At 32.8% G+C, this 72,025-nt stretch overlaps 5 protein-coding genes and 2 long non-coding RNA genes across 10 annotated transcripts; 5 read left to right on the top strand and 2 right to left on the bottom strand.

The window, feature by feature from the left end:
* Positions 1-8,050: 8,050 nt before the first annotated feature.
* On the top strand, positions 8,051-8,537 carry LOC111404926 (putative defensin-like protein 31). The gene is made up of 2 exons (XM_023033649.1): positions 8,051-8,153; positions 8,298-8,537. The coding sequence occupies exons 1-2, from the start codon at positions 8,075-8,077 to the stop codon at positions 8,453-8,455; spliced, it is 237 nt and encodes a 78-aa protein (XP_022889417.1). The 5' UTR covers positions 8,051-8,074; the 3' UTR covers positions 8,456-8,537.
* A 10,098-nt stretch (positions 8,538-18,635) lies between these two features.
* LOC111404925 (late embryogenesis abundant protein 76-like) lies at positions 18,636-19,737 on the top strand. The gene is made up of 3 exons (XM_023033648.1): positions 18,636-18,837; positions 19,043-19,186; positions 19,271-19,737. Exons 1-3 carry the CDS (start codon positions 18,721-18,723, stop codon positions 19,490-19,492), a joined length of 483 nt encoding a protein of 160 aa, XP_022889416.1. The 5' UTR covers positions 18,636-18,720; the 3' UTR covers positions 19,493-19,737.
* A 3,679-nt stretch (positions 19,738-23,416) lies between these two features.
* On the bottom strand, positions 23,417-38,297 carry LOC111403636 (sterol 3-beta-glucosyltransferase UGT80A2-like). Of its 2 annotated transcripts, XM_023032213.1 has the most exons (14): positions 37,894-38,297; positions 37,540-37,733; positions 34,979-35,218; positions 34,285-34,396; positions 32,383-32,553; positions 29,857-29,920; positions 29,475-29,532; positions 29,157-29,334; positions 28,823-28,953; positions 28,015-28,117; positions 27,822-27,898; positions 24,557-24,604; positions 24,313-24,462; positions 23,417-23,991 (listed from the first exon to the last, which is right to left on the bottom strand). In XM_023032213.1, the coding sequence occupies exons 1-14, from the start codon at positions 38,069-38,071 to the stop codon at positions 23,824-23,826; spliced, it is 1,872 nt and encodes a 623-aa protein (XP_022887981.1). In that variant the 5' UTR covers positions 38,072-38,297; the 3' UTR covers positions 23,417-23,823. The 2 variants fall into 2 exon arrangements, with proteins under 2 accessions (XP_022887981.1, XP_022887982.1); XM_023032214.1 differs by lacking the exon at positions 29,857-29,920 and having other exon boundaries at positions 29,475-29,545.
* A 1,261-nt stretch (positions 38,298-39,558) lies between these two features.
* LOC111403634 lies at positions 39,559-41,230 on the top strand. Of its 2 annotated transcripts, none has more exons than XR_002704502.1 (3): positions 39,559-39,701; positions 39,827-39,905; positions 40,456-41,230. It is a non-coding gene; the product is annotated as an uncharacterized LOC111403634 (long non-coding RNA). The 2 variants fall into 2 exon arrangements; XR_002704503.1 differs by having other exon boundaries at positions 39,827-39,926.
* Positions 41,231-41,789: 559 nt separating this feature from the next.
* Positions 41,790-44,486, bottom strand: LOC111403635. 2 transcript variants are annotated; one of them, XR_002704505.1, is made up of 4 exons: positions 43,988-44,486; positions 42,545-43,515; positions 42,300-42,465; positions 41,790-42,183 (listed from the first exon to the last, which is right to left on the bottom strand). It is a non-coding gene; the product is annotated as an uncharacterized LOC111403635 (long non-coding RNA). The 2 variants fall into 2 exon arrangements; XR_002704504.1 differs by having other exon boundaries at positions 42,540-43,515; positions 43,988-44,485.
* A 17,068-nt stretch (positions 44,487-61,554) lies between these two features.
* On the top strand, positions 61,555-66,801 carry LOC111403632 (3-ketoacyl-CoA thiolase 2, peroxisomal-like). The gene is made up of 14 exons (XM_023032211.1): positions 61,555-61,810; positions 62,994-63,070; positions 63,189-63,273; positions 63,548-63,674; positions 64,085-64,183; positions 64,265-64,332; positions 64,418-64,525; positions 64,606-64,683; positions 64,761-64,893; positions 65,002-65,098; positions 65,740-65,863; positions 65,944-66,052; positions 66,144-66,227; positions 66,509-66,801. Exons 1-14 carry the CDS (start codon positions 61,721-61,723, stop codon positions 66,595-66,597), a joined length of 1,368 nt encoding a protein of 455 aa, XP_022887979.1. The 5' UTR covers positions 61,555-61,720; the 3' UTR covers positions 66,598-66,801.
* A 2,274-nt stretch (positions 66,802-69,075) lies between these two features.
* On the top strand, positions 69,076-70,173 carry LOC111403633. The gene is made up of 3 exons (XM_023032212.1): positions 69,076-69,483; positions 69,596-69,842; positions 69,937-70,173. The coding sequence occupies exons 1-3, from the start codon at positions 69,211-69,213 to the stop codon at positions 69,954-69,956; spliced, it is 540 nt and encodes a 179-aa protein (XP_022887980.1). The 5' UTR covers positions 69,076-69,210; the 3' UTR covers positions 69,957-70,173.
* The last annotated feature ends 1,852 nt before the right edge of the window (positions 70,174-72,025 follow it).

The raw sequence follows: 72,025 nt of genomic DNA, 5'->3' as shown, positions 1-72,025 counted from the left end.
GTGTAATATTATTTTATGGAAAATTGTGTAGTTAAAAATAAAATAGATAAAATTATAATTTGAACTAATGGGAGCCTAACGGAGGCCTAAGTAAGAAATAACAATAGATAGTATTAAAATATTTCGTTTTCAATCTTCCAAAAATCATGGTGGGAGAGGAAGAAAATAAAGAAGAGTAATACTATATAACCTCACTGAGATTGTAACCCCAGTCTAAATGATATTAGATGATAGGTTGAACGAATGTGAAATTAAATAACTCATTTAATTTCATATATCATTTAATGTCACTTTAGTGCCATTTTGATTTGAATTGCAACTTTGATGAGATTGAATAACATTATTCGATAAAGAATTATGTTCCTATTCCTATTGGAATTTGAATTAGTTTTTTATTATGCGCAGCCAAAAAGGAAAAATGAACTAGTACATTCTGCTTTCGAAACTTTATTTACCAACTAGATATGTTTTTAATCATAAATATTTTGTATATAATTTTTTACTCTATATAAAAAATAATTTTATTTTTAGATTGAACTGAATTTTAATTTGTTAATATTTTATTTCTTGATTTCGTACTGTAATTTTGTCCAATATATTATATGGAAGTGATAATTTGTTGATATTTATACACTTGATTTTGTAGATTCATTAAATTAGTTAATTTAATAAAAAAAGATATGATTTTTTTTTCTGTAATAAACTATAATGTTGCGAATTTTATTTTTAAATTACGAAGTTACAATTTACAAAGAAGTAATATCATTTTATCTCAATCGTAATAAACACAATGACTCTGTTAATTTTTATTTTTATATTTTTTTTAAAAAAGAAGTTTGTTAAAATCTTATGAAATAAATGAAATCCTATCCAATCAATGAATTTCATTAGAATCCATAAATCTTAAAAAAGTCAATAAATTCTAAGGTCATGTTACCATGTGTTTATTGTTATGAAAAAAGAGAAATAAGAAGTCAATATCCTATAGTTATATGGTTCAAAATAAAAGTTACAATTGGAATAAAATATATCTTCTAGACTAGATAAAACTTATTTATGTATCATGATAACATTAAATAATCATCAATAATTATCTCATTATTTTACAACACTCGCCTTTTGATAATTATTTGTACAATAATCATCTCATTGAAACCTTACTTGACAAAAATTCTATGCGGCAAAAATGCCAACAAATAAAAAAGAGTACAAATAATTTGGAGTAATAAAATACTACTTTGTTAAAACATTGTCAAGAAAATCCATTTGGACAAAACTTGATCGAAGGAAAAAGAGTATATCTACTCCATTTGATTTCAACTCTTGTATTAAGCTATTCATGTCTCGTACAATAATGTCTTCAATATTACAATTTTTAATGAAGTATGTCTCATATTATCTTGGATAGTCTTCAAATAACACCGCTTTCATACGAGATACTTATCATCCTTTAACAATTGTAGTAACATGATGATTCGAAAATAGCTCTTGTTGATCTCTTCGAGAGTTTCATATAAGAATATACTTCTTGAGGATAAATACCTTGTAGATTAAGGACATCATTATATAAAGAATATGCCTTATTAAAACCTTATTAGGAAAACTATGTGGAAAAAATTCTAATGAAGGAAAAATAGTACATTATTTTTGTAAATACGCTACAAAAGTTGTCTCATTAAAAACCTTATCAGAAAAATCCAATGGAACAAAACCTTGGTCAAGAAAAAAAGAGTAAAACGCATATTCACTTCCTCACATGATAATATCACTTGAATTATACTTCAGAAATATTAAATCCTTTCAGGATAAAATCAAAACAATACAAGATAAATTATCTATAATCACATATATTACATGCATAACAAATTTCATGCACTGTCACTTCAATGAAATAGAGACTTGTGATTACATCCACCACATAATAACTTATCTATTTATACAAGTTTTCGAGACATTTATTATGTAAAGAGTTGTGCATTTCATATTACGACTTTACTTTTCTTTCATTTCGCATAAGTATACACCTTTTGATATTCGGACTGTAAATCCAAAAACTTCAAGTTTCTCTAGTAAATTTAATTTAGTATGATCTCGTCATTTCATTTGACCAATCATTACTTCGATTGATGACAAATTTATTTCGATGTCCTCGATATTTATAATATAATGCAGTATATCACCTACAAAAGTATTGTCGATAATTTTTCTTTTCAATTATATTTCTTTTCCGATAATGACATAAATTATTGAGATGCCTCAACTTTCAACATATCAAGTATCTGAACCTGTTATAGGGTTTTATAATTTGCTATGTCTAAATACTCATTAAGACTATATGTCTCCTTAATTGGGACCATTTTTGCTAATTGCTCCATCTTTGTTAGAAGATTTTTTGTATTAAAATCAAACACTATCACGCTTCAAGCGTGCCATAAATATGTCAAATATAATGCTATCAAATTGTCCTCATTAGACATCAATTCGTAGTTAAGCATTTAAAACTTGTGTGGGAGATATTGGTTATCTCTTTGATTAGTAAATGAATCTAAATAAATTGTCTTTTGAACTTCTGATTCAAATAATATTTTGCGATGATTTAGATGATGATGCATTTATATATTATTTTCAACTTCTTAATTCCCCTCCCTAATTTTGAGGGAACTGTCTAATCAAATTGATAATCAATAAATTGCATTATCAAATATCACATATTTGAGATAAGAGTTAAAACTACGTAACTATTCTCAACATTCTTTACTTTCCATCTCAATACATTGTGATGGATCAATTTTACATATATGCACTATTGAAATAATTAAATGAAAAAATTAGGCTCTAAAAATACGCCAGTTATTATGGGAGAACTATGATTGGTATGATGCGTAATAGAATTTTCTAAGTAAAAATAGGAAATACTTTATCCTCAATTAAATTAAAAAGTGTTTAACAAACAATAGTGTTAAACTATTTACCGACATCCCAACTAACACTTATTAAAATGTTGATATTTATGCCCATTAGTATTAACAAGACACAGTCTTGATTGTAGAATTTGAAAATTATGCTCATAATTTAAAATTTGAGCAGTAATTTTGCAAACTTCAGGTTGCGAACATTATGCAGTCGTCTAGTATATATATTAAATCTATTAGATACAAATAATATTTAGATGATCAATGTGGAGGAGATGGGGCCTCATTTATCATCCTGATTAAAAAATTTTAGAAATATAAATTTTCTATTTTAGCTAGTGATGTTTAATGATCAAATTTTGATAAAAAGAGAACAAACATCATATAGAATTTCACTGGAGTGAAAATCTTCTGATTTTTCATTAAATATCCATTTGAATTTTTAAATTTTGTATCATTGTTGGTCCAGTGATGGTCCAACTGGTTATACCAATCAAATTGAACTTCTGGTTCAGTATAAGATATAATTCAATTATTTAATTTCTAAAAATATGATTAAACATTATATAATCATATATTGATCACTGTCCACATGACATAAATCGTACGTTTACTTTAGGTATAAAATGCAAATTCATAAACTACAATGATATATTCTTCAAAATATATGTTATTTCAAGAGCACGTCGTATTTTATTAACACTTTTTTAATAGTAATACCAATATTCTTTTGAAATATTGGAATCGTAGTGTTATGCTCTTCAGGAGCAATAAAATATTATCATTTGAAATCATGAATTGTATAAGAATTTACTCTTCAAGAGTAAAAACATAATTTACGTTAGATCGTATTTAATTATGCTATTCGGAAGCAAGTAAAATCTAACTAAAATATTTATCAATAATAATTTGCTACTTTAAAAACAATAATATTCCTTTTAGAATATTGACAATGTTGTGCAACATCAGTACTACCAATAAATTATTGTTTAAAAACATTAACTCTTCATGAGTATGTTTTCTAGACAATAATAACATACTCATGAAGAATTAATGTTTTCTAGACAAATATTAATATTTGCAGAGTTGTACTTCTTTGGGAGTGCTTTATATTTTATTATTGCTTTTTCAACAGCAATAAATCAACATCTTTATTTGAAATATTAAAAATTGTAATTCATGCTTTTCATCGACAGTATGTCAATATTCTTCTTGAATATTGAAAATTATAATTATTGCTCTTCAAAAGTAAATTAGGGTGCGTTTGGTTTGCATTTTCGTTTTCTATTCTCATTTTTGAAAATAGAAAACGTTTTCTGTTTTAAGGGACTATTTTTGAATTATAGAAAATGTATTTGGTTTGTCATTTTGAAAAATGATTTCTCAAAATAGAAAACTAGAAAATGTGTTTGGTTTAAAATTTTTATAAATTGTTTTATGACATTTATTCAGTTAATTTAATTATTTAGTGAAACATAATAATTTTATATTAATATATTACCAGATAATATATATTTTAAATTTGGTGAATTTACTATTTTTTCTTGCTACAAAAATAAAATAATAAATAATAAATGTTTAGAAATTGTTTTATGACATTTATTCAATTAATTTGATTATTTAGTAAAACATATTAATTTTATGCTAATATATTACCAGATAATATATATTTTAAACTTGACGAATTTAATATTTTAAAAGTACTGTCGAGCATCCTAAAAAATATGAGAAAACGGTGTGTTTTGAGTGTTTTTCTCATTTTGAGTTTTTAACTGAAAACACTCAAAACGAAAAAAAATCGTTTTGAGTTTTCAATTATAAATTTTTCATTGTTTTCGAAAATGCATTTCAGGAAACAAATGACCAAACGCGTTTTGGGCATTTTCAAAAGCTAAAAACAGAAATCGACAAGCCAAACGCCCCTAATATTCTTTTGGAATATTAATAATATCGTGCTACTTCAAGAGCAATAACGAATTATTATTTAAAAACACGATCTTTTCGGGAACATATTTTCTAATAGAATGTAAATATTTGAAGAGTAGTGTATCTTCAGAAGCAATTATATTCTTTTAAAATATTAACAATATTGTGCTACTTCAGGAGAACAAATTATTTGTAACTGAGAGATATCAGAGTATTAAATTTATAAACTATAATATGTATTTAAAAAATATATATGAACGTGATAATTAATTGAACGATAAACAAGAAACAAACAATTAAATACATCACGTGCAATTTTTTGATGAAAAAATAATCAGCATATTTTTGTTTTTTTATTATGGAACAAAAATTATGGAATCAATTACCTATTGCACGAGTATCAATTTTTGATTTGCCTATTGTATTGAACCTAGCTAGAAGGTTCCACGATGATTAAAGGCAATATATTTCAACATCTCACGTTTCAAAATACGTCTCTTTTATTTTTGAAAAATCCCTCTATAAATTAGATAACCTTCAAGTAAAAGTATAGCCACGAAACCTAAATGCAATATATGCACGTGGTAGACAATTCATCCACTTTCAATGCCTCCCCTTTTTTTCACAATTTTTAAGATGCATGTATATATACACGAGAGAGAGAGAGAGAGAGAGAAGAATTCTTTTGACGAGGCAAGTTTCATATAATGAGATTATTGTACTGATAACATGTTAAAAGAGAAAAAAGAAGAAAATATGGAGAATTCAATCGACTTATGTGTATTATTAAGAACCAATATTTTATATTTATAGGGTCCAAAATAAGAGTTACAATTGAAATTAAATAAATTTTCTAGACTATATAAGACTTATCTATATGTCATGATAACACTAAATAATCATCAATAATTATCTCATTATTTTACAACATTTATCTTATTAGAGCTAGCATTAATTGGATTATTATCTACAATCCATATAATTTTTTTCTAATATCAAAAATAATATCAATAGCACTATAAGTTTAGAGCAGATGTCCTGACTCGATTGTTACCATTAAAATTTTGACACCTCAGCTAAATTTCTTAGGTGTCAAAATTTTAGTGAACGTCAAATTAGTAGTGACGAAAAACAATAGTCATAGACTTTATTTAAAGAGAGGTGTGGTTAAAACTGAAAACTAATTAAGAAATGGCAGATCTTGCAGGAGTTTCAAGGTGCTTCTTTGTCGGGGTTTTATGCTTGATTTTCCTCATGACATCAGGTTCTTATATTTCTTACATTAACCAATTTTAGTGAGATAAACAAAAAAGGAGACTGGAAAGTTGCTAATTGAGCATTTTAATTTTTGGATCCGAATTTATTGATTTTAAAGTCTAATTATAGCGGGTTGGACAAGATTATAGTAACGTATAATTTCTCGATTGTAATGTTTATTGGTTGTTAATTGTTAACTATTTTATTTAAAGTAAATTTTTTGTTCATTGGCTTTATATGGAAATTGGATAAATATTTAAATTTTGATGATGCAAAAATATTTGTAAAATTGCAGAGCAAATGGATAAAGGAATGGCAATTAATGTGCCTCTGGCTTGCATTGGAGATTGTTCAGAGTTCAAAAACTGCAATCAAGCTTGCATCGACAAAGGATATCCAATTGGTGGATTTTGCTTGGGATCTAACAAATTGCAACTTACATGTTGTTGTACTAAGAATCGATAACATCTGGACTTTTCTTTAAACATCTTTTGATCAATTGAAGAATAAATAAAGGAAGAAATGAAGTGAGATTGTTGTGTTATTAATATGTTATAAATAGTGGCATATATACTAGTATATCTTTTTATTATTATTTATTTAATCAATTTATTGCTGATTTAATGATTAAATAAATATTATTTATGTGAAAGTGGTAAAGTCTTAAGGGTAAATTCATTGGGCCTACTGTGGAAAGTCTCCACATGGGTATGTGAAAAAGTGAATTTGGTGCAAATTTCCCACTTCAATCAAATTGTGTAAAGGATGTGAAAACCTAGCTATTTAAGTTGAAATTATGGTGCCATTATAAATGAGTGCCAGATTTGAGAAAATCTGATTGTCGGTCAATTGTTCACAGCCCTTTCTTCTGACGGCGTTCTTGTCGAGTTAAATGAGAGGTTGCCTTCCTTTCTTTGTTAATGACTTCGAGTAAGTCGCTGTGAAGGAAAGTCCAAAAATGTTGGAATACGTCTCCGAGGAACCTCGTACCCGATCAGAGAAGTCATTTTTTTAAGGAAAAATTTATGCATTTTTGGGATCCACGTGCTCCCTAATTAAAATCTCTTAGAGGTCCAAATGGAATGAACTTGAGTAAGTTGAAAAAGGACATACAACCTTGATAAGAACATTTGCAATCTATAATAACGTGCTTGAAAATAATGATATACGAATACTAGAGTAATTATACGACATTATAACTATTTCACATTCATTTTAATTTTAAGTCGGTGCTCCTTTATCATATCAAAACCACTTGCCATAACTACGTCTAGATATTGAACGACGTCTCTCGTCTCTTTTAAATATGATAATACAACTAATAACAAAGCTAATAGATAAAAATAAATAAATGAATAAATATTATTGATGATGAATAAATATTATAAATAATCCAGATGTATTAAATAATATAATCAATGCAATTAATTTACGTTAACCTTCGTTCGGTGAACTAAGCATTAATGTTGCTTGGTAAGATTATATATTATAATGCATGAATTGACATCAAATGTTGGAAATTCCAATGGATTTTGTACATCAAGTATGATTATTAAAAAGTTGAACTCCAACTTTGAAAGCCCCTACCATCTTGTCCCTGAAGTATCGTGAGGGAGGTGAATCGTCGGATGTGTCCCAACAGATCAGGGAACAAGAGCTTACTTGTACACTGTGTCCACAAAGAATCAAATTTCATATCTCAAAAATCGAACCCTCACACTGTGACTGTCAGCAAGACTGAGACTACCTCACTCCTATCCTTTACACCACTGGGTTATGCCCTGGGGGCACATCAAGTATGATTATTACCTTACAATGAGGCGATTCAGTGTAGATTGTAATAATTTTGGTCAAGATTATACTATAATCTCTTCAATCAAATACAAACAAAAATATTTATTATAAATAGGGTGTAGGATTTTACATTCATTAATTGAATTTTTCATACAAGAGAAGTCTCATTTATTCTAGACTATACAATGGAAACCAAGAAAATTTTGTCTGTTCGAACATCACTCTTCATTGGACTAATTTGCATGGCTTTGCTCTTCACATCTGGTAATTATTTTATTTCTCAATTTATTGTACACATAGACATGCACGGTCGTTATTTTTCATAATTTTTCGATTAGAAATAAAATATTCAGTAAATTTACGAAGTAAAGTTTAGTAATATGACAAATTGTTGTGTAAATTTTTCAGTGAGATGTGAAGAAAAAAGCTGGCTGGTGATTCAAGGGCCATGCTCTAAGTTCCCGAACTGCAACATAACTTGTATAGGAAATGAATATAAGAGGGGAGGCAAGTGTCTTCGACCTGGAAAAGGAGCGCCTCTGGCTTGTGCCTGCGTTTCTCCATGATTTAGATCAAAACTAGGCTACAATCCTTTTCTTGAATAATTTTCTGAGTTGTGTCGAAATAAAAATGAAAATCGTTAAATAATTTTCTGAGTTGTGTCGAATTTTGCTCTTTTTTTTTTCTTTTTTTTTTTAATATATTCTATACATTGATAAAGAGAGAATACGTTGGAAAAGAACTATTTACATGTTTTCTTCAATCAAGGGTGACATTGACCGTTATTGGAGGCGTTGGATAGACTTATGCGCAAAATTACATATCTTTATCTTCAAAAATTTTCTTTTTGTTAATGAAAAAACTCAATAATTCTTTTTATTAGAACCCCAAAAGAAAACGTATCGTAACCCAAGGATTGATAATCTAGTCCCATCATAAAAGACGTGGGATCTTTTTTTGTTTCTTTTGTTATTGAAAATATAACAAACTTTTGTACTGTTAGTTAAAATTTTATTCTTTTAAAATTTTTTCTTTATTATTATATGGGGATATGTAGGTGAAGGAAAAAGGGAATTGTAGGAAATAACACTTCGTATGTGAGCATTTGATAATATTATATTAGATCCACGTAAATTCTGTTTCAAATGAAGATTTTCAAAAGTTTTCTGAATTCTACAAAAGTCCATAAAATTAAAATAAAAGTTCATAGAAGTCTACGAAAGATTTCCACTAATTTTATATAAATTATAAAAAGTCTACAGAAGTCATCACTTAAAAAAAGTCCACCAAAATTTTCAAAAGTTTTAATTGAATACATCCCCCTTTAATATACATTACATAAAATTTCTTGATTACAACTTGCACTCCAAACATATTTCTTTCTATTGATAAATTTAATTTATCGACAAAAATTGTGACGCTAATAAGTAACGAAAGTTAAAATAAATATTGGCATAAAAAAACCTACAAATAACAAAATGGTACTAAAAATAATATTTTAAAGTTAACAATGAAGCTTTTTGTCGTTCTTAACTTTAGAGAGAAAAATCTTACGACTACTAATTTACATTAAAATTGTCTTCATTAAATAAAACAATAAAGATAAAAAAAAAAATTTGAAATATTATCTTTAGAAAATTTTATTGATTGTTAAGTAACAATTAAAAAATAATGTAAGATTCAATTTTCTGTTAGTAGCGTTTAGAAATTTTCTTCGTCTACTATCAGAGTCCAGAGCGCTGTCCGTAATGTCTGATGACATCAAAGAAAGTATTGCCAATTGTAATTGTTGACGATTATACATCGATAATCATTTAGTGTGTGTTTCATGAAAGACTTTTGAACGATTGTTCTAAAATGTTAAAAAATATGTGAGAATTGTTATAAAAAGAGAGAAAGGAGAAGAGAATAAAGAAAAGTCAATAAATTTGTGTATATTATTAAAAACCAATGTCCTATATTTATAGGGTCCAAAATAAGAGTTATAATTAGAATGAAATAAATCTTCTAAACTAGATAAGACTTATCTGTGTATCATGATAATACTAAATAATCATGAATAATTATTTCACTCATTATTTACAACACTCCCCCTTTGTTGATTATTTATACAACAACTATTTTATTGAAAACTTGTTTGACAAAAAAAATCGATGCGACAAAAATGCTAACAAATGATAAAAGACAAATAATTTGGAGTAATGAAATATTGCATCGTTAAAATCTTGTCAAGAAAATCCAATGGGACAAAACTTGATCGAATGAAAAAGAGTACAGTTACTCTCCCTAATTTTAATTCTTGTATCAAGCTATCCATATTTCGTACATCTATGCCTTCAATATTACAATTTCTAGTGAAGTGTGTCAATATTGTCTTGCATAGTTTTCAAATAACATCATTTTCATAAGAGATATTTATCAACCTTTAATGATTGTAGTAACATAATGATTCGAAAAATAGCTCTTGTTGATCTCTTCGAAAATCTCATACGTATAAAAGTATACTTTTTGAGGATAAATGCCTTGTAGGTTAAGGACATCATTATACAAAGAATATGTCTTATTAAAACATTATTAGGAAAAATCCAATGGGAAAGACCTAGAGAAGGAAAAAGTGTACATTATTTTTTTGAATACCTATAAAAGTCCCTTCATTAAAAACCTTGCTAAGAAAATTCAATGAGACAAAACCTTAGTCAAGGAAAAAAGAGTACAAGCGTATTTACTTTCGCTCATGATAATATCACTTGAATTATACTTCAAATATATTAAATCCTTCTTCTAGGATGGTATCAAAATTATACAAGATAAATTGTGTATAATCACATTTATTACATGCACATCAAATTTCATGCATTGTCAGGATAATGAAATAGAGACTTGTAATTATATTCACCATATGATAACTTATCTATTTATACATGTCTTCGCGACATTTATTATGTAAAAAGTCGTACATTTTATATTACGGGTTTACTTTTTTCATTTTCATTTTGTATAAGTATACACCTTTTGATGTTCCAGCTGTAGATTCATAAATTTCAAGTTTCTCTAGTAAATTCAATTTAAAATTGATCCCTTTTAATTGGCCAATCATTAATTCATTGATATATTTCAATGCATTTATTTTGATTCCTCGCTATAAAATGTAGCATATTATATGTAAAATTATTGTCGACAACTTTTTTTCTTGTTCGACTCTATTTATTTTTCCACAATAACATAACTTATTAAGATATCTCAAATTTTAACAAATCAAGTACCTGAACCTTTTCTGGACTTTTATAATTTGTTATGTCTAAAGACTCATCAAAAGTATATGCCACATTTATTGGGACCATCTTTGCTAATTGCTCCATCTTTGTTTGAAGTTTTTTGTATTAGAATCGAATACTATCACGCTTCAGACGTGCCATAGATATATCAAATACAATGTTATCAAATTTTCTTCCTAGGACATCAATTTGTATTGGAGCATTTAAAACTTGTACGTGAGATATTGTTTTTTTTTTATCAGTAAATGCATCTAAATAAACTATTTTTTAAACTTCCGGTTCGAATAATACTTTGCAAGAATTTAGATGCATTTGTACAGTATTTTCAACTTCTTAATTCCTCCGTCTAATGCTCAGAGATTTGTCCAATCAAATTGATAATCCTAAATTACGTTTATCACATATCACCCATTTGAGATAAAGGTTGAAATTACGCATTTATTCTCAACATTATTTACTTTTCATCTCATTGCAATGTGGTAAATTAATTGCACTATTAAATAATATGAGGAAGAAATTAGAATATGATCATAAGCACATTATAATGGGAGGAACTATGATATTGACATGATGCATAATAGTATTCCCACAGAATTGGAAAAAAACTTTGTTTTCAATTAATTCGGGAGTTTAACATGTTAAATCATTTATCGACATCTCAACTAACACTTGTTAAAATGTTAAGATTTAGAATCACTAGTATTAACAAGATACAATCTTGATTATATAATCTGAAAATTATGCTCATAATTTAAAATTTGAACAGTAATTTCGCAAACTTCATATTACAAACACTATGCAATCATCTAGTATATATATTAAATCTATTAAATACAAATAATATTTAAATGATCAACATAGAGGATGATGAGGCCCCATTTATCATTCTAATTAATTTTTAGAAATATAGGGAATTCAGTCCCTATTTTAATTAGTTATGGTTAGTGAAAAATTTTCGATAAAGAAAAAAACATCATATAGGATTTCACTGAATTGAAGAATCTTCTGGTTCTTCATTGAATATCCATTTGATTTTTGATTTTTTATTTTTTAATTTCGCATCATTTTTTATCCAGTAATAATCCAATAGGTTATGCCAATCAAATTGAACTTTTAGTTCAATATAAGATATGATTCAATTATTTAGTTTCACCCAATATGATTAAACATTATATAATCGTATAATGATTAATGTCCACATGACATAAATCGTATATTTTCTTTTAGGGATAAATACAAATTCATAAATTACACATAGTACATTGTTCAAAACATATGTTATTTCAAGAACACATTGTATTTTATTATCGTTTCTTTAAGAGAAATATCAATAGTCTTCTGAAATATTGGAATCGTATTGTCGTGCTCTTCAAGAGCAATAACATATTATTATTTTAAATAATAAACGACATCATCATTATGATCAGTAACTCTCGTCGATCAATGATCAATGGTCAACAACCGTCCTAGCTGACCAACAACCGCCCTAGTTGACCAACAACCTTAGATTCGCCCTTGTCCTCACATCACCACATCAGAAGGTTGGTACCCTTCTCTAGTCTACCCTCTATTATAATACCCCATCTGTATTATGCTTAAATTTTATGTGCAATAAGGATGATACGGATTGAAATGTATGTCAGAGAGAAATGAGTATAATTTGAAACATCGAATCAGAGGAACTACGGAAGTCAATTTTAGAGGCTTTAATTTTTAGATTTTTTTTTTAAAATCAAATTGATGAGAAGTCCGAAGGGGAAGGAGGAGAAAAATTGAGATTTTATAAGGATGTGGGTGACGGGGATGATCTATGCAAGGTTTGATCAATCTAAGGGTCCAAATGTAAAAATTAAAGCGTTAAAGACGATTTTTGCATAATAGACAAACGATGGGATGTTTTGTGTCAATTACTCTCTTTTTTCTTTTGAACCTCCGTATCATTATAAAGTATACCTTAACTGTAAGGGTAGGAAAAGAAATTAAGGTCGGGTTTTGAATCTTTATTTTTTCCTTTTTATGTTTTGAAATTTGATTTATATTTAAATTATAAAATCCTAAAAAATTGTTTTACAACCGGATGGTTGGATCAAATTGATTTTAAAACTCACAATGCAAATCAAACCGAATAACTTAATAACTTCATTAACTCAACTTATTCAAATCATTTAGCGATCAAAAATTGACTTGACACGAGTCAAATAGGCATATCGATGTTTAATTTGTCCAGCCCTCTTTATGGGGACAACAATTTTGAACTTTGTTCCATTGAGATAAATTTGTAATTTGTACAGGGTTATTTTAGTCTTTTTGTAAACTATAATTACTGCACTGTCTATAAATACCCAATGTATCACGCCATTTTCATTGACTTGGAATACAGAATTTTTCCTGCCTTTTTTACCGTCTTCTTCAGCTCTCTTGTTGCAAAATCATCATGGTATCAGAGCTGTGAAGTTTCTTTTTGGCGATGGCAAGAGAGTTTAATCAACAAGTAGAGGTTCAACATCAGCCAGCTCATGCTGATTCGACAGTCGATCCTTCTGTTGCAGGTGTGAGTGTTGGAGACACAAATACTACTGTTAATCGATCAATAAATGATCCTAACAGTCCTTGTTATCTTCTCTATGGCGATAATACAGGTTTGCAACTCATATCTATCATGTTGTCTGAGGATAATTACACCACATGGAGTCGTGCAATTATCATAGCTCGCAGTGTCAAAAATAAGGAAGGTTTTATTGATGGATCCATTTTTAAACCTGCTGTGAATGACCTGCTTTATGGTGCTTGGAGGCGATTTAATCATGTAGTTTCTTCCTGGATCATAAATTCCATTCCAAAAGAACTTTATCCAAGTGTGATGCATAAAGATTCAGCTCGGCAGATTTGGATCGAAGTAAGGGATCACTACAGCCAAGGAAATGGAACTCGAAATTATGAGATAAAGAAGCAAATTGCTTCAATTTCTCAAGACAATAACTCCGTCAATTCTTACTTAAATCGGGAATTAGACAATTATAGGCCAGAAGTAAGTAGTGCAGACTACAAAGCTGAAGATCAAGTTATGCAATTCCTAATGGGTCTAGATGATCAATTTTCCAGTGTGAGAAGCCAAATTTTATTAATGGAGCCACTACCTTCACTGAACAAGGTGTTTGCCTTGGTCTTACAAGATGAAAGGCAAAAAGGAATTGTTGCTAAGAAACAACAGAGTTTTGATGTAGCAGCTTTTGCCAACAAGGCTGTGTCTAGTTCATATGGAAATCAGAGACACAATGTATCCAATCAAACTCAAAGGAAAGGAATGCCTATATGTACTTATTGTGGAATGTTAGGTCATCTCAGAGGGAAATGTTACAAATTGATTGGATACCCCCCTGGGGATAGGCTTGCCAAAGGGAAATCTTCAGTTGCTAATGCTGTAGGTCAAGCTTCCCAGGCAAATAATTCAGAGCTGATTAATTCTTTGTCCAACCTCACTATTACACCAAGTCAGCACCAGCTGATTATGGCCATGCTTGCTCCACAGCTGCAAGGTCAACAACCTCAGGAGGTTATGTCTTCTTCTACCCATGTACCTGATGCCTTTGCATTTTCTGTTAATCGTGCATGCTATCTAAATCCAGGTAAATGGATCATTGATACTGGGGCTTCAAAACATATGGTGTGTTCCATTAATCAATTGACTGTTGTGACTAGTAAAACTAAAGGTTCAGTAAGATTACCAAATGGGGATATTGTACAAGCTACACACATTGGTATTATGAAGCTATCTGATACATTAACCTTGACTGATGTATTAGTTGTGCCAAGCTTCAACTTCAATCTGATTTCTGCCAGCAATCTTGTTATCAAGCATAAATGTTTATTGTTATTCTTACATCACTTTTGCTTTATTCAAGATCTTTTCACCTGGAAGACGATTGGGGTAGGGAAACTTGAAAATGGTTTGTATCATTTCCAATGTTCTGATAATCAACTCAATGGGCAATTTTCTTCCACTTCTCAAAGTATTCCAACAAAGTCTATCTTTCCTGTTCTCAACAATGTAGCTTCCTTCAGTGATGTACAAGTTCCTACTCTACATCTTGATTGTAATAATTTTGATCCTGCGGTATGTAATCTTACATGTAAGAAGGATATTCATATTGATATTGATATATGACATTGTCAAATGGGACATATTCCTACTTCCAAACTATCATTGTTGTATAAAATTGTACCTACAATTACCTTTGATCAACATTTACATTGCACCATTTGTCCTATAGCAAAATAACATAGGCTACCTTTTCCTAAAAGTGACACCAGAAGTTCAAACATATTTTATCTCATACATTGTAACATCTGGGGACCACATTCTATTCTTGCCTTAGATGGTTCGAAATATTTTTTGACCATTGTTGATGATTATAGCCGCATGACATGGACATATCTTACGAAAGAAAAATCTCAAACTAGGTCCATCATCCAATCATTTTACAATTTGATCCAAACACATTTCCACTGCAACCTAAAAGTCTTAAGGTCAGACAATGGATCTGAGTTTCACATGCATAATTTCTACCTTTCCAAGGGAATGTTGCATCAATTAAGCTGTGTTGAAACACCCCAACAAAATGGGGTTGTTGAACGCAAACACCAACATTTACTTAATGTAGCTCGTGCCATAAAATTCCAAGCTGATTTACCTAACCAGTTCTGGGGAGATTGCATATTAACTGCCACACACCTTATCAATCGAACTCCCACTACTATTCTTGGAAACAAATCTCCCTTTGAAATGTTATACCAAGAAAAACCATCTTACAGTCATCTAAGAGTCTTTGGATGCCTTTGCTATACATCCACCCTAAAAAGGAATAGAATAAAATTTGATCCACAAGCCAAGCCTTGTATATTTCTTGGATACCCCCATGGCATGAAGGCCTATAAATTGTATGATCTTCAATCCCATTCCATCCTTGCTTCAAGAGACGTCATATTTCATGAGAACATATTTCCATTTCGTAACTCAGATCTCCTAAAGTCTTTATCAAATTTCAGTCTTTCCCTTGAAGTTGATCAGCCTCTATTCCATCCACATTTTTATCCTTCTAATAATATTCCATCTTTCCCATCTGCACATACCCTAGTAACTCATTCTAATCATCACTCCCCAACAACATCAGCTACTTTTCCTCCTAGTTTTTCTTCTAGTACTCCAGAATTCAGTTTTGATCATCATTCTCCTATGATGAATTCTGATTCACATGTTCTTGTCATTCGAAAATCTAACAGAACCAAACACCCTCCTTCATACCTTCGTGATTACCATTTTAGTTTGGTATCTCAGAAGCCTTATCCCCAATCTGATTCCTTGGTAAAAGGTTTTGCATCTAGTAAACAGTACCCCATTTCAGATTATCTGGGCTACAATATGCTATCTGCTCCTCATAGAAAATATGCATTGGCTCTCTCTACTGTCTATGAGCCTCAATCCTATGCTGAAGCATCACAACATCAAGACTGGTGTAGGGCTATGGATACTAAATATCAAGCACTTGTCTCTAATAATACTTGGACTGTCGCTAAGATGCCTTCTCACGAGACACCAATAGCTTGTAAATGGGTGTTTAAGGTCAAGATTCATGCAGATGCTTCGGAGGAAAGAAAGAAGGCTCGCCTTGTAGCGAAAGGGTTCACACAGCAGGCTAGGTTAGACTATGAGGAAACCTTTTCACCTGTTGCAAAACTGGTCACAGTGAAAACCTTGTTGGCTATTGCGGCATAGAAATGTTGGCACCTTCATCAGCTGGATATTAATAATGCTTTTTTGCATGGTGACCTCGATGAGGAGGTATATATGCTTATGCCTCCGGGATATGAGGAGCAGGGGGTGGATGGAGAGCAGCTGGTTTGCAAACTAAACAAGTCCATTTATGGACTTAAGCAAGCGTCGAGGCAGTGGAATGCAAAGTTGACTGCATACATCTTATCAAAGGGATTTAGGCAATCAAAATCAGATTATTCATTGTTTTGTAAGGAGGAAGGCAGCTCATTTACAGTTCTCCTCATCTATGTAGATGACATAATTATAGGAGGCAATGATCTGGACCATATAGAACAATTCAAAAAGGAGTTAAATGATCGGTTCAGGCTAAAAGACCTAGGAATTCTAAAATATTTTCTAGAACTTGAAATTGCCGATCTTCGAAGGGGATATTAGTCTGCCACGTAAATATGCATTGGAAATTTTAACAGATGCTGGATATATTGGGGCCAAACCAGCAAACAGCCCTTTACCACACAATTTGAAGCTAAGTATGAATGAAGGAGAAGTACTCACAGATGCCAGTGTATATAGAAGACTCGTAGGTAGACTTCTATACTTAACAATTACAAGACTTGACTTATTGTATGCGGTGCAATTGCTTAGTCAGTTCCTCCAATCTCCAAAGCAGCCACATTTGGTAACAGCTCACCATGTGTTGAGGTACATAAAGGGCACACCAGGTCAAGGCCTATTCTTTGAAGCAAACCTTGATTTGCATCTTAAAGGCTTTTGCAATGCTGATTGGGCAGCTTGCTCAGACACTAGAAGATCCATAACCGGTTATTGCATTTTTTTGGGGAACTCACTTGTATCTTGGAAATCCAAAAAGCAACACATGGTCTCGAGGTCCTCAATTGAAGCAGAATATCAATCAATGGCAGCTGTAGTTTGTGAATTAAGTTGGTTGAAGAACATTCTTTGTGATTTGGGTGTTGGACATAATCAGGCAACACTATTGTTTGGTGATAATCAATCCGCCATACACATTGCTAATAATCCTGTGTTTCATGAGCGCACGAAACACATAGAGATTGATTGTCATTTGGTAAGGGATAAAGTTCAAGCGGGAGAAGTAAAAATGATCTATACAGCATCACATGATCAATTGGCTAACTTGCTAACCAAATCATTAAGTGGAACACGACTCCAGCTGCTGCTAAATAAGATGGGAGTATTGAATATTCATACTCCATCTTGAGGGGGTGTATTGAGATAAATTTGTAATTTGTACGGGGTTATTTTAGTCTTTTTGTACACTCTAGTTACTGCACTGTCTATAAATACCCAATGTATCACGCCATTTTCATTGACTTGGAATACAGAATTTTTCCCGCCTTTTACACTGTCTTCTTCAGCTCTCTTGTTGCAAAATTATCACAAAAAATATATATATAATAATAATAATAATAATAATAATAATAATAATAATAATAATAATAATAATAATAATAATAATAATAATATTCAGTATTCAACTTAAAACCCGGAGAATAGACAACTGCAGTACAACAAATGAAATACTAGGTCATCCTTCATTAGAGAAATTAGTTTGTTAACCATTCATAGGAGAAGAAATCGCAATGTTTTGCCACTCCATCCACCATGATTCTAATTAAAATACCTTCTATATAGGATCTTGTTATGTTATATATAGATGGCCGTAGTGGGATGATAGAAAGTGCAATCACAGAAGTCATCACAACAAACTCTTCAAGAAAATCAATTAGTTAAAGTAAGAGAAATGGCAAGCATGGCTCTAACCACCTCTCTTTCTAAGCTCCAATCAACCAGAGCAGTCATCAAACGCAGCCCATGGAGCTCTAGGGTTTTTGCCGGTGCATCACCAAGACCTTTCCCGGTATAATACGTCTCGAGTCTAATTGTACTGTACGCATATTTCCTCGATCTTAAAAAGAGATTATGAATAATTTATGTTGAAATCTATAGACATGCTTCCCAGATGGTGGCATCTTTATCATTTTATATCACAGACCATCGAGCTCAAGATTTATTTGTATGTTAATGAATTTTCTGATCTTTTTAATTCTAAGAAACATTAACAGGCAAGTAGACGTTTTGGGGCCATGGCTACCTCTGAGGCTACCGATGCAGCAAAACAAGGCCGCAATGCCCTTAATAAGGGTATTGATGCAGCAAAGACGGGAAGCCAGGAAGCCAAATCCGAGGCTGCTAATGTCGCTGAGAATGTATATATAGCATCATTTTCCATTATTTTTTCATATAAATCCTTCCTTATATACGAGTTAACAGATTGAAATTACTTAAATCAGGCGGCTCAAAAGACAAAGGACTTGGCAGGGAAGGTGTCAGACACTGCACAAGATGCTGCCGGGAAAGTGAAGCAAACTGCGGAAGATGCATGGAGTTCGGTTAAGGACACCACCCAGAAAATCAAAGACACCGTGGTGGGCAAGGCGGAGGAGTCCACAGAAAGCATGAAGGAGCCTATGAGGGAAGGAGCAGCAAAACTCAAGGACAACATGAAGAATTAAGCACTTTTCCACTCTTTTTTTGCATACCAGTCTTCATTTGAATTTAGGAATAATTTTCCACTTGATTCTTTGGTGAGAGAATACACAAGAATCAAGTTAATAGATTGTTTCGCCCATTTTTATGTGTTATTGAGCGATCCATCTTGTACTGCTCATATACTTTCGTTTATTAATTTTTTTGGTGTGTATGAAAGATATTTTGTAGCATTAGTTACTAAAAAATGAAGAATTAAGAACTTTTTACTCAGTTTTATTTGCTTGTTTAGTTTTATTGCTTATTCAATTGGATCACAGCTGCTCTAAATTTGATATACAATTTCAGCTACTGGGTCGAAAAGATCTTGTAACTTCTCGGTTTCTGTCATCAATAGGTTATCGAAAACTCTCTGTGAGTTCTGGTGTTTGATAGGATAAAACCTTTTGCAAACCTCCAAACTCCTCCTGCAGGATTTCCCATGCAGCCTTTGCCTTCTTCATGTCATATATTATTGGAAATTTACCTTGTTCACACCTTGCTGTATATAGTGAAGAACCCTTTTCTTATAGTGAAGAACCCTTTGCATCTTTCTTAATCTGTAAGTTATTTTTATTGCTTTCACGGCTTATCAGCATGGATATGCTATTTGTTGCTCCTCATATCCGTCATCAACTATTTCTCATAGGTCTTGTGAGATTTAAAACGCATTTGACTGCTCCAATAGTCATAATTTTCTCCATATAAAATGGTAACTGTTGAGTGATATTGAGCCTCTCTCACCCCAAAAAATAGTTCAAGAGATGGAGCTTTCCCTCATATTTATAAACTGAATACCAATCATATCCACAACGATGTGGGACAATTTTAATAATCTCCTCCTCACACATTGGGTTTTGTGGGAGACCAAACACATCTCCCCCTACACATCGGACCTTACGAGAGACCAAACCTGTCTTCCCAACAAGGCCTGCGGGAGACCAAACCTGTCTCCCTCTCACACAAATTCGTATCTTTGTGACTGTTGAGCTGGAAACTTGTTGATAAACCGGGCTCTGATACCAGTTTGAACCTCTCTCATCCCAAAATCTAGTTCAAGATGTAAGGCCTTCTCTCATACTATAAATTGAATACCAACTCCATTCACAACAGATGTGCGACAACCTCAACAGTAACTTGGCCTGAAGAATATTGAAGGATTAAACTCTTTTGCCAGAAAATGCTTGTCCAATTGGATTGACCTACACACGTATGCACATAGGACTCGTGTGAATAAAAAAAGCTCTCTCACCCCCTATTGTGAGTGTTGAAAATGTCAATTTAGCTCAAGTAGCTCTAGGCTCGGCTCGGGCCAAACCCCATTTTGGAGCGTCGGCCTAAGCTTGAGCCAGCCAGGGCATGCTCATATAATAATAAAAAAAAACCAGAAAAATGATGCTACGGGCTGCTACATAGCTACCAGCAAAAGGCAGGTAGCTACCGCTAACACGCTGCCTGCATTTTGTTAATAAAAAAAGGTGAGCCGGCACAGCTTAGCTCAATGAGGCTCAAGTCAAAAGTTCGGATCGAGCCTAAATATTTTGGCCGAGTAAAAGCTCGATTCGACTTGAGCCCATAAAAGTTAGCACCATTTTACTTAAGCATGATTCAATATTGAAACAACAATCATGCTACAATGCCAGAATATTTGACATAATGTCACATGATAATCGATAAAAATTTGGAGAAATGAATTTATTTATTTATTTATTTTCTTTTTTGCTTCGAGTTCAAAGACGCAAGACAATTTTCAGTTACTTTGAGGGAGATGGATTTTGCATCATGGGTCGTGCAAACAAAAATTTGGGCCTTAAGTTATGGACGGCAGACCCATTAATTTGGGTTTTCAAGAGGCCAGATTTATTTTTGTCCGGAAGTATAGGCCTCATAATGCAATTTCTGAGTTCAAATGGCAAAGATTTTAGGGAAAAATTTGCAACTCGGGTATTAACTGTGAGCCAATTCAATTTTCAAGTTTAAACTTTAAAGTTTCAAAATTCAAAACTTTGGTAATAAATAAATAATTAAAAATAAATTATTAATTAAATATATCAAGATCACAATTATATAATTAATGATCACAGCTACGTACTAGGAATGACAACAGAGAGGGGGGGCCTCGCGCCAAGTAATTTCTCATCCCATGCTTGCCCTATTACCCGTTTAAGGAGGATGAGGACATGGCATGGAGCTTGCCCCGTCTACTACCCATTTAATTGTTTTAGTTTTTCATAATTCATTTTATTGCTATCATAATATATTTGATAAAATAAGACTTTTATTGTTCGTATATTTCTTAAATAATCTTAGGTTCCATATTCTATTAAAAACCTAATGAAATTTTGTGGAGTTTTCTTTTTAAAATATTAAATTATTTTATTAAAAAAAAGTTAAACGAGGCAAGGCGAGGCTTTTGTTACCTACACCATCCCCGGGTCATCGGGACGACCCGATTATTTGATTAAGCAAGTAATTCCCACTCTTATAAAAATCGTTTTAACGAAAAAAAAATTTTGCCTTCCCTAGTACATATTTATAAGTCACAACTTATTTATTGATTACATATTATCAATCTAATTGGTCACAGATTGTTTCACGGTTACAAATAAAAAAATTTATAAGTCACAATTTATCCCACAATCTCATATTTTCAAATTAGTTGGTCAAATTATTTTTCAGTCACAAATTATATAATTATTAGGTCACAATTAAATGGTTAAGTCACAAATAATCAAATAGTTTATCACAAATTAACCAAATAGTTGGTCACATACACCAAACACCCCAATCCCACTTCCGATCCAATTCCACCACCAATACTTGATCACAAACACTCAAATAGTTTATCACAAATGCCTAAATAATTGGTGGGTGCAACGGCGACTGCCACCACCATCGTGGACCACCACCACCACCACCACCACCACCAACACTAACAATAACAAGACTTACAATGCCAACAATAACTGCCCCCAACACTAAAACATAAATAATCAAAACTACTCCAAAAACCAATAAATCTAACAAAAACCACCACCACGGCACCACCGTCACAGATCACGCACCACAGATCACGGCACACACAATTGCACACTACCAATGCACCTAACCACTGCACACCACCTCACCCAACCCAACCACCGCACACAACATCGCGTCCAATCACTGCACATCACCATTGCACCCAACCCAACCACCACAAACAGCACCACGCCCAACCCAACCACCACGCATAGCACCATCAAACCCAACTACCACTACACAGCATCATCGCACCAACCACCACATAGCATCATCGTACCCAACCAGCACACATAACTCTCCATTCCCACCATAGCATCACCACACACCTCCACAACCACCCCAACTGCAAAAGCAACACACCATCACTACTTCCGCACCATAGAACCACAACCGAACCGTTTATCACTGCACCACTCCCAAAAAAAAAAAAGGGGAACGGGTCCGAGCCGCGCATGGCAACAACGGCAATAACCTGCCTCACACAAAGGAAAGCCACCTCTGCTATGTAGTGATGAGTCGTCGGAGTGAGTGCCATGTCTCATCGAAGTAGATTCACCACGTGAAATGAAGCGGCCAAGAGATGCACATTTTTCAAAATGAATTAGGATTTGTCGGGTCGATAAAGAGAAGGTGATAAATTAATTTAATTTATCATTATCATTATCATCATCATTATTATTATTATTATTTGAACAAAAAACTTTCAAATCTAATTTTTGAAATGATAAATTAAAAAACTTTAAATTTGATGATAATTTAAGACCAAAATCTCGACTACATAAATCATTAGCGAAAGAATTCAAGATGCTCAAGCTCAACTATAAAAAACATTTTATGATCTACGGCAAATCGAGAAAAGGACATAAGCCACAATGTGCAAAGGCCGGAGCTAAATAAATTTTTGATACCACACTTGACTAGAAATGTGTTACAAATGAATTCCTGAAGCAATTCTCTCAATGATTCCTTTGATGGGAGAGATTAAAACCAAAATTTACAGAGCACACGGCTAAGCACCATGAACTAAAAAATAAAGATTGCAGAACAAAATAGTGCAATCTCAACTAACGTGTTCTAAGTTATCTATAAAGACGACCACCATAGATCGGTATGACTTCAAAAGAAGCAATGGTGGGCTGAGCACTAGGAGGCAAAGGGCGAGGGCAGAAAAACAAAGATTGGGAGAAAAGTACTAAATCAAGAAATTATTGCTCATATGATGACATTATCATACTTCAATCGTTAATAAAGAATAAACGAAAGTGATTTTATCACAATACCATCCACTCAAAACCTAGGAACAACCAAAGCATCTTCTCACAGAAAATAGACTCGATGACGCAGGTTCCAGCTCAGGGTCAAGTTTTTTGCAAGGAAGGTGCTTAAAGAATGCTTTCACTGCTCCTGCTACCCCATCTTCATTCTCCATGGCCTTTGCAAGTTCAAATGCACGCTCCTTCACCTGCATATTCTCTCTCCTTTGTTATTCAAAAGTAGGAAAGTATTCTCACACATTCTCTCAAACGCACTTAACATCACTCATGTCTTACACTGACTCTCATTTTCAAACAAAAATTTATTCTTATTATTTCCCATTTATGACAAACATCCCAAGATCTAGAAAAATAGTTGAGTCAAGCAAAAAAGGGGGTTTCATAAATTCTAGCTTGACTTTCACTTTTTCTTCACGTAGGGAATATTTGTACGCAAGCATGTCTTCTGTGCTTTAGCAACTATACCATAAGATGGCAAAAGCGGAAAAAAAAAAAATTTAGAGAAGTACCTTGGGATCTAGCATAAATTTAATTGCATCTATCAACTTCAGAAGTGAAAATTCATCAACTGGTATGGGTGGAGGACCAACACCTCTAGCATGTACTCTATCTCCCCAAAAAGGTTGGTCACCGAAGAAAGGGACAATAGTTGTTGGACACTATATCAGAATAGTGATGAAAATCAAGTAGTATTCAAGAATGAAATCACAGTAGATGGAAGAGTGGAGATAAACCGATTGTGTTAATCATTACCGCAGCTTTGAGACCAGCAGCCGTCGTTCCAGCACCCCCATGGTGTACCTGAAAAAAGTTGGAAGAGATGGAAATCTTATATAGCTTAATATAAACACATTGGATTTAACCAGTGAATATCTAAACGTGCATAGAACAGGATAGTTGTACCAATTTGTTAAATTCTTCCAACATGATTTCACTCAAGAAGAATTCATACTATCCTTCAGCAAACCACATAACGAAGTGGTACAAGCATATATTCCTTGGCAATGTTTTCTGATATTATTAATGAATGTGAAATCTGTATGCATTTCTCGTGTTCAATGGAGTATGATTCATTGAGAGAATTTATGGATCCAAGATTATATGAATTTAAAATCTAGATTTTTATCAAAGTCAAAGTCAATAACTAATTTTAACCACATATTTCATAAGACCCACAACTTTTCAACCATACATTTCATAAACTTTTATCAAAATATGCTAAAAATCTAATTTTAATCCCCCACCAAACAAGGGCATGGTAAATAAATGACTTATATACAGCAGATATAATTCGAAATACATAAAATCAACATTTTGTATATGATCAGTGAATAAAGTTGAGCATTTTGTATATAATAATGCGCGACTATGGCTTGCCTAGTGAAACTTTATTATTTATTTTTTTCTATTATTTAAAAGCCTTTTATTTTAGGTCAGTTTCAAGTTTTTAAATAACTTTATTTGTACAAAAATCAAAAACGAAAACACACTAGAACATTTCAAACAAAATAGTTGCTCAACGAAATTGGAAAACAGTAAAGCTCAACTACTCAAAATCCATTGTCTTTCTCACCGGGTTCAAGAAATTCAAATTTAGTGAAGATTGAAGACAAGACATTAACTAGTTCATTTGATTTCAAAATAAATATTCTTGGACGTAATGTAATTATAATTTTGAGATTTATCGTTTTGTTGGATATGCCGAAAGTATGTATGAAGTTCCTATAAATCTATTAATAGTGTGTTTGATTGGCATGGAAAATATTATCTAGAAAAGAAAATATTTTCCATCTTTTGTGGAAAATAAAAACGACCTCTACCCAAGGAAAATATTTTCCTTAAAAACAAGGAAAATTAGGCATATTTTCAAAAGTTGGAAAATGTTTTTCATGAAAAAAAATAGCAATCAAACACTCCAAGTAAGAATTTGGGTGGAAATTTGATATTTTCCATGGAAATAAATGTAATCAAACACACCCTAAGTAAAATTTATTTAGTTGAAAATTGAAACTATGATAAATGTCTAGCTTTTACATTTCAAAAACTTAAAAGTTGTACAATTGACTAATTGTAGGAATTATTATGTAAATATAGTATTTTATAATTTTAGATGTTTGGCACATATTATTTTAATTATTAAATGATGTTAGAATGATTAAAAACTTAAAATAGTATTAAAAATAAGAAAATATTTTTTTGCATCTGATCTCGTAAAGCTTGAAGTTTGGCCTCCAAACCTAACCATGTTTGTGCTATTTAGAACATTGCCAATGTGTACGTGACGAAAGATAATATAATGGCTTACACAATAATTACCGAAACTCCTTCAAAGAAAATGAAGGAACAAATCAAATTACAGTACATAATCGGCATTAGCAAGTTCAAACTCAAGTATACAGAAAAAGAATGTAAGTAAAATTATCAATACTTTCAGACAAACAAACAATATGATGCATGTTCTTCATCAAGTCTGTGCCGAATGACATGGATAAATTTTTTTTTAGTGTGATGCTTTCCTGACAGATCAATTCTTCACGTTGTTTTTTCCTTAATTATGTCTGATTGGCCAAACCAAGAAGCTATTTTCCAATTAATTAAAAAAATGAATATGGTTAGCTTAGAAATTAACAAAGAGAAAGACTCGTTTAAGAATACCTTCTATCCATAATAACACTGAAAAATACGAACATATAAATTACTCAATCTCATCTGTAAATTGCATTATTATACAACTTCAAGCCTTATGCCTAGCCCTAGAACTCAACAATTACACCTAACTATAATTCAGTTCTACATTTCTTATCAACTCTAACAATTCCGTTGCAGTCTAACGAAATGAATGGAAATGTCTCAGAAAAGTAGGCACACAACATATAAGCCCAAAAATTATTTCACAAAATAATTCATCTTTTTCCCTTTATTGGTTTATTCCCCCTATAAAATTTCACATGCTAAAAGAAATTATTGAAATTTACTTGTAGGAGATAAATTTAATAGATATGCACTAATGGACATTTTTATTCTTCGACAAAATAATCTCTAGTTAGGAGTGTCAATGGGGCAATCCGGCTCACAAGCTCATATCATCCCTCATCCAAGCAAGAGCCGGACTCGTGCTTGTGAGGCGAGCTCGGCTCGGCCCATAAGCACGTCAAAATATAGGCTGAGCCTAGCTCACCCATGAGTTCATATTTATATTAATTTTTTTATATTTTTTTAAATGTGACCAAATGGTCACATTTTTTTGGAAAGCCCACAAGCTAGATCAACGGTCCACGAGCCACTCATCTGTGCTACGAGCCAAGCTCCAATTTTTTTGGGCAAGGGCTGATGTGCCAAGCCCAGACGAGTTGAGCGGGCAAGCTAACGAGCAACTCGGCCCAATTGACACCCATATCCCTAATAGAGGGGTCCAAGTGCAAAAATCCAAAAAGCATGAACTGAATAGAAATGAAAGTTAAGAGTGTGTCAATGAAAATAACTCAATTAGAAAAGTATCCAGGTGACGACAGAAACTGTTCCAAAGAAAGTAAATGCAGCAATTGTCAGTAATCAAAATTGGACAGTGAGTACACAGGCCACTGATCTAACATCCAAAAGGTATCTGAGGTGGCTGGGTGCTACTTGCCACACAGCTGTTAATAGACTACCAAGTAGAAGACTGCTCACATGCAGTGAAAGTAACTGTGTCATTAGGCACATCACCAATAGATGGGTATCATATCAACACCATAAGTATCATTGGCCTAATTCAGCAGCATGAACACATAGCATATGCGCATTGCAAAAGGCTTATGCACTCTCCTATTGCATAATGTTGGGGGCAAGCAAACCTAATACCTAAAAATAGACTTTAGCTACCATTTGAATGAGATGACAAAAAATGTAGCGAGGCAAATTCTGTGGAACACCAAGACCTAAATTTTTCATGTGAACATGTCCAATTATAAAACTGACAATCAAATTGTGTTTCTATTTATAAATGTACAGAAGCAACCATAAAAATAAAAAGACTCACCACAGCAGCGCATTGTAAAAAAAGCCAGTCATGAGGGCAGTTATCCAACAGATATATATTGTCATTTGGTTCTGCCACTGGAAAGAAGCATTAATTTAATAAATACAATATCCTTTGGTATGAGCTTACCTACAAAAAAGGACATGTTGTAACACAGATAGTAAATAGAATAAGTCAAGGAAAAATAACTTACAGTTACCAAGGCCACCCCAGCCTTTGTTAATGATTCCCCTTTGTTCCGTTATTTCTAAAGCTTCAACAATTATTTGTGTCATTTTCTCCGGCTCTTGAACAGGCTGAGATGGAAGAAATGAGTTGAAGATGATAACTATGTACCAAGAAAGATCAAGTTAAAAAAGGCCAAAAAAGGATGAAGATCATTACAATGTTAAAAGCACACACGTTACAGAAGATGAATGTACACACAAAAGAAGCATGTATCAGGACAAACCAACAAAAGATTTCTACTTCATGGACATACTTGTTAGTCAATCTGTAAAATTAACTAAACAAGATTATGGTAAAGACTGCATAAATTTCCAAAAATATAAAGGAGAGAATAAAAACAAAGATTTTGATAAAAATATACCACATTGATTAGATTGCAACATCATGAAATTGTGCGTACATATGCAAAACAATGACAACCAGCATTGCAATTAATATTTGTGTCTAATTTTGCAACAGTGAATTAGATTCTCCACGTAAAGATCACATATGAATACATTGTCAATATACATTAAACAACATTTAATCAGAGGTCAAGCTTCCAGAACATAAGACAAACAATAAGTCAGTTCTCAAACTGAATCTCCAAGTGCACTCAAACATCCACGAGGAGATGAATTTTCTATTCCCATCAGTTCTTTTATAAACAGCACAAGAAAAGTAACATACAAAGTTAACTAAGAAAGCAGAAGCAGAATATTTAGTGGATATTCCTTTATTTAGGGCTTGGGGATTATTGGTGAGCATGATATTAGGGAGTTCTGGAAACTCACGAGACTACCAAACCCAACATAGATAGGCTTTGGACCCGCTTTAAGCCAGTTTGCAAGTGACTCCGGCGGTTCATAATTTGTTGCAAGATCGAGGAAGCAGAATCCAACCACATCAACCTTAGGTCCCCAATCTGCAAAACAAGATATTGTTATAGAGCTCAAACTGGTAACCCAGTAAACATAGTCGTTCAATCTTAACTATAGTCATGGCAAATAAATTAGAACTCAGAAGCTTTAAAACTAAAAGGTAACTTTACCATGGCGGGAGTACGCAATTCTTCTGAAAGAAGATAACCGTAATAAGATAAATAAATGTAATTCATAGCAGGGCCACCTTTTGGTTTAGGAACGAGATGAGGACTCCATATATATCCATGTGGAATATCCGTCTCAGACCCCTGTGAACCACTCAAATATGTGACTGGCCGTAGCTTCAGCTTCTTTTTTCTAACATCGTTTATCATGTCCCGTATTCCTAGCCAAATCAAGGAGTCGACAATCTGATATGATAGCTGCAAAATCATGCAAGAAAAAAGTCGCATAGAGAGAGGTATGTGATCTATTCCAGGTAGGGGGTAAAGGGGATGTCCTAACGATGTAAAATCCCAAGATAATAACTACAAGAAAATGTACAAGGCTTAATCAAACTCACCCTATATCCAGCTGATTGCTTAACACGGGACAAAGGATGAGGAAATTCACTGGTTGGCCTGGAAGAAAGAACTAGAATCATGGAATCAAGTTGGTCAAAGATTTAAGACAAAAAGTTGGTTAACATGAATTATAAAAAAAAAAAAAAAAAAAATTTAGTATCTTAGCTAAAGTAACTACAAAAGAAAAATATATGCCTCCATTTGGAAAAAATTTAGAAATAGTCTAATTTATATATGGATAAGAAATAAGTAGTGGTTAAGTGGATAGTACTCGTGGGTCCATTGTGATTGAAAATAAAGTTTGACCATTTATAAATTTATTTATAAAGTTTGCCAAATGGAGGCTATGTCTGAGGATCAAAAGGTATGGACAAGACTTACGTCCATGGCATTGTGAAAAACACATGAATTGGTATATTCAGTGCCTCTGCAACATGTGTATGCCCTGAAACGGTACTACTCCAGGTGAGAAGCTAGAACTATTCTTTTGTCAGGAAGTATGTACAATTAAGGACCTTAGCACAAGAAGATTAGCAAAACATCAGTGGATGACCTTCCCCCACACCAACCTTAGTCTTTAACTATAAATAAGTGCAGATAGGTAATTCAGCAACTTGACAAGCATTCTTTCTAAATTACAAATTTGTAACACAAGCTTAGAGACCACTGAGGCCCTAAAACCATAATTTTTTAAAATCTACCCTTAACACTAACTGATTTCAATTGATGCTTCATCACTCTGATTGATTTCAAAGGACAAGTACATTTGAGCTTTCAATCATAACTTCGATGCACAACAATGATAAAGGACCATTGCTCCTCATAGGTTCTGTTCCAAAATAACTTTATGCTAAATTGCTTGGTTCAAAATTCTACAACTATGTACGTAATTCTTAGAATTGTGCATACTTGTACATTCAAGTGGAAATAAAATAAAAATAATAATAAAGACCGTTACTTGACTTAGCCAAAAAATTAAAATGCAAATCAATTTCAAGAATTAAATTCGACTAGCGTGAAACCATACATCTGAAGTGGCTAAGAACTGGATTTGTGGATAAATGCTTATTACTCGGGGTTACAAGACATGCACATCTTAATTCCCAAGACCACAATCGTAGGATCCTGCTTCAAGTGTGGTTGGCTCTACCAGAAACCTTAGACAAGCAACAATGTTTACCCAGTTGCTGTTTTGCCATGAGTTTATGCTTAAATGATTTCTCACTGGCAAAATCTAGCAACGAATATCTCATCTGCACTTGATCTAAGCAGCAAACAGAGGACAGAAGAATAACTTTCCTCATGCCGTGTTAGAATGAGGAAACTTTCAGTGGGTGTCGATTCCATCGAAAGATTTTTTTCTCAAATAGCTGAAATTATTAATGATTAGAATCTCTTCAGTGCTGCTAAAACCATAGGAGAATGCAGCATTATGGCTTCAATTTATATGTCGTGGTATAGTAGGAACCAAAACCATGTTGTGACACAGCAATCCACATGAAATGTCAATTAAGAAAAAGTGTGAAGAATGTGATTCCTGTTGACCCTTTGTCCAACCCAATGTCTACTTCTGAATCTATGAAAGCTAGAGAGGTTGATAATGCACACAGATCGTGATTGATGTTTAATATATTTTTCGAATACATTCTCTACAAAATCAAAATTCAACAAATTCAAGCATCCTGCCCAACAAGGATCTTCTATGGGAGAACAAACAAACAAACAAAAAATGAAAATCCAGGGGAGGAGAAGATGAAAAGCTTAAAGCAGAAGTAGACTTTTTATTAATATCGGAAGTAGACTTTTTATTGATATTCTGAGACCACACGAGGGAAAAATATGTTATTACATGTCATCCACATGAACTGCAAATTAAAGAAAACAAGCATTAACGTGAACTTTAATCAATTATAGCTAGATAGCACAACTTTTAAAGACAGTTCGTAGTAGTATTTAATATGTATTCTAGGAAAAACAATAACAAGAAGTTGAACCGTATTCCAATAAATTTGGAGTTGGCTACATGAATTTTTTTAACCATTCCACTAGTTCCAACTTCCAAAGCTCTCTCTTCTAACTCGTCTTTTGAAATCAATTATTTAGCAACCACCTCATCCCATGTAGATTTCCTTACAGTTCTCTATGCTAACTTGTTCTATTTGGATTGCATACAAGACTAACCTCAACCATCTTTAAGTAATCCTCACTTCTAGTTTATCCATAATTGTTGCCTCTGATTCTGGTCATATATCATATTTGTCTATTTTAGTGCGTGTGCATGCTTAACATTCTCATATTTATTAAATCAATCTTGTAACATTTTGTTTATTAATGATCCAATGCTCATTCGTCAGTACCATAATCATTGTTGTCTAATAGCCATTACACAGCTTTCCATTTTATCTTCGTAGATATCCACGTTGCATATGATCCCTCTTTTCTTTTTTTCATCCGACCTGTCATAATCGCATCCATCATCTCCAATTCAAGTCATACCTTATAGATAAAAAAAGGTATCTAGAGCAGTCGCTCTTTAGGACATCATGATCCTCTACTTTGGCTCCACCATCACCCTTATAGCTATCATAGCTAAAAACACACTCTTATGTGTTCCATCCTAATTCTACTATGCCTAAACACTTAGATTACCAAGTGGTCCTCCATAGTTGAAAATATATCCCAATAAACATCTCTTCAAAATTCCAAATTCAACGGCTTGTGGAAGCCAGCCAGTCAATTATAGTTCTATCAAAGAGATAAAGGAAATTCACATTTTTAACATGGAAAAATTAGAGACCTTGAATCCAAAGTGCTGACAACCTATATTACAAGACACCAACTATGAAATCAACTAAACTAAAGAAGTATGAAAAGAAGCAAGAAAGTATCCATAAGAGACAATCTAACCATATGCTGGGGGATTGGCTATAATTGCTTCAGCTTTGAAAGGAATCCCAGAATCAAGATCAGGCTCCTTGCACGCTGGAAGTAGAGAATATATTATTTCCTTCATCTGATTTCTTTGTATAGGTATTTCTGATGGCCCAGATGGCAAAAACCCTTTGTTTTTAACCATGTCTGCAGAAAAAAGAAAAAAAAAATTAAGTCGTTAATGATATGATTATTCATTTGTGTCAGTAATTGCCCAGTAAATAAATGTCCAGAATTGGCACCTAGATTAAAACATAATTACATGAAATAAATAGATAAGATTTGGAATCAACCCGTTTCCTAAACGGCTAATATTCTTGAACAATAATCCACTGTCTACACAAAAGATCAAATGAAGAGACATAGACAGCGTCTAGGATCACAGAGAGAGAGAGAGAGAGATGTCAAATGAAATGTTACAATACAATGAAACATTTCAAAGCACATAGAAACTGACTTTAATATGTTCAAACAGGAAAAGATGGATGCTGTTCCATCACTATGCAAGATAATTTAGGAGCAACAGGACAGTAAAAGGAAGTGTCAATAAAATTTCGGATACTGCTTGGCATATTGAATTGCTTCAAAATTCCTGATATATTTTATGAAGGTAAGACAAATGGTCATATTGCAAAACTGCACATGTAGACGATCTGAATTATGGAATTCAGTTCATGTAGATAAAGATAGTGCTAATCTTAATGGAAAACATTTTGCCTAGAAAAGGAAAGATTGCATTTCATTGTTGAGAATAATCCAATCACAGAACAGGAGAATGGACGACATTTTGCCTAGAAAAGGAAAGATTGCATTTCACTGTAGAAAATAATCCATCACAGAACAGCAGATGATACCAGATCATAATAATCATTCTGTTTTTAAGCATTTTGTCTGCCTTCTGCAGTTATGCATGTTGTATGATACTCAGAAGAACTTCTAGTTGAAAAGATTTGGCAAAAAAATCAATAAATCAGAAAAACTATTGAAGAATTCATTAACAGATGTAATCCAAAACCAAGTCTAATTAATATATTTGAATAAGTACATCCTCACACAGTTGTTAAAAGCAAGTCTAAGCACAAAATGCAGAGAGGTGTATTCCCAAGGCATTCCTTAAATGTTGACACACAGCACTCCCAGGAAATATAAAATTTCAGAAAAGTGTGAGATGCAGAAAATTAAAAACTTGACAAATATGCAATTTTTTGAATTTTTGGGGGCTTTTTTTATTTTTTCGATCTGAACTACTAGTTTTGTTTTATTTTGTTAAGTCTAGCTGATTATTTGACTGGCTATAATTGAATTAGTTACTGTATTAAATCTAAGGGCTTAAAATGAATTCAATTCAAGCTGATTTTCTCAAATGGGTTGAAATTAACTGATTCAACATTAATAAAAGTATTGCAAATTTTTTAATATTTCTGAACATGTTATGCATGTAAAGAAAATTTCATTTAGAGCATAATATGTGCTTTGTTTCAATGGTACGCCTTGCTTGCAGCTTCATGTTTAGAACCAAAGTGCCCTCAGTGCCTTGATACTAAAGTGATAACCATGGCAAGACATATATAAAATTACCTTCCCTTATCTTGTCTTCAATGCTATATTTTGTTGACAAGCATGCAATACATTCAAAAACTTTTCCACCATTATATAAGAGAAGCATCTGGCAGCAAAGTTTTAGTAGAAGACAGCTAACATGATATACCAAAGTTTAGCAGAGGGCAGCACAATTTGAGTTGAAGACAGCTAAACGATATAACGAAGTTCATTTAGTTGTAAGAACAACATATTCAATCATTACTCATAAGTTAAAACAAAACAAAACAAGAGATCACAAAGTTGGTTCCGAGAAAAATATGAGCAACAGAAACATACATCCAGCAAGAACTTTGGGATCACCACCAAGAGGATAAAATTCCAACCCAGCAGTCAAAACAAACTCTTTGAAATTTGAATGAGTTGCCAATCTAACACGATGACCGTAATCCTGCACCGAAGCATTCTTATCAACAACATAACGTAGACACCAAATATGAATAAACTATAAAGCTGCAAATTTTCTATCCACTTTCTTTATTCTACATCCATCCAACTGCAAAGAATACAACTCTCAGTTTCATTTGCCCTCATTTCAGTCAATGTCATTCAAAATCATAAAAGTTAGTGCACATCAAATAATGCAAAACCAAATTCCATGAAGTAGTTAAATAACTAAGTTCCAGAGGGCAAACAACAAGGATTATGGCCTCAGCTTCCATAATTGCTCAATATAGGAAAGTTATCTTCATAACCACCGAGCAACAGACTTAGGCCCAAAGACAAGTGTAGGAACAGTTCCGGAACCTGAATCTAAAATTTAAATCAATCACCCTAACCACTTAGAAATTTTGTGTGGCCCAGATCAAAACACTAATTGATTGCAATGGTGTTAAGTACAACCATCAAAACTCATTATGATAATACCTAGTTATTCCTTGCTTCCTTCTACCTATTTCTCTTCTAGAAGAAGATGTGCATAAAAGGATCAGGTTCCAATAACTAGATAAAAGCTTGTAGAAATGAAATCAACCTGCAGTTTTTTCCCGATTGCAACAAATGGTTGTACATCTCCACGGGTCCCAACAATAAGCATTACAATCTGCAATGGGGGGATGTATTGAAGCTCCGTTGCATCAAGAGGTTCTTCACCAACTTCATTACATACATTTTCAGAAACAACTCCAAGAGTTTGAGGTTCTTCATCTCCCGGAACTTCAAATTCTACAGTTCCATCATCTTTAACAGTGGCTATTCTTTTCAACAATTTGAGCTGCAGCAATTTAAATACTTAAAAGAAAATCCAATTCCACCTTGTCTAAGAAGTAATATGCAATGAGATATTTGGAGATAATCCACTGAAATCAATTAGATATATGCAACTAAAATGGAGTATAAGAACAAGTTTAAACATGTTATTGAAAGGTATCAGCTGATATTTATGTTTTTAACATAAATATGAAGTCATGATAAAAAAGAAGCTGAACATATGTTATTTGTCCGCCTTGGCCATATTCATGGTCTTATAAAGAGCAAAGGTCAACAACCAAAATTACTTGTCATGCATAAAAAGTGTCATGCTAGGAAAAGGTTTACTTAGATAATACCATATTCAACTAGAAAGGAATTCCACTAGTGCAACGATTTGTCCCTAGGCTATATAATAAAACTAGCGAACCTTAAAAACAAACTAAGTAGGTATGCAATTTGACCCCAAAAATTTGCGCCCTGTGGTGCCTCTCCCCGATTATATAGCTTTTTCAAAAAAATTACAAATTTTTTTTAAAAAAGCCTTTGCCCAATATTTTTATGCCCCAACCTGAAACAATTACCCAAGTCCATTAGACTATTTCCCAAATTACCCCAGAAAACATAACAATAAATATAAAGAGGGCAGTGACCGGCCTTAAGCGGGGATCAGGACAGGAAAATCTCCGGTGGGCTGAGAGCCCTTGCCATCTTAGTACTAAGTTCAGGGAACTTCATATAAGACTGCTTAAGAAGTTCCTAAGCTAATAAACCAAAGAAGAAAGTTCCTTCTTCATACTGAGGATTTTCTCATATCAGCTTTCATAAGGACACAACTTTAATGATGAAACGATGAAATGTATCAGTGTTAGTAATCAAGAAGACCTAATCAACATCTATAATGATAAAGAGACATTGAATAAAGATAAAATTGCCTCGATCATATCCATGATGATAAGCAAAAAAAGTCCAACATATCATCCTCCTTTTTACGAAATATATTCCATAAACCTTCTTTGTTAACCGTACTTCTTGAAACGCTTCATATAATGTGTCTAATAGAATGGGCTAAGAAAAGCAGCCCCCAGCCAGTGGGTTCCTTAGCCCCCTTCTTATTGAAACTCAAGCGAGTCAAGCCTACCTCCACTTGCAGGCAAATTGAGGCTCAAAAAATTACTACATTAGTTATGAAACTTAACCTCAAAGTACTACAATTTTGAAACTTCTTCCAATTAAAACTTAGATATAAAAAGAAAATATAAGTTAGAGAAATCATCCAGTTAAAGAGGGAGAGGGGAGGAGGGGGGAAGAAGTTAAACAGAAGCAAGTAGAAATTTTATAACGTGTTTGATTATGGAATGAAGCCCAATTTCATTCCCAAGAAAGTTCTTGGGGAAACAACCACAAATTCTAGTCCCCATCTTAGGAGATGAGGATCAACCCAATAATTGTTTCAAACTTATACAACAGAAATGAAATTTTCAAAAATCTTTTGTGGAGCAGGTTGCCAATTCCCTATTTTTAATCTTTTACCCTAGTATCTAAGATTGTTCATCCGACCTAATATTGAGAGGGTGTTTGAGACCCATTTTGTTCGAAAAATGAATTTTAGAATAGTAGATTGATGGGGAATGTGTGGATGAAAAATAAATAAAAGTTTTTTATTTACGTGTAATATTATTTTAATAAAGACTGTGTGGTTAAAAAGAAGAAAGAGAAAAATCATTCTGATAAAAATAGGAATAAAAAAGGGCCTAACAAAACCCCAATTCAATTATACTCAAATATTTTCCTAGAGATTGAAATGAAATCAATAGCCACCCATCGCAATTCCATTGATCGATAGAGAAACTAGTTATACCAATCTGTCCCCATATCCATTACAAAATTAATTATGAAAACCAGAATCAAATTAAATGCTGCATCTTTAATCGTTCTGTTATTTCAAGTCCACTAAAGCATTTCAGAATCAGGCGGTATTATGCAATACATTTTTTCATAACAAATCGCAGCAATGATATAACCATTTTGAGGGTACAAAGAGCGTGTTTGGCTAAAATGCAAGTCAATCATACTCTTCAATAATTATTTTCTCCAAACATGTTTATATAGATTAATTTTTCTTAATCGTACATAAAACAAGAAAAAGAAAAGGTACTATTTTGACATTATTTCCAAGCTTGACTACCATGAACGATTGTTTATTTTAACGATTACTAGTAGTAAATTTTTTGAGATTAGCCAAATATGCAATTTAATTTATTGTCCCGCAATATCATAAGCAATGACAACAGAAATGCCAATAGGGAAAGGGCGGAAGAAGAGAAAAAGTCAAAAAGAATTTACCTTCTGCTGGACAGAGATTTTATCATCGAATATTTGTGCTGCCTCTTCGGCAAGTATATTATTATTATTATGTCTTTGCCATTCAGTCTTTAATCTTTCCAGCTTAACTTCACTTGACGGCCGCTCTAACTTTTCGGAGTTCAAAATTTCTGGAAGCATTGTGTTTATTCTAGAAATAATCGCCTCGGCACTCCCTACCACAAATTGTACAATCGTGCAATTATGCAAGTTCATCAAATTAACCACAAAAACTAATAAACAGATATCATCATACGATGTTTTGTTTTCTTTCAATTCATTTCCAGTGATACTATTCATTTCATTTATCTTTTAAAAAAATTCGTAGAAATTCACCGGAAGAGTCGCTGCCACCATTGGAAAGTGAAGGAGCAGCAGCACCATTTCCGCCACTATCAACAGCAGTAGAATAAACTTCCGAACGATCATCCTTGTCGAACTTCACGGAAACTTCACTGGAACTCGAGGACGAACCAACGTCGTCAGCCTTCGGTAGTGATGGTGCCGCCTCCATCAGTAATTCTGCTGGCTCCGGCTAGCTGAGCTGTTGATTCAGATCTAAAGAACTTGTATTTGTAATTTTTCGTGAGAGAGTGTGAATGTAGGGAGAAAAAAGGTGGGAGCACTTTCGAGAGAGTGGGGGAAAGGTCGTGAGATTTTTGTTGGAAATGGAATATTGGGCAAAAGATAACCGCGAATGGACACTGAGAGAAACCCGTCCAATGACCGTCGCGAATTGTTTTGGCAAATGGCTGTCGAATAATTCTACATGGAAATAGATAAATTTTGAAATGTTTTTATTGATAAAAAAATAAAATGAAAGTAGTTGAAATATAATTTTTGCTTTTTTTTTTTTTTTTGGGAAATGGATAAATTCTGACTTCTTTTATTGATAAAAAAAAGTAAAATAAGATTAGATGACATATAATTTTTGCTTTTTTGTTTTTAAATTTTATGAAACATGTTTGGCTAATGTTATAGTCCTCGTTTGATTCAATTAAAAAGTTAAATTAACATTTAAGTCAAAATTAATAATTAATTTAAATAAATATTTAATGGGACTTACAACTTTCAAATCATACATTCCATCAACTTTTACTAAAATTTATTTAAAATATGAATTTTCAAATTTAAACAGGGGCATAAAGTTTATTTCTAGTAAATTCCTTTCAAAAAAGGTAGACTAAATTTTGTCAAGATTTTGAAATTAATTGCTCATTTTTATAATATTTTTTAAAAAAATTTTAAACAAAATAATTTTTTTACTAAAAAGTAGTAAAAAAACGTATTTCAACGTATCAAAAAAATTAATTATTATGAAATACTAAGCCCCTGAACCTTTAAAAATTTAAATTATTTGCTATATTATCATTCCCCACTATATAATCACACAATGAAATATTCTACACATAAAACAATGAAGTTTCATTACTTTTTAACAATACATGATCCAAAAATACTATTTAAAACTCTTTAATTTTTTAAATAATGGGCGTCAAATCGGGCCTAAAAAATTAGGGAAACTTGTTTTTAATATGTTTGTTAAATCAAATAAGGTACATTTAAAATTTTTACAACCCCATGAATGATTAGTGAATAGAGAAATTCTCTTGCAATGTCCTTTTTGCCACTAACCTCAAATTATTGTAAAATAAATGAGCTTATAATCATGTTTTAATATAAAATTACTTTTATTTTTAACAATTGGGCTATGGGTACAAGAAGCTTCTTACAGAAAACGTACGGGAATTTGAAAAAAAAATAAGGAGCTGTTTGCACCCGATTTTTTGACCCAAAAAATTGATTTTTTGATCGTTATTTTACTATTTCAGCCGTCATATTTGACTTCTTCTCTCACAGGTGGACCCCACTTTTCTCCTAACGGTCAAAAAATCAATTCTCAAAATCACTCTCAAATAATCTCTAAAATACGTGGCCTGCTTTTGAAATTTAAAGGAATTAAAATGATACGTGGTAGGCAAAATGAGGAGAATGAAAATAAAATAAAATAACATGAACCATTTTCCGCAAATTTCAACCGGTAGCCTCTTCCTTATCTTGACCTAAGCACTCGACGAAAAAGCTTCCACCTGAAGCAAAATCGGTCGACGCACTCATCGTCACCGCCAACGACACCGACAAAGGTGTACATACGTTTAGTGATATTGAGTTTTTGCTTAGTTAAACGGGTTTACCATGTCTTATAGTTTAGATATTGAAAATTGTTTCCTGCAAATCTCACAATCTTCCTATATTTGCATAATTTCAGTTACCATGAATGTTGGTATCTGTTGATGCTGTGAAGAAATATGTGAATGATAGAGATGGTCACTATGCTTTTGCCATTGGTGAGAATTTGACTTCTTGTTGTAAGTGTACTTGAAATACTTAAGGGCGTGATTGGAGAGTAGCTTAAATGATAATTCTGATTGATGCTTCTTAGGAGTTCTTTTAGAGCATGCTCATTGAACACCTTTGCTGCGATAGCTTTTGCACTCTGCTGTACATATGTAGATCTCTCACATTGTTTCTTACATTCATTTTTCTGAGTGGAAATGCTTATGTTAGGTTAGATTTATGTTGTCCTCATGTTAGATTAGGTGCCCTTCAGTTAACTATACAGTCACCCCTCCACTTCAACGAACTAACTTTGATGTGATAATTTGTGAGTCTTATTGTAGTACAAGAGGTGAATAACCTGAAGCAAGCATAGCCATCACTATTGAAGAAAAAAATCTGCCACCCATTCAGCTTTATCTACATTGGCATAACATTAGCATCTTTTGGATAGCATATTGTAGACAATCCCATTCAAATTTGTCTACATTTTGGATAGTATATTGTTGCTTGCACTTTTGTAGTTTTAATATCCTCAAATCAATGTAATTATTGTTGCAGGGAGTGATTAAGTTTCCAATACAGACAAATGAAAAAACAAGGCCTACTGCATAGCATACTGAAACTGATTTTGGTCTAGAGTTTCAAAATTATGAGTTTGTCGTTTAAGATCGATTCACATTGTCTCAATTGCAGTCATCTACTAGAATGAAATGAAGAAATTTGAGAGTTTGTCATGGTTGCAAAAGCAACACGCACTACTTTGGACAATGCCAATCAAAACTCTGATGCCTTAGTTGTGAGTGCAAATATCAAAAATATTTTGAGGTTGAACGGGATCCAATAACAAAGGCAATTGTTCTTCACTGTATTAATAATTGTGGATACTTCGATTGGGCGAAAAATGAAGTTTTAGACGAGGAATCGAATTCCGTTAATCATACATTGAATCATGTACCCAATGAGAAAGACGTAGAGTTGCCAATACTGTTTGACGAGTTAGCAAGAATTAGTGAGAAATAAGGTGTTGGCATATCAGTGCACATAACTCTTAGCAAGGAAAAAAGAATTGTCAAATGTGATGGGAAAGGAAAGGGATCGAATTGAAGGAGTGATCTAAGTTATATATGTGAATTTCAATTTGTATAATGATATGTTGCTTTTATTCCACTATAAAGGATATGCCTTCAGTTGTGAACCCACCCAAACCTTTTGTTTAGCTATTTATGTGGTTGTAGTGAGACCCCCATTTTTTATGGACTTTGGATAATACTGATGACCAGGTTTGTTATGATTATTGGAAATGCTTTAATGATTAAGTTAATTGCCTTCGTAACTTTACTTTGTCAAACTTTAAACTTTACTTTTAACTTGCTTGATGGTTCAGTTAATTGCCTGCATAGAACAAAAACACAAAAATGGAAAAGGTCACCTGGCAATAAACCAGGCCAACACAAGTAGATTGTTTACCATTAACAAAGTCGTGAAAAGAAGGAAGTAGAAGAACTAGGCCATGCTGGATTTGTTTCAGATAAAATCATAGACAGCAGCGAAAGTCCATAGAAACCATGACACTATCACTTTTGTAAGCTCTAATCAAAACTATCCTAGACCTCAGTCCTTAATATTATCACTATTTACCATCTTATCTAGCTAACATTGTCCCAAAACCATCAGCTAAAGAAGGAGATGGGAAGAGGCCATGGGGGGTAAAACAGTCTTATAGGAATAACAGGAAAGAAAAAAGAACTGAAAACTCGAAGAGTGGTATTCCACCTCCAATTGCAAATAACCTGAACATAAACGATACGCCAATATTGTAAAATCTTCCCTAGTTTATGCTTTTGCCATGAAGTAAACATTAATGCTGAAAGCTTATCTGAACACATATCAACAACCACATAAAGCCTGCCAATTAGCTACTCAACATTGAACATTCATAAACAAGTAACTTCAAATTGTAATAATTATATTTCCAATACAAACATTGAAAGAAGGTAGTCAAATTCTCGACCCTATATTTTATAAAAAAAGTAGGTCCAACATTAATTACACCGAAATTTCGTCATAAAGTCAGTATTCACTTCTCAAAGTGGATGATGTGAACGATCTCCACTTCGTACTGCAGCATACACACAACTACAACCATATGATACAGAAAGATGGCTTAAGTGCCCAAAAATAAAATAGCATCAAGTAAATTTGTCCACATGTACCTTTCATACGAGAATCACAAGCCTCAGCCACCTCGATCGAGTAAATGTTGATAGAAGTATGGCATGACAAAGTCTAGTTTAGAAGGTAAAAAATAGAACACGCGTAAATGACAAGTTGCATAAATAAATACCTAAGAAACCTAATAAGCAATTAATTTCTCATCCTAAACACAAATCAATATGCTATACCTTCAGCATTGACTATAACATTTGTAGGTGACGGACTGCCGAAATATTGCAATGGCGTCGACATAGAACATTGTGGTAGTTGAGATGCCTAGACATCGATTGATCCCTCTTCTGTATTACTATGCCTAGCTCGAGGCCTTTTTCCTTTGCTTAACGATGCGGTGGCCTTCATTTTCGACAAGTAAAATGATTATTTGTTTAAAATTCTCAATCAACGAAGATGCTAATAGTAAAAAATACCTTACTCTCTTTAAACTAGACTTTAATGGGCCTTTCCTCTGAAGTTTCTTTGATGCGTCCTTTCTGTTCGACGACATAGGATCTAATATATTTTCGTTGTTGTTGTTATGCTATGAGTGGACGACACTTCCTACACTTGACTTTGTCATTCGTAAATCTTTTACTTGCAATTTTATCCACTCCATTATAGTGAAATATATAGTATCAAAGTGACAACATCACCGAACTCCTTATATGTCTACACTTATTATCTACCCAAAAGCATTCTTTAGTCTACATCATCATCTAAGTCAATACTAAAGTAAAATTTCAAGCAAAGTGCTTGCTTCTTTGAAAAATACGCCTGTATTGTAAGGGTATCTCATTCTCTAAGGCGTAATCATCTCACAAATTCAATATAATTTCGACAATCTTTCTCTACAAAAGTTGTATTTTTCATATCCACTAGCTTTTACCACTGCGGAGTTATAACACATGTGGAAGAGAATTCTTACCATGTCATTTACTTCAAGCTTTCATTTCACACTCGCACTCAATTTTCAGTTGCATCGATAAAACCTAAACTTGGAATGTCTTGTTTTATGATTGTGGTTTAGGTATACTTTATTAATTCTCCATATTCCAAGACCATCCAAAGATGCAGATATTCTTGCTTTACAATCCGTTTAACTTGTTGGCTGTGGCTTCAAGGAGCCGCCTGTAGCATAAGTTCGTTAACTTTAACGACTACACATGTGACATTCATCTTTCCCATTTTCTGAATTCATTTTCCTCACTGAAAAGCCTACGGCATAAGCATAGCTTTTATAGAATTCAAACATTTCTTTCTCATCATTGAACATCATACCCAACTTCAGGCACAGTCACAACATCTCCTCCTACATTTCGTTGTCTAACATATTCAAATTCTCTGCAATGTTCTCATTATCACATTCCAGCAACAAATCATAATTTACATCTTCCATTATTTCCGTTCCTGCCACAAAATTTATCATTATCGCAAGTAGACATGGAAAAAAAGCATATTGTGACTGACCCACATAATCTACTTGAACTCAAAAACCTGAACTTAAAAATAGTTTCTAAATGAAAATGGTAATAACTGACCACATAATCTACAACCTTAAAGAGCTAACAGGAGGTTTAGGTGGGACTCCAGTGAAAAAAATTCAAGAGAACTAAAATTCTCTAGCACCAAATACCTTAAATGTATCAAAATAAAAGCTTAAAAATCTGACCAAAGGTCAAAAAATTTTGGCCAATCGAAAATCTTCACTAGAAAAAAAGACAGTGAAACTGGGTTTTACGTCATTCCTTTCATGTTCTTCGACCTTAAAGAGCTGACCGGAGGGTTGGGTAGAAACTCTAGTGCAAAAAAATTAAAGAAATCAAGAATTTTTAGCAACCAAATAGCTAAAATGCATAAGAGTAAATCTTAAAAATCTAACCTCAGGTTTTATTGGGTGGTCGACAATTCGTTGGCCGAAGATGTAGCGTAAACGGCGACGGAATGCTGGTAGGAGATGTGGAGATCAGGGATGGTAGGTTTCTCTATCTTGGCATTTGGGGAAATGGCGCTCTTCTTCCTTCTCGCTTTTCTTAGCGCAAGTAATACATTTTCCTTTTGTTTATTATTTCTTTAAATGAGCCTGTCACGTCATTTTGTTTGAATTTCTATAACACATCTGTGAACTTTGGCTTGTACTTATAAGTTATAACTTAATTCTATTTTTTAAATATTTCCACCACATCTTTAATGTGTGAAAGGCAATTTTGACAGAACAGAAAGAAGGAAAATTGAGAAGACTGAAAAAGAGGGAGAGAGGAATTTCGGTTCAAAATCACTCAAAATAAAATAAAATAGAGAATAATGCCTTGTATCATGCTTTACAGCGTGTATGTATCCTTTTGACAAAGCTTATTCTTACAAATAGAAATTTTGAAAATTTATTGCGTCGATTAATATTTAATTATGTGGACATCATAATAAAAAAAGGGGCAATTTTTATAAATGTCAATAAATTTGAAAGTTCACAAAAAAATTTCACTTTCATTAAAGATGGTCAAAAATGTCATTTTTTGGTGTGAAAGGTCCATATTATCCATAGTGACACATTTTTAGGAGTATTTAATGCTTAATTTAAATGTTATTAATGTTGTGACATGATGATTTGTTTTGTGTATTACAAACATTGGAGTTATGATTATAATATTGAATAATATGACTTTTGGTATAAAAAAAAAAAAAAAAAGGAATTTGAAAAGTTAAAATAAACACGTAGCTTCTTACCATTAACAAACTCTAGCTTCTTATCCATCTTCTTCATTTTATCATCAAGAAGACATTACTATTGGATTCATCATCTATTTTGAGAGGTTAGCAATTAGAAATTGTTTACACTTTCATCTTATAGCTTACTATTTTTAAATGTTAAAATATAACATGGTCATATTTATTTGAAATTTTTGAAACTCTCATTCATTAATTTGTTTGGTTTTTAAAATATTTTTGAAGAGTATAAATACCAATATCATTTACAAAATGTGAATGATTTTATATTTAATGAAGCATTGAGTTACTCCTTATTAATTTTTGGAAAGATGTTGTAATGTTATAGTTGAGAATTGATTATGATCATTGGTGTTTTTAATAATTTCTTTCAAAATACCAAATACATGTTTTCGAACTTTCTAGCAGTTTCCACGGTTCAATTGTCGAGTAGAATTTTCGAAACCATTGGTTAGACATCTCAATTGCCGAACTCGACATTTACAAACTGTAAATAGACAATTTAACTGTCGAATTTGACACTTGAAAACTGTTGAAACCCTTGATTTCAACTTTTTCTATTACAAGGATTAAATTATTCGAAAGTTCCACTTTGATGGTGTTAAATGTCAATGCATGGATTATGCAGAATTCTTACCGTTGTAATTCCAACATTTCAAATATGAGTGCACCACACGGCTTAGAAAATGTACTTGTTGTGGTACTGTTGGTCATAATCGGACCGCCTGTTCGAACCACAATGTAACGCCAACCACGTAAATATGATTGATGTTCGAATGTGGTGAAAGTTATATATCAAATGTTCCCTCTTATCGTTGTATATTCTGAAGTTATATTATCATTTTGCTTCTCAACATGTTTGCAAATGTTATTGCTCCTTACATTCGCATAACAATTATAGTTCTTACCTTATCATTAAAGTTGTATGTCAGATGTATCCCTCATCTGGATGTAACGCCAACCACGGAAATAGAATTGATGTTCGAATATGGTTAAAATTGTATATCAAATCCTCCCCCATATCGTTATACATTCTAAAGTTATATTATCATTTTGCTTCTCAACATATTTGCAAATGTTATTGCTCTGTACGTTATGCGCCTAACGGGTAGGGTTTCCTCCTACCATTGAAGTTGTATATCAAATGTTCCCCCATATTATTGTACATTTTGAAGTTATATTATCATTTTGCTTCTCGGCATATTTGCAAATGTTATTGCTTCTTCCGTTCTTATAACAATTGGGTTTCCTTCTATCGATGTGCTACACAACCTTCCGCTAGCTATATTGTCGATCTTCTGTCATTTTCGACAAAAGTTTTCAAAATCCCACTTCTCTGAAGAAACTCCTGATTTCATTGTATGATATTCTCCAATTGCAAAAATTATTTCCAACTAACATTATCATTATCATTATCTTTTACAGACAGAATACGATATGTTCTTGTTAACAAGCAAAATACAGATCCATAGAAAAAATATTCTATAACATCTCGAGAATTCATCTACCGTTCCCGACAGATTGTTCTTGTCGTTCTCAACAGTTGGTCCAGATTACAAAAGTTAACTACACATACGACGCATAAAGGACATGATGTTGCTGTCAGGTAGATCGATTCATTGCTTCTCGTGGACGAACCCATTATTCCGATGTATTGCACTGAGTAAAACTCTTTGTATAGGTGATTACAATAAAATTTCACAAACCTTATGAAGTCAGAAAATGGTAACTCAGAATGAAGTTATGTCATGCTATTTATAATCAACTTCTTGGAGGGAAGCAATTATGATCATTTACTACCTAACAACCAGGTCACGCCTCAAACTGAATTTGAAAGACAATTGGTGTAATGGTCATTACCAGATCTAAATGTACATTTATCACCTAAATTTTGTCCATAATTTATAGAAATTGTAAATCTAACTCATATGCACCATTTGCTATTCAAAGTTCCTGCATGTAATTGTTGGTAATCAATTATCGTTAGTACCTTTGTATCTTAATTGAAGGTTGGTCGTCATGTGATCACATAGTAACAAGTTATACTAGCAATTCTGGCGCTTCTCATTGTAGTGTAATCATTATTTACTTCTACCATCTGCAAGTTCCATATCTTGTGTATAGGTCAGTATGTGCATTAATCAAGTGTCCATAAGTTAATAATGAGCATATCATATGCAAGATCAACTTGCAGGTCATTTGATTTAAAAACATAAGATATGGAATCTCAAAGTGAAACAAAGTCATAGGCGTCGACTTTGAGAATCAACGTATGAAATATATGGAAAAACTAGAGTGTGAAGATTGATTCAAAGATCTCCACAAAGCATGCAAAGTATAGTTGGAAATATTATTCTATCTAAAGTGTAAAATATTTTCATTTCCAAGTCAAAAAACATTTTCACTTGGAAATCTTAACATAATCACCAGTAAGAAGGTAAACATACATGATCCTTTATTGCATAATCATCACATCTATTTCCAAACTAAATCTGGGATATGACAAACACAAAACATAAATCAATTATCCAAAACAAATTTACAAATCACATGTTGACAAAATCACAATTTCAATAGAGTATCAAAACGACCAACAGGTTTTGGAAGCAGACTAATTCAACCTCTCAAAAGTCATAAATCACAAGTTTTTAGACATTCATAAAATCATGTATTTACCGTTCACAATGGCTCAAATCATTATTCACGGACCGTAGTCACTGAATGGAAAGAGAAATTGCTACATTAAAACTGTTGATGTTCTGACCTTGTCACTTTTTTAGGGCTTAAATTGCAATTGGCGATCANGGAATGCTGGTAGGAGATGTGGAGATCAGGGATGGTAGGTTTCTCTATCTTGGCATTTGGGGAAATGGCGCTCTTCTTCCTTCCCGCTTTTCTTGGCCCAAGTAATACATTTTCCTTTTGTTTATTATTTCTTTAAATGAGCCTGTCACGTCATTTTGTTTGAATTTCTATGACACATCTGTGAACTTTGGCTTGTACTTATAAGTTATAACTTAATTCTATTTTTTCAATATTTCCACCACATCTTTAGCCCTTGTTTGATTTTCATTAAATTACATTACATTACATTCTACTTTTTCTCTCTCCTATTTTCAACCACACAATCTTTCATAAAATAATATTACACGTAAATCGAAAATTTTTCTTTCTTTTTCAACCACTCATTTTTCAAAAAACACTATTCTATACATTAAATTTTCCCCGTAATGGGGGCCAAACAGGGGCTTAATGTGTGAAAGGCAATTTTGACAGGACAGAAAGAAGGAAAATTGAGAAGACTGAAAAAAGAGGGAGAGAGGAATTTCGGTTCAAAATCACTCAAAATAAAATAAAATAAAATAGAGAATAATGCCTTGTATCATGCTTTACAGCGTGTATGTATCCATTTGACAAAGCTTATTCTTACAAATCGAAATTTTGAAAATTTATTGCGTCGATTAATATTTAATTATGTGGACATCATAATAAAAAAAGGGACAATTTTTATAAATATCAATAAATTTGAAAGTTCACAAAAAAATTTCACTTTCATTATGGTCAAAAATGTCATTTTTTGGTGTGAAAGGTCCATATTATCCATAGTGACACATTTTTAGGAGTATTTAATGCTTAATTTAAATGTTATTAATGTTGTGACACGATGATTTGTTTTGTGTATTACAAACATTGGAGTTATGATTATAATATTGGATAATATGACTTTTGGTATAAAAAAAAAAAAAAAAAGGAATTTGAAAAGTTAAAATAAACACATAGCTTCTTACCATTAACAAACTCTAGCTTCTTATCCATCTTCTTCATTCCATCATCAAGAAGACATTACTATTGGATTCATCATCTATTTTGAGAGGTTAGCAATTAGAAATTGTTTACATTTTCATCTTATAGCTTACTATTTTAAAATGTTAAAATATAACATGGTCATATTTATTTGAAATTTTTGAAACTTTCATTCATTAATTTGTTTGGTTTTTAAAATATTTTTGAAGAGTATAAATACCAATATCATTTACAAAATGTGAATGATTCTATATTTAATGACGCATTGAGTTACTCTTTATTAATTTTTGGAAAGATGTTGTAATGTTATAGTTGAGAATTGATTATGATCATTAGTGTTTTTAATAATTTCTCTCAGAATACCAAATACATGTTTTCAAACTTCCTCGCAATTTCCACGGTTCAATTGTCGAATATAATTTTCGAAACCATTGGTTAGACATCTCAATTGCCAAACTCGACATTTACAAACTGTAAATAGACAATTTAACTGTTGAATTTGACACTTGAAAACTGTTGAAACCCTTGGTTTCAACTTTTGCTATTACAAGGATTTAAATATTCGAAAGTTCTACTTTGATGGTATTAAATGTCGACGCATGGATTATGCAGAATTCTTACCATTGTAATTCCAACATTTCAGATACGAGTGCACCACACGGCTTAGAAAATGTACTTGCTGTAGTACTGTTGGTCATAATCCGGCTGCCTATTCGAACCACAATGTAACGCCAACCACGTAAATACGATTGATGTTCGAATGTGGTGAAAGCTATCTATCAAATGTTCCATCTTCTCGTTGTATATTCTGAAGTTATATTATCATTTTGCTTCTCAACATGTTTGCAAATGTTATTGCTCCTTACATTCGCATAACAATTATAGTTCTTCCCTTATCATTAAAATTGTATGTCAAATGTTTCCCCCATCTGGATGTAACGCCAACCACATAAATAGAATTGATGTTCGAATATGGTTAAAATTGTATATCAAATCCTCCCCCATATCGTTATACATTCTAAAGTTATATTATCATTTTGCTTCTCAACATATTTGCAAATGTTATTGCTCTGTACGGTATGCGCATAATGGGTAGGGTTTCCTCCTATCATTGAAGTTGTGTATCAAATGTTCCCCCATATTGTTGTACATTTTGAAGTTATATTATCATTTTGCTTCTCAACATATTTGCAAATGTTATTGCTTCTTCCGTACTTATAACAATTGGGTTTCCTTCTATCGATGTGCTACACAACCTTCCGCTAGCTATATTGTCGATCTTTTGTCATTTTCGACAAAAGTTTTCAAAATCCCACTTCTCTGAAGAAACTCCTGATTTCATTGTATGATATTCTCCAATTGCGAAAATTATTTCCAACTAACATTATCATTATCATTATCTTTTACAGACAGAATACGATATGTTTTTGTTAACAAGCAAAATACAAATCCATAGACAAAATATTCTATAACATCTCGAGAATTCATCTACCGTTCCCGACAGATTGTTCTTGTCGTTGATCGATTCATTGCTTCTCGTGGACGAACCCATTATTCCGATGTATTGCACTGAGTAAAACTCTTTGTATAGGTGATTACAATAAAGTTTCACAAACCTTATGAAGTCAAAAAATGGTAACTCGGAATGAAGTTATGTCATGCTATTTATAATCAACTTCTTGGAGGGAAGCAATTATGATCATTTACTACCTAACAACCAGGTCACACCTCAAGCTGAATTTGAAAGACAATTGGTGTAATGGTCATTACCAAATCTAAATGTACCTTTATCAACTAAATTTTGTCCATAATTTATAGAAATTGTAAATCTTAACTCATATGCACCATTTGCTATTCAAAGTTCCTGCATGTAATTGTTGGTAATCAATTATCGTTAGTACCTTTGTATCTTAATTGAAGGTTGGTCGTCATGTGATCACATAGTAACAAGTTATACTAACAATTCTGGCGCTTTTCATTGTAGTGTAATCATTATTTACTTCTACCATCTGCAAGTTTCGGTACTCCATATCTTGCGTATAGGTCAGTATGTGCTTTAATCAAGTGTCCATAAGTTAATAATGAGCATATCATATGCAAGATCAACTTGCAGGTCATTTGATTTAAAAACATAAGATACGGAATCTCAAAGTGAAACAAAGTCATAGGCCTCGACTTTGAGAATCAACGTATGAAATATATGGAAAAACTAGAGTGTGAAGATTGATTCAGAGATCTCCACAAAGCATGCAAAGTATAGTTGGAAATATTATTCGATCTAAAGTGTAAAATATTTTCATTTCCAAGTCAAAAAACATTTTCACTTGGAAATCTTAACATAATCACCAGTAAGAAGGTAAACATACATGATCCTTTATTACATAATCATCACATCTATTTCCAAACTAAATCTTGGATATGACAAACACAAAACATAAATCAATTATCCAAAACAAATTTACAAATCACATGTTGACAAAATCACAATTTCAATAGAGTATCAAAACGATCAACAGGTTATGGAAGCGGACTAATTCAACCTCTCAAAAATCATAAATCACAAGTTTTTAGATATTCATAAAATCATGTATTTACTGTTCACAATGGCTCAAATCATTATTCACGGACCGTAGTCACTGAATGGAAAGAGAAATTGCTACATTAAAACTGTTGATGTTCTGACCTTGTCACTTTTTTAGGGCTTAAATTGCAATTGGCGATCAGCTGGAGAGGACTCGAAGCAAGTGCCAAACACGAGAGGCAGGAGCGGGCTCAATCATTTCCAATTTTTCTTTCCCAGATCGTCTACTATTTTGTTGATTGCAATTATCCCTTTCCAATCAAACGTTTGTCGGCAGGATGGACTCAGCGAACAGTTTTTCGCCACTTTTTACGGGGTTTTCCTTCAGTGTTAGGTAATGAGAGATAGGAGATGGGAGGTTCCTCTCGTAAAAGTTTCTTCCCAATCGTTGAAAGGCGAGCATGAGGAAGTGAAGAATGGGTTTTCAATCATCAAGTAAGTGGATTTTGCTTCAGCTTTGGTAATGGGACTATGGGAGGTTTTGGGTTCGTCAATTTTTGGTATATGAAAATTTCAAGTATTTATTGGGTGGTGATTGAAGGTAAGATTTTTATCATTTTTTGAACAACTTTTTTCACTTTTTGTACAACTTCTTTATGTTGTCAGATCAATGACATGTAGGGTATTTAAATTCTATAGAGGTGCAAAAATGTCAAAAATTGAAAATCTTACAAAGACTTTAAATGAAGTGACATTTTTGTAATTGTAAAGCTAAAAATTGACATCTGGTGCATTTTTCTATATAAAAAAAAATATCAACGAGAATACCTACTTGTTGACCTCAATTTCTGGTCTGTGATGTGATCAACAGACCCAACTCAACTCACGTTCACACGTAAGGCTTCTACATACTATGACAAATCATTAGAAATGTGTATCCTTCTCCAGTGGTAGAAGAGGCAATCACAAATACTCGATGTCACATTAGTCAACCTATATATTTAGGTGTGAAATGAATGAAAGACATGAGCCACAAGTATATGTACGGGTACCAAGTTGAAAAGAGACAACTAGATAAGCGATAATACTATTAAGGGTGTAAAATTGCATTACTTTCATGTAGCACTAAGTGTGAGTTTTTATAGTAGAAGAGGCGAAGTAGCTACCGTTGGATAGAAGACAAGTTGACATCATCTTAACGATTGAGACGTCTCCTCTTAGGTATCATTTCTACAGTCCAAGGTTCAGATGTATTTAATGATTCTGAAAAGTGATCACCCTATTACATGGGCCTAACATTTGAAGAAGCAGAATAAAAAGTAATCTGAGACGTACTTGTTGCAGAGAAGTCACATCAATAAATTACTGAAGAATTTGTATGAAAAATCTATTGAAAGAGGTGAAGGAAGATGATGTTTTCGTGTGTTTTAAAGCTGCTCGCTTTGGATTAGCACTGTAGCAAATCGTGAACATGTCACCTTGATCATGAAGGGTTCAATCCCTACATAGCACTTTGGCAAAGGTAGCGCATCACTGCGATAATAATGTTTGATGGCCTCAACTAGGCAGGATATGATAGTGATGGAGAGTACGAGTGTAAATTGGTTGTTAGTTGGCTATCATGTGGCCAATGTTTGAAGCTTCTCTGATCGAGGCGTTCACCTAATTTCTTTTTATTTGTATATTCTAATTAGTATTTAAATCCTATTAATTTACAATGGATTACACCCCACACTCACATGGAGGGGTATTTGTGGGTCCCCTCCATGTGAGAGAGTGTAATGCTGTGTGTATATCATTATGTACATGTAACATTGTTCATTAATTTATTACTTACAACTCAGTATTTAATATTTGAAACAAATGTAATAATTTGTTATTTTACAGCAAATCAAATTATTTGAAGAGCATTTTAATAAATAAATATTTTTTTAATATTAGTATTAAGATGTTTAACATTCTAGATATGTGTTGTAAATTATTTGCTAGATTAGTACCTAAGTCAATTGTACAAACTAGTTCGAAATCAAGATACTAACATTGTCGGACACCCTCTTTTTCATGACAAATATTTTTTTTAGAGTAATTATATTACCATCACACAATTAACTTACTAGACCATATTATAATCATGCCAATTAAAATATATTCTTAATAAATACACCAAAACAATTTTACAATTATAGTCCTAATCCCCCAAAAAATTGAAAATGAAAAAAAATAAATAAATAAATACAATATTGCGGTGTACTCGTCATCCTAACACTACCCTTCATTTTTTTTCATCCTTTCCACTCATTCTAGATTTTTTGAAAGATACAAACTTGGTAGAAAGTTTGAAACGTTATCTTCCCCTTTAACATAATAATTCGAGACCGACATAATGATTCGATCAAAAGCATTACAATTGACAAGTGTTGTAGTCACAGGGATTGAATGATTTGATCTTCATCAAGCAATCACAAGTCTATGCTGACAAAGATCGAAAGCTGTTACCGTCAATGAAACTAGCTGCATAGATGAAACTATTTTTATGGCAGGTGATGTTGGGGACTCAATTCGCAGGCCTATCTATTCTTTTTAATGAATCGATCCGATCGCATCTTTGAAATGAGACATGGAAGTGAGCCACCACGAAGAAGTTCCAAGAGTTACGAAGGAAGCGGGTGCTGTAGTGAAACTGATTGCAAAAGAGGGAAAACAAATCGGAAAAGAAATTTTTTTTTTTTTTTATTAAATCTGTTCATTCATTTTGACTACTTTAGCATATTTTCTCATAGTAATTCGGGTATTTCTTTCCCGTAGTTCAAATACTTCGTATAGTGCCCAATAAATTATTTGGTGTTCTAGGTACATAAGAAATGTATTGCATCATCCGCTTCCTTCAATGATATCATAAAATTTTTCAATATCTACAACAATTTCTAGACCTCGAAAATCTAGTCATTCAAGTTCTGCAAATACATTTCCTTTTCTAGTTGGTAGATTTGTATCTACACCAAGCATTAGTTTACTTGCTGCGGTAGAAACACCTCTTCGAAGCAGCTCGCTGACAAGTTTATGACATGTTTCATATGCTTGGCCCAAGTAGGATTAGAGATGCAGAAGGCGGATCCTTATTAATTCTCACTAATTAAAATTCCAAGTAGTCATCCATAACATTGTCATATTCAAGTCCATAAAAAATATGATGTATAATCCATGGAAACCATCGAAATAAGAAACCAAAAAAATCATGGATGTAACACCATAGAGTATAAATTCAATTATTGTGAGAAAAAGAAAATTGTCTTGTTGTCGTGGAAGAAAGCAAAAGCTGTCGTCGACGCAAAAGCTATGCGTAGTCAGATGTTGAGGAAAAATGAAGAAAAATTAGGTTTGTATTTGTGGTTGAACATTATTTTGTTTTATTAAAAAGTATATTAAAGTACTAGTTATGTAATTTTACTTACGGTTATTTAAGTAAATAAGAACAATATTAAAAATTGTGGTGCAGTTAATAAAATTCATAGTGATAATACAATTACCCATTTTTTTTTCTTTTTTTTAGGTTAAATTAAATATGTTTTTTTTTAAAATACTTTTAAATAAGTCTAACTTGCTTGTGCGTTTAGCAATTTAACTTTCACCAAAATCTTGATTGGATTACTAAAATTCAATTGGTTGCAATCAAGTCACTCACTTTAAATATATTTATCACCCCACTATTTATTATAACAAACATGGTTTTAGTAAATATCTCCTATTTTTATGCTTTATTTATAGGGATGGAAGCACGCTTAGAAACTGGTGCCTGTTTTATTGAACGGCTTGAAACGTAAGAATTGATTGTCCTATAATATGGTACTTGAGAATCGGTTATTAAAGAATATGATTCCCTCATTCATCGTCCTCGAGAAATTACCTTCGAATTGATACTGAATATATTTTCAAACTACTCCTAGATCTCCTCAATAAGAATCAAAGACGGATATAGGAGGGACTGAGCTGGGCTGTAGTCCCCCCAAGGCCCAAGATTTTTTTTTAAATTCATTTTTCATTTTTTTTTTGAAAAAACAGTTTTTTGTGTATAATTTTTTTTCCGCATATTAGCCCGATTTGAAATTTTGTTACCCGATTTTAGATTCAATTCTGGATCCATCCCTGATAAGAATTGAACAAAATAGTGAAGGGATGATCCAATAGTGGAGTGTGATAGGCAGAACAACGTAATCGGAGTGGGAGAACTAGGGCTGTACAAAAAAATCGCAAAACCACAAATCGAACCGAAACCGTTGAGTCGAAAATGTTGGTTCGGTCCTGGTTTCTTTTCTCTCAGACCGAATTAAACAGTTTCAAAATAGTTTTCTTTATGTTTTGATTTTCAAAAATCGCACAAAACCGAACCGAACTGTTTTTAAATTATTTAATTAAAACATTAATTTTATAAACTTAAAAATTTTACATTTTTTTCTTTTAAAAAAATACCAATCTAGCAATACAAATTACAATCAGCCTATTGAAATAATTATAGAAAGTAAATTAGGTTCATCATTATTAAACTATGATTTAATAGGTTTACAATACATATCCTCACCCGATATCTAAACTAAACTAAAATTAATCCAAAATCATATGAAATTAAGAAAAAAAAAATAAAAAAATAAAAAAAAAAAAAATATATATATATATATATACATACATACATACATATACAATCCAAATCATAATTCAATAAAATTACGTCAGCAAATCACGTCCAAAGTTTTAGAAGTCCTAACATAAATTCTCATTTCCCTAACATTTGACGCTTGTCTGTCATTACTAAACGAATTGCTAATCGCCTTTGCTTGTTAGTTTACTAATCTCTATCTGATGGCCTCTCTCTCTTCTCTTTTAGCAAGTCTTAAATTTTTATTCAAGCCATTATTTCATTGTTATTATTATTTTTTTTTTTTGAATTTATTATAAACTAATGATTTGTGGTTTGGATAGAAAAATGATTGTTTGTGTGCTTAGATGATTAATGAACTTGTTTGTGATTTGGAAAGAATGAAGAACTAAACGTATTGATTGTGTGAAAATGTTAAAGTTCTCTAACTAGTACTATTGCATAATGTAACTCTACATTTATCAACCGCTATATAACTATATGAATGTCACACAAGAAAAGGTAAATAAAAATGAACAAAGATGTATTTGTTTTATTAACATCTTTTAGCAACCAACTTTGAAAATAATTTATTCATGGTTTTCATGGTAAATATGAATGTATTTTAACATTAACATTATTAGTTCTCATTTAAATTTATATTTAGCTTATGTTAAATGCACTACTATAATGTCGAAAGGCAAACCGTGGACTAAAATCGAACCAAACCGCAAATTATGGTTTGGTTCGGTTTGAAAAAATTTCAAACCGCATAAAATGGTTTGAGTTGAAAATATAACACAAACTGTTCAAATTGAACCGCGTTCACCCCTAAGGAGAACCAATAGCAAACCAAGAATTAAACATTTGAAGAAGGTTTTCGGTACTCCAATGATTCTCCATCATTGATATATTGTTGCTTAGAGTTAAGTGGTACCATTCGAGTTCAGTTGTTTCTGGGTTAGAAGGAGTTGCAGGAGCCAATACATCTTTCAAGAAATCCCCTCAATCGAAACCTTGCCTTCTCTTCCCTCATTCTTTACCTTTCCATTCGGTGCAAATGGTTCAAAGTTAAAATCACCGAAATGGACAATAGCTCATCGAACCTTGATACTTGATGTCTTTTGACACAATACACGATACGAGGTGGGGTGGACTCACATAATTGTCGGGGTGCCCCAAAAAATTAGGACCGTAAATACAATCAAATTTTGGATTTTGATTTAAAAAAAAATAAAAATGCTAAAAACTTTACAAAAATAACAAATCTAAAATTAGGGTAATTAGGAGGGATTAAGTAGTTGGAATTCATAATTTTGCTTACTAGTTGTCTAATTAATTACTGAACAAGCAAATTAACAAATTACTCATTTACAATATTAGATTCTATTTTCTGATTTTAGCTTGTTACCTCTGTGGAGCGAAATTAGTTATAATTGATCGGTTTAACCTACTATATCTCTATGTCGATGAAAACCCAAACAAATGCATTAATTTTTTTGTGAAAATAGCTCAATAGATTACTTGGGATTAAGGATATATCTATATCCCTACAAGAATCTAAAGTATTTATTATTTGGTCTAAATTGCAGAATCTTTTTTTGAACGATACGCAGATCACTTAACACAATCATTTATTGGCCACATAAATGATAATGCATGAAATACAATATTAAATACACATGAAAATAAGCATTTTAATATTAAAAAGTAGATATTGATATTAATAAAACTTAATTTAGTTTTCATTATAAATCTCAACACATGACCTTAGCAATCTCCGGTTGTTGAATTGGGTGTGACTCAGATTATGCTAATTTGCCTCTGATTTGGACTATTGGATTAAAATCAACCTAATGGCTTTGATTGAATCTTGGGTTAAAACGACCTTTTGGCTCCTAATTTCCTTGACTTTTGGTCTTTGGGTGTGGTTAGATTTCCTCTGGCCTTTTTTCATTCTTCATACAATCCCTTTCCTTTTTCCTTCTCTTTTCTGGCTTTGAATATGTGAGATTCTGAGAGCCATATTGTGACCCTTGTAAAGTGATCTTGATATAGTAACACATGCCTCAAATAGAGGCTATGATAAGGGGTGTTTAGTACAAATTTTTGGGTCCTTGGATGGTTGTGCATTAGGCATTTAGTCCCTGCATATTTTTTGTGTTCTTGGACCAAAATCAAGTCTAAAGCCTATTTGGGAGTGATTTTTTGGCCCAAAAAATTGATTTTTTGGTCCAAAAAATTGATTTTTTGACTGTTATTTCACTATTGCAGTCGTCATATTTGACTTCTTCTCTTATAGGTAGACCCCACTTCTCTCCTAACGGTTAAAAAATCAAGAATTAAACTATTTGTACACAGATTTACACAATCTTTTACACACAAAACACGTGGCGGCCCTCTATTGGAGGGGTGGCTGGTGGGCCAGCCGCCCCTCCAATAGGGAGCCGCCACGTGTTGTGTGTGTAAAAAATTGTGTAAATCATTAGGTGAATGTAGCATGGTCCAAAAATCAATTCTCAAAACCAGCCGCCCCTCCAATAGGGGGCCGCCACGTGTTGTGTGTGTAAAAAATTGTGTAAATCATTAGGTGAATGTAGCATGGTCCAAAAATCAATTCTCAAAATCACTCCCAAACAAGTTCCTAATCTTTGGGTCCTCCTATATCTTATAATCTCTCTGGGAGGCTTTGGTCGCGTAGAGTTACGAGTTGGTCCCTCAGCCTTTAATTTAGCATTTTCTTATCTAGGTCAACAATCTCGTCTTGTTTCATTTATTTTTCGTGTGTGGATTACTTTTGATTGCAAACTACTTTTAATCGATTAAATCCAACATACCCCAATTGCAAATTTTCGAAAATACAATTTGAGATTTAAATACTTTCCTAACAATAGTTTGAGAAAGTAGTTTTCTATTTTCTATTGCAAAATGCAAACTATAGTTTTTTTTTTTTTTTTTTTAAAACTTTTTTTTTTTTTTTTTTTTTTTTTTTTTTTTTTGGGGACAGTGACTTATTGTCTCTCTTTGTTTTGGATGTTTCATAATCATAAAGGAACACATCTACAAAGTAGAAAAAATATTCTTTGGGCATATTGTTATAATTTTGAAAAGATTTACGTCAATAAAAAGAAAGTTTTACACACGTAATAGACATGTATGGTTAAACTTGAAAAAATTACCTTTATATAAATTTCAGTCAATAAGTTTGTTCTGAAAAATTACGCATAAGTAAGTTATAAAAGAAGTAATATATTTTTTTTTAGTAATGTACAAAACAAGTCATTAATGTCGTTATACTTTTATTTTACTGTCAATAAAATTAATTTATTTGAATATATATAGAAATAAAAATCTAATTTTATATACTTTAAGCATTGGAGAACCTGTAAAATGGATTTTTTTCTAGTTTCATAACATTTAACCATATATCCCAAGAAAATCACGTTGCATGTAACTTCACCGTCTATTTAAAATATTAAATTTTTAAGAACAAACGATATCAACAAAGTTGACAGATTCAACGATTTCTTATGACTTAGTTTATTAATTTTTTTGGTTTCTCTTTCTTTTGTCTTTAAAATTATTATTAATCATACCTTTTGTTCAATATAATAATTTTACATGTGATCATAATCATTTTCTACTTTTAAATAAATATTCTTCAAATATTTAATCTTTTTTTCCATTTTTTTCCCCTCGAAAAATCTACAGCAAACAGACTCTTAATGTTTTATATTTAAATTTGTAGCCCTAGATGTTGGCAGGGTCCAAAACATTGTTATTGAACAACCTTCACTACTCCTAGATCAGTCCAAATAAATTGGACTTCTTGTAGGCGCAGTGTACAAGCAGCTCTTATTTTCTGGCCTGATGGGACACATCCCGTGATTTACCTCCTTCATAAAACTTTTGGGACTGGTGGGGCGATTGGAACCCTCAAGGTTGGGTTTCAACCTTTTTTTTAGATCAGTCCAAATAATTTAACTTAATAAACGTCAACAGAAATGTTTAAAAAAACAGTTAGGTGTTTCCTAGTCAACCTTGTATTCATTGCATGTAAGTTTCCTTGTGGTCTTTTTCTTAGCGAAAATTTTCAAAAGGCTAAGAGTTGACGTGGACTAAGAATTTAATATCTTCATATATACTTGAACTATTCAATTATGCTACAAAAACGGATTCAATGACATATTTTTATAAACAGATATACTTGACAATCATTTATTGACAGTTCAAAAAAAAAGTTAAGCAAAAATCTGCCAATTAAAGATTGTCAAATCAGCCCGTCAAAAAATTGTTTGTCATTGAGTCTGTTTAAATAGTATTATTCTTAACTATTATATTAATTAAAATTGCTCGTAGAACGAAAACCAATCGATATTTAAAAAAAAAAAAAACTTGAAAATGATATGTAAAGATGTGAGAAACTACTACCTTATTTCCAATAAAAAACACAAGTTGCAATGAACAAATATCATGTAGCACAATTAGTGATCAATACATATTTTAAAAACTCATTTCTCCTAAACACACTTTTATCACATATTCTGACGATAAAATAATTTCACACGTAAATTTAAAATTCTTCTAGTTTGTACTAAATTGCCTTTTGGAAAGCCATCAAGCAAATGGGGATTCATTAGGCTATTGGTGTGGTGCTCCAACTAAAATTCAATTGTCCTTTATGAAAGCCACCAAGAAAATGAGGGAATCATTTCTCTATTAGTGTGAGTGGTTGAATTTGGTCAGATTTTGTCCTAATTTATTCACACCACTTTTCCACGTAAAAGAGAGGAAATTAATGATCACAAACAATGTGTTTCCTGCTAGAAAATATAGTCTTCCAATTGATTCATGTTGTAACAAACATTATGAAACATGCCATGAAAAAATTCAATAATCCCTTGATAATTAGGCCGATTTATGGAGTATTATATTTAAAATGTCTAAAATAAATCGAGACTACATAAAAAATTTGGTGTATACTATCTTCTTTTGCACAAAAATTAGTTTTAACCTTATTAGAAAAGAGTTAATCGGGTGGGCACGGGTGGAGTGTGAAAGGTGGGGCTTGAGCCGAAGATCATTGATATTGTGAATTCAGTAATTTAGCCCTCGTTTGGTAATAATTTTTGCAAAAAATCATTTTATAACTGTTATTTCATATTTCAGACGTCATTTTTTACCTTTTCATTTACAGGTGGGATCTATTTTTCTCTCTAGCGATTAAAAAATTAATTTTCATAATTATTATCAAATACCATTATTGCAAAAAAAAAGAAAAGAAAAAAAAAAAGGAAAAAACGGGGGCTTATTAGTGATTGGTGGTCCCTAGTGACAAATTCACGTGTAATTTTCTGCAACGTTAATGGTGCACATTGTGGAAACGTGGTTGAAGTCCAAATCTGGACGACTGGAAATAAAAAAGAAAAAGAAAAGGGAAAATTGCAGTGAAGTCCTCAAACGTTTTTTAAAAGTGCTGAAAGATCTCAAACTTTTTATTTTGCACCATCATTTCAACGTTTTGTTGAAATCGCTCACTTTTCTTGTAATGTTTTATTGATATTAGACAATTTTTCCCATGGTTTATGCACTAAATAGAATATTTTTGGATCAAATCATTCAAAAGTTTTTTGACAAATTTTTCTTAATAGAACGACGGAGTCAAAATAAAAGATTTGGGATATTTCTGCACTTCTTAAAAAGGTTGGAGACCCGACTACAACTCTTCCAACAAGAGGCAAACAAGTTCCTTCAACTTTCAAGGCAAATAATTATAATACTGTACAAAGACCACGTTTTCACACTAGGATTTTTCGTGTTCATTCACCATAAATTTCCTCATCTTCCCTTTATATGTTCATCCTAGTTGTAGTTTACATAAAAACCTGAAACCCATAATTGTGTTGAAATTTAGAGATAGAGATACAGAGAGAAAAATGGAGAAAGCCATTAACAGACAGAGAATTCTGCTGGAACACTTACAACCCACTCCTTTTCATCAACAGACCTCTCAATCTACTCTTTCTGTAAGTCTTTTCTTGATTAATATTACTTATCCCATAGATTGAATTGCATTTAATTGTGCATTAAATACTCTATTGCTAATTCTCTGTGTCACTGAGTGTTAACTGTATGCGCTGCTTCAAAATTTTCTAATCGCAAGGGTTTGAGTATAACTGTCAATTTGAAGACATGTTTGGTACATTAGTTTATTTAAGAAAGAAAATGTTAATCTTTTACTGTCAAAGATTCAATTTTGCCATTTCCCAAGCAAGAAGAAATTTGCTTGTTGTAAATAAGACAGATTTGGGAATTTTTTTCTTATTTGTTATGTTTGAATTAAAAAAGTTTTGTCATAAGTTGCAATTACCATTTATATATGCAAGAAATATTCCAAACTTTAGGGAATGCATAAATTGTAATTGTAAAGTAGTACTTGCTCTGCTTGGAGATAATTGTTTTATTATTTTTATATGGTTTTTTATAGAATTTACTTCCTTAGGAACAAAATCATCTACGTAACTCACATCAACTATTATTATTAGATTGATTTTAGTAATGAAATCTATGTAAAATATAGCCGTCAAAATTGGTCAACAGATAAGAAAGTCTTAAAAATATATAGTAGTTGTCTGCCTTGCATGTATTGGATATGCAATTACTGGAAAACCTACTGATAGTTTACATGAACAAGTTATGGTTATTTGGATGTAAAATAAACTGTGACACATAGACTTTTGATGCAATTTATGAATTTGAAAGTGAACATGTAAAAGCAATAGTTTAACTACCTGATTGCTTTTGAGTCGCCAAATTGTCGTCATGGAACCCATAGTTTGTAGAGTTCGATTAAATGTATTGTAACTTGTTCGCCAAACCATACAAATTTTAGTCATCTTACTTTTGGGTTGTTAGTTGTTTTTATTGATTTTAAACATCAGAAACAATGTTTCAGTAATCCCATAAACAAGGTTGCCAAAATCTTGTAAGCATAGCCAAGATTGAGGTACAAATTAGTTGTTTCTTTAAGGTGATTTTATCTCCGCACACAATCATAGTTGCCATTCACTTATCTAACGACGTAAATGAAATGAAGTAAGCAACAACTTGTATTTGTACAAAATTGACATTAAATTGGACATCAGTGATAAGAAGAATTATATGTTCCTTTTAAATATCCAGCATCTTTCGTTCTATTTTCTTTGGCAGCGTTCAATATGTTTGGCTGGAGATAGTGCTGCATATCATAGAACAGCTTCTTTTGGAGATGATGTTGTCATTGTCGCGTAAGTTACTTCAATTTAAATCAGTCGGTTATCTTCTTGCTTAAAGTAACTAGTCTGAATTTCTGTAAATTGGCTCTCCGACCACTGATTGCTCCTCTACATATATCATGTTAAACAGTGCATATAGAACTGCTATTTGCAAATCAAAACGCGGGGGTTTCAAGGATACTCTTCCAGACGATTTACTTGCTACTGTACTAAAGGTTAGTTATTACCCTCAATTACAACCACTTACAGGGACATGGTAGGTCTGAATCTTGCTTTGTATGTATTTTGAGTTCACGAGAATAGTCTTTCCTGTTGAATATTTTAGTTTTCCAAAGTTGCAATGAGAAAGTTGACTTTTAGATAGAAGGGCCAGGATTGAAGTTTCTCTTATATGTCGATCTTGCTTTTAAACTTTATTTATTTATTTTTTTTCTTTCCATACAAAGCTAATTGAAGTTCTATATGATTTCGTATTGCTATTGATTGAAGGCATTGGTAGAGCGAACAAATCTAAATCCAGCCGAAGTGGGAGATATAATTGTTGGAACAGTTTTGGCTCCAGGTTCACAGAGAGCAATTGAGTGCAGAATGGCTGCATTATATGCTGGTTTTCCTGGTATTCTTTCTTTTCCTTATTTTTACTTGTTTTTCATTCCAAAAATCCCACCCTATTTTCGTTTCTTCTGCTGCACCGCTGATGCATTTCATGCGTAATTCTTAATTACTTTGGGCTTTAATATTCATGTATGAATAATCTAATTATTTACTACCTGGAATATTTATGTGGGCACTCAGATGCTGACAGTGAAGTATTCAAACATGGTGATCGTTCACATTGACTAATCTTGTTTTGATTTGGTTGTTAAGATTTATAAACAAATAAATATTACATTGACTATCAAAACTGCAGTAATTATCTCAAAAGACAAATTTGATCCAATTAACTGGGATCTTGGTAGTTATTTTTTTTCCTTTCAAACTAAATCTGCCTCCTTCACTAATCTTTTTATTGTGTAACTTTCTCAGATACTGTGCCCATCAGAACGGTCAACAGACAATGCTCATCTGGCCTCCAGGCTGTTGCTGATGTAGCTGCCTTCATAAAAGCCGGATTCTATGATATTGGTAAATGAGAAATTAAATAAAAAATGCATAGTGAAGTGACTTTTCCACCTTCCCTTTTTATCTTTAATATTTTATTTACAGGCATTGGGGCTGGACTGGAGGTGATGACAGTTGATAATATCGAAAGGATTCAAAAAGTTAACCCAAGAGTATGTTAAAATTTGAATATTCTTTCTTTCAAAAGACTATTACATCTTAGAATTTATGCTTCATCTTGACATATGCCATTAACAGGTAAACAGTTTTGCTCAAGCTCGTGACTGTCTGCTTCCGATGGGCATTACTTCTGAAAACGTGGCAGAACGTTTTGGTGTGACTCGACAAGAACAAGACCAGGCTGCTGTAAGTCTGCTACATTTTAATTGTCTGAGGACATATAAATCTTATGCAAATTAATGCAATTGTTACCCATGCATCTGTAGGTAATGTCTCATAAGCGTGCTGCAGCAGCAACTGCATCTGGAAAATTCAAAGATGAAATTATTCCTGTTTCTACTAAGGTAAACATATTCTTTTGCATTTGTGAATATATTTCTGAATCTTAATTAGTTTATTAACTGTTGGCTCTACTTCAAAGATTGTGGACCCTAGAACTGGAGAGGAGAAGCCTGTTATTATATCTGTGGATGATGGCATTCGACCAAACACAAATCTGACAGATCTGGCAAAGTTGAAGCCTGCATTCAATAAGAATGGGAGCACAACTGCTGGTAATGAAATAGTTGCAACAAGTAAAATTATTTGGTGGATCACTTCTTGATCAATACAATGCTACCTTAGATGATTTTTAAACATAATGTGGACATATGACTTCTCAGGGAATGCTAGTCAGGTGAGCGATGGTGCTGGAGCAGTTCTTCTCATGAAGAGAAGTCTGGCTATGAAGAAGGGACTTCCAATTCTTGGCGTATTCAGGTAAAATATCCTGAAAACCAATATATTTTTTGCATTAAAGCATGGAAATCATATGTGCTAATGCTTGGTTGGGTTCGTAACCATAAAGTTTATGTTCATTACTTCTAAGAGACATTGTAGTCGACTAGAAGATCATATGTACTGGCTATTTGTTAAAGTGAAGCATGTAAGTCCAGTTTATATAGCAATGCCTCCTCTTTCTAACAACTTAAGCTTTTACTTGAGGTGGCTCAACAAAGTATCAAATGGAATTTAATCTATCTTAGGGTTCAATTTGTTTTTTGTTTTTTTTAATTAATATGCATTTCAACTTTATATTAAATATTATTCTACTTTGAATTTTCTTTATCATAATTGGTGTGAGGTCGTCCCTTCCCATCCCACGGGCTTTCTACTGGATCTCCATCACCACTGTGTTATTTCATTAAATCTTTAATGGAGTATTTTCTTCGCAACAGCAGAATTTTTACGTTCAAACTGCTTATGATTTGTAGCAAATGTTCATAAACATTGTTACTGGGCACATATGATTCTGAACATGGAATATGCATCATCAACAATATTTAATTGAGTTTAGATTTTACTTTGTAGTTCGAGCTCGCCATGTTGTTCTCAAGAACTATCTTGTTCTTCTCTTGTAGGAGTTTTTCTGCAGTGGGAGTAGATCCTGCAGTCATGGGAGTTGGCCCAGCTGTTGCAATTCCAGCTGCAGTGAAGTCCGCGGGTCTTGAACTCGATGACATTGACTTGTTTGAGATAAATGAGGTTCTTTCCCTTGCTGATAATATTAAGGAGTTCTAGTGGTTTGAACAAATTTATTGATATACACCCATGTCAACTTGTAGGCATTTGCTTCCCAGTTTGTGTATTGCTGTAAAAAATTAAACCTCGATTCTGAAAAAGTTAACGTAAATGGTGGAGCAATTGCCCTTGGCCACCCCTTAGGGGCTACAGGTAACCAGCAGTTAGTCCCTACATTCCAATTGTTCTGAGATCGCATTGAACTGAGTCGTCTTATTGAATCAGAGCCTTTCTTCTATTTCAGGAGCCCGTTGTGTGGCAACTTTACTGAATGAGATGAAGCGCCGTGGCAAGGATTGTCGATTTGGCGTGATATCCATGTGCATAGGTATCTCCTTTTCAATGGGCTGAATTAAATTTCCAAAACAAGGGGGCTTATTTTGCTATAACGAAAATAAAATAAATAAAAAAGATGCAAAATCAATAGAAATAAAAGAGGGTGGATCCAAATACAGGTACCGTTGACTCTGGTATCTGTTCTTTTTGGTACATATTGTTGGACGGTAGTATGCAGTACAACAGAAAAATTTGAACTTCTTTTCCTTCTTTAATCCTATCCAATGCCGTCCAGTCCAGTATATTGACATTTTCATGTATGTTGGATTGCAGGATCGGGTATGGGTGCAGCCGCGGTTTTGGAAAGAGGGGATTGTGTGGATGATCTGTGCAATGTGAGCATGGTTACTACAAACAATTAGTTGTCGAAGGATGCTATGTCGGCACGTTTATTTATCAAATGATAATCAATGGGTGAATCATTATTGGAGATAATTTGGGGCAAACAAAATAAGGTGTAATTTATAGTGCTAAACTGATTCCAGATCATTACGGTCCATCATTTTCCTGTCAAATGGGATTTTTCTTTAACAGCAAAAGCAATACATATATTGGGTTTCTCTTGACTCTTTGGATAGGATAATATGTCGCCGGATGTTGCCGTAGAACATGTTTGATAAATAGAACTGGACGGTAAAGACCAAGATGACAGAACTTAAAAAATCTTCACTATTGATCAATTGTGTGTTTGTTCCAAAGGTCTTGGTCCCCAGCATTGCTTAATATATTCATGTCCGTTTCATTGTTGTCATCCACATCATAGCTGTATTCATCATCTTGTGAGCCCAACAAATTTTCACCCCAAGATGACAAAGGGGTAGTCAGGACCCGGTCGGGTGCCAATGCCTTGCCAGGACTCTTGACCTTCCAGCTCTTAGCTCAGCTCTTGACTCCATTGAGCCAATCATCTGAAACACAAAGGTGCTTAACCATTGGTACCTTCATTTCCACCTGTGCCTTGCACCTGATACCCTATCAGTGTTATTTAATTGAATCTATCACATAATGTTACATGGACTGGTGTTCTAATATCACTAGTGTTGATAGCATTATTCTTTTCAATTATATAATCGCCTAGCACAATAGAATGTGGCACGGCTGAGCGGACGGCACTGCCAATATCACTATACTCGCTTTGGTCTTCAAGATACTGTACTGCTAGCATTGATCCCTCAATGGGTCAACTTCAGCAGGTAGATAGTCGGAGGACAAACTTGCTCTTTCAGCCCATTTGTGAATTAACGTGCTCTTACAGATAAGTTAGCAGACTAAATAACTGTTGGAAAATGGTGTTGAATATGGGACTGTTTTGGCATGTTTTTGAGTGGGATCCATTCTTTTGTTTTGAAAGGTTTAAGTGCATTCGTGTTCTCATCTTGAGAACATCAAAATTATATATTTATTTGTCAAAAATGATACTAGGGCGAATGAGAAATTGGAATTTAAAATATACTCAATGGAATAGGCTTGTGTTCGAAGAAAAATAATTGTATTTTATCCCACCCAGGAAAAATGAAAACGCAATGCACCTAGGTTCAAATCACAGATCAGATTAACACTTGTATGACCGCGACTTGTGGACACGAATGCCAAACATAAATTGATCCCATGGTAAAGTGAACTCCAGTGCTTATACCCATTTTAATGGTAGAAATGAATTGAATGCACCACCCATGGAGTCGAGCTTATAATAAAGGACGATCTATTTTCCCAACACAAAATTAACTCTCATTTTTTGGTAAAAATATTATCTTCTCCATCTATATGAAATTTCCAATTTCCAAATCCAAGTCATGGTGATCTAGTTTGTCAGTTTAGAAATATGCTCAATTTCTATTGATTTTTCCGTTGTATCTTGATAGACATACACTCAAAGAAACCTAAATACTTATGATAAGTGAGAATCTATTTTAATGACACTATTTTCACATAGATTTCGATTTGCTATTCTATCATCACATTTAGTTTAATAATAGTATATTATGACGATTTTACTAACAATTACCGCTTGTGGAGGATGAACTTGCTCTTTCATCATAACTGGAGGACCAACAAGCTCGTAGTTAATAGTTGGAGGACCAAATATCACTTCAATGTACTTGGAGGACAAAAATAGTCGGAGGAGCAACTTGCTCCTATTGAATAGTTGGAGGACCAAATTATCACTTCTATATTTTTGGAGGACAAACTTGTTGAACGAAGTATTTAAATACGTGATTAATCAACTTGTTCAACATTTTGCTAAAATACTATTCGATCAAACACTCAATCAAAAACCATTTATAATAATTAAACTCATGTTTGAGTCTCATTATTTAAAATTTATTATTTTTTAAATATATTTTCAGTCACACATATTTTTTCAATAAAATAATTTTACATGTAAATTCAAATTTTTTTCTTTTTTTCAATCATATATTTTTTCGAAAAATCTTTTTACAAAATTTATTCTAAAAATGGGTCTCAAACATAGGTTTGATGTAGACCACATGATCCACTTACATTAATAAATCCATCTGTCCTCAGAATCACAAGCCAACCAGCCCCCACTAACTGCCCAGTTGTCTTCCCATATGCTTAAATTCACTTATCCTTGTCTACATCTGCACAAAGCCCCAAATTGAACCCAAACAGAAAGAATATTTGGGAAATACAGACAGCACAGATAGATTTCTTGTGTGCAGTCCAATTTGACTAATATTTTCACACATTTTCTCTTCACTGTTTATATTCTTAACCAATAAAAATATCAACACTAACATGCAAGTGACCTATCTTTCAATTTTATTTATTTATTTATTTTTCTATCAAATAATTCAAAGATGACAAATCTCCTAACTCATTTGCATATAAGTTCCTCCAATAGCTCTTCAAAATAGTTTGTATTTGTCATACATTGTTGAATTCATTTGTTTTTCATGTACTATATTAGTTTCTTGCTTTCACATTAAGGATACAAACATTGGATTTATTCAATGAAGATGAAAAGTGAAGATATTGTTCATGAATTAAGCATTACTCACAAGCAAGATCCAACTGCTCTTGCAGGAAATAAGGTTTTGCCAATCACTGAATCGGCGCAATCGTTATCCATAAACAACAATGATCAATGCTCTAATGTAGAGAAGAAAGATAGAGCCATGGGCGATAAAAGCAGAGCCGTATCCCGGATGAAAGAGCTAATGAGATGGGCTGCTGCTGCTGCTGCTACCAAATCTGAGAAGGGAGGAAAGTACATTGGTAGAAAGGTGAGATCCACGTACTCTAATTCTCTGAGCTACAGACCCCACCTCGTCTCTAGTGTATATTAACCGCAATTAACGATGTTAAAATTTCTACATCAAAATGTTGTGATTTCAGGTCTTGCAGTTTCGAAATAGATCCACTTTAAAGGCAGTGCCGGATGACAGTCAATGTAGCAATGACACTCCAAAGATCAGTTTTAGATGGGATGTAGAGAGTTGTTCTACCATTTCTACCATTTCACTGGCTTCATCTTTAAATCATGAACAAATCAAGAATGCACCTTCAGTGAACTCTACTCCTCTACATGTTAGAGATGAGTGTGTTGGTACAACTGGAAACTGGATCACGACGGATTCTGAATGTAAGATCCAGTCCTTTTCATCATCTTTATTTATGCTTAGATATACAGCTCTAATAGATGATTTACATCGTGAATATGTTTTCGTGTTGGACAGTCGTCGTGCTAGAACTATGAAGATTGGATTCAGATGAAGTCGCTAATTGTAGATTGTTCCTCGAGATTGGTCAACAAGGATGTTCGAAATGTATCTGAGTTATGGCCGAATGAAATTTTGACTTTATCAAAAACAGAGAATTTGATGTAAATTCAAAGATTATACATCCATTCTTGTGCTTATGATTTTATTGATGGAAAATCGAAGGAATTTGTGACATTGTAGATTTTACGAATGCTTGTGATGGAATTTTCTTATAAGGTGAATGAGATGGTACTAAAAAAATTTAAATAAGAAATATAAGTTAAAAATAATGTATATATAATTTCAATAAAATATAATACTACACATTTCGAACACTAGTTGATAACATGTGATACTCTTAATTAATAATCCAATGTCATATGATTCTATCAATCAAATTAGATAAACGAGTCGATGACACAAATCATCTCCACACTAAAATTTCAAAAATGTCAAGAAAACCTCAAATTACTTGTATAATGGATGTTTGATATGCTCGACTAGAAAGAGAGCAAGCATGAAAACTCAAAAATATCGTCACACGGTATCACTTCCTTAAACTTGACGTGTATTAATTTTGCATTTCAAAAATTCAATTCTATATTTTAGTTAGCCCAATTGAATAAAAGGCCCATCTCGTGAAGCCCAAAACAAAGTTCGTAATTTCTACGCTACAGTTGCACACGTGCATATGCACCAGGTCTATGGGCCCTAAAAATCTGGGCTTGTGAAGCCCATGAAGATCCAAATTTAAGAGGATGACGTCACAACTCCTTGTTGGCGGCTCCAATATCAGGGTTTAGGTTCCCTCTCCATTTCTCAGTATACGGTTTGTTGCTGTTCATATACATTACTTTCTCCATCTAGGGTTTTAGGGTTTTCCTTTTCCCACCAAAGAAAGGCTAAACTACCAATGGATAGATACCAGAAGGTGGAGAAGCCCAAGCCTGAATCTCCGATAAACGAAAATGAGATCCGTATCACCTCTCAAGGTCTGGTTCGTAACTACATCAGCTATGCCACCACACTTCTGCAGGTACCATTTTTTAAATTAATTTTGTTATTTATTTTTCTTTTGTGTGGTTGTATCGATGTGTTTGTTTTACACTGTTGAATTTCTGAGTTTCATAGGGTTTCGTTGCGGTTAGTGTAATGATACTGTGTGTGTATTGGTTATTTAGATTTGGGGATTGTTTTTTATTTATAACTATTTTGCTATTTGGAGGCCTTTTTTTATATATTTGCGTTGGATTTGTTTTTTGATTTGCGAGAATACATATGGGCGCACACATAGGCATGAAAAATTACGCATAATCACCCATTAATATCTATTGGTATGTAATGTTTTCATTTTACATTTGTGTAATGCATACGTATCATTGTGACATTGTAATCATAGCTGTTATACTGATTCTTGTATAAGGTTACAATGTTCAGTTCGGTAATTTGATCTGTTATGGTGCGTCATTATTAATTCATTTGATTGGCTCTTCATTTTTTCTTTATAATGGCAGTTGTGATATTTGAAGTCCACGCAGTCCTCGTTATGGATTTTTGTAGTTTGATTCATAGAGTTCCTTCTCTGTATTTCTAAATGACTAATTAGCTTCTGTTCCCATTCTCTTGTAGCTTGAGGAAAGACTGTGAGTCAGTTTTCATTATTTTGATCTTTTCCTTGCATTAGCTTACAACTCCATCTGAGATGCAATTGCAAAACATTATATTCATTTAAACATTTTGAGTAAATTACTTGTAACTAGATGTGTACCAAATTTTTTTTTCCCCGACGGGACAAAGTTGGGCTTCATGTGGACTTTTTTGTTGTCTTAATTGAGTTTTTGAGTACTCAATCCATAAATTTACAAGTTAATCAGAGTAACAATATGGTTGATTGATCAAAACTGTCCAGATTCAAGTGTATGCATAATATATATGATCAAATAGGTGCACTTATATGTTGGTGAGTGTCTTCTTTTTTGTATTGATGCTGTTGTAATGGCCTAATGGGTTCTGGTCTCATGGCCCTGGGGTGTGATTTCATAATCAAACTTGGACTGTGTTGCTT

Source organism: Olea europaea, chromosome 11 (genome assembly GCF_002742605.1).
Source record: "Olea europaea var. sylvestris chromosome 11, O_europaea_v1, whole genome shotgun sequence".
Classification (NCBI taxonomy): Eukaryota; Viridiplantae; Streptophyta; class Magnoliopsida; order Lamiales; family Oleaceae; genus Olea; species Olea europaea.
The sequence above is the reverse complement of the archived record's forward strand: the minus strand, read 5'-3'. Positions and strand labels throughout refer to the sequence as shown.

What these genes read in the sequence shown, in the direction of transcription:
- LOC111403636 (XM_023032213.1), bottom strand. Translation starts at nt 38,071, where the DNA reads ATGGAGGCGGCACCATCACTACCGAAGGCTGACGACGTTGGTTCGTCC. An exon ending in TCTCGTTCCTAAACCAAAAG is followed by an intron (nt 28,954 to 29,156) that starts GTGGCCCTGCTA and finishes CTTGTTTTGCAG; the next exon opens with ATTGGGGACCTAAGGTTGAT. An exon ending in ATGTTGGGTTTGGTAGTCTC is followed by an intron (nt 28,118 to 28,822) that starts GTGAGTTTCCAG and finishes CTTCCATCTCAG; the next exon opens with CCTGTTCAAGAGCCGGAGAA.
- LOC111404926 (XM_023033649.1), top strand. Translation starts at nt 8,075, where the DNA reads ATGGAAACCAAGAAAATTTTGTCTGTTCGAACATCACTCTTCATTGGA. An exon ending in GGCTTTGCTCTTCACATCTG is followed by an intron (nt 8,154 to 8,297) that starts GTAATTATTTTA and finishes TAAATTTTTCAG; the next exon opens with TGAGATGTGAAGAAAAAAGC.
- LOC111404925 (XM_023033648.1), top strand. Translation starts at nt 18,721, where the DNA reads ATGGCAAGCATGGCTCTAACCACCTCTCTTTCTAAGCTCCAATCAACC. An exon ending in CATCACCAAGACCTTTCCCG is followed by an intron (nt 18,838 to 19,042) that starts GTATAATACGTC and finishes AAACATTAACAG; the next exon opens with GCAAGTAGACGTTTTGGGGC. An exon ending in CTGCTAATGTCGCTGAGAAT is followed by an intron (nt 19,187 to 19,270) that starts GTATATATAGCA and finishes TACTTAAATCAG; the next exon opens with GCGGCTCAAAAGACAAAGGA.
- LOC111403633 (XM_023032212.1), top strand. Translation starts at nt 69,211, where the DNA reads ATGAAGATGAAAAGTGAAGATATTGTTCATGAATTAAGCATTACTCAC. An exon ending in GAAAGTACATTGGTAGAAAG is followed by an intron (nt 69,484 to 69,595) that starts GTGAGATCCACG and finishes TTGTGATTTCAG; the next exon opens with GTCTTGCAGTTTCGAAATAG. An exon ending in GATCACGACGGATTCTGAAT is followed by an intron (nt 69,843 to 69,936) that starts GTAAGATCCAGT and finishes CGTGTTGGACAG; the next exon opens with TCGTCGTGCTAGAACTATGA.
- LOC111403632 (XM_023032211.1), top strand. Translation starts at nt 61,721, where the DNA reads ATGGAGAAAGCCATTAACAGACAGAGAATTCTGCTGGAACACTTACAA. An exon ending in GATGATGTTGTCATTGTCGC is followed by an intron (nt 63,071 to 63,188) that starts GTAAGTTACTTC and finishes CATGTTAAACAG; the next exon opens with TGCATATAGAACTGCTATTT. An exon ending in CGTGATATCCATGTGCATAG is followed by an intron (nt 66,228 to 66,508) that starts GTATCTCCTTTT and finishes GTTGGATTGCAG; the next exon opens with GATCGGGTATGGGTGCAGCC.